The sequence below is a fragment of the Sesamum indicum genome, linkage group LG13 (genome assembly GCF_026168435.1).
Source record: "Sesamum indicum cultivar Baizhima isolate 11 linkage group LG13, ASM2616843v1, whole genome shotgun sequence".
Taxonomy (NCBI): Eukaryota; Viridiplantae; Streptophyta; class Magnoliopsida; order Lamiales; family Pedaliaceae; genus Sesamum; species Sesamum indicum.
This window is the reverse complement of record NC_142669.1, coordinates 2,406,414-2,478,502: the sequence shown is the minus strand read 5'-3', so window position 1 is coordinate 2,478,502 and position 72,089 is coordinate 2,406,414. Positions and strand designations below refer to the sequence as shown.

The window sequence follows — 72,089 nt, the reverse complement described above, 5'->3', positions numbered from 1 at the left end:
ACTGTTTAAAGTTTTGGGCTGAAGCATTTAAGGATCTTGAAAAAGGGACCTGCAAGAAAATACAGTAGCACTATGACGACCAAGTTAGTATTGGATTTAAAGTGAAATAAAGTCAGAAAGTAAATATTTGTGATAGAAAATCAAGATATGTGGAATAAACTTTAAAACGAATGTGAGAATTCGTGATAAGATGCTTGAAGAATGCTTATAGAGTCGATGAGCCATTCCCCTGTCTCGAGGACCGAACTTGTAAATATTGGGTAGTTCCCCCGCTTGCTGGGGGTCTTTCCCACTTTTCTAGACTTTTGTGAAGATTGGTTGTGGCAGCTGGATAAGTAGTGAATTATCCTTATCAGCAGCTTGAGCACGTCATGCTTTAGCAGCGTGCCAAGATGCAGTGGATGAAAGTAGGATATCAATGCTTGCGAGTATTTTTCTGAAAAATTGCGCAGAATCGTACAAAATGTCGAATTTTCCAAATTGATGATGAGCTTTGCCATACCTGTACGGATTACTAGGAGGTGATCCAAGAGTTTGTTGGGTTCTATGACAACTTGGTGGGAGGCGAGCGGAGTAGAAGGTTTCTAGACCTTCGGTACCTACGTTCATGGGTACGCCACATTGTGACCAATGAAGAGGCTCGGATGATGATGCGCCCGGTGTCAAATGATGAGTTTAAATTGGCTATATTTAATATTGCAGCTAATAAAACCCCTGGGCCGGATGGGTATACCTCGGAATTTTATCAAGCCCCGTGGCTCAAATAAAGGATTACTAACATGACATTTTCCAAAACTGAATTTGTTAGTTAGTAATTTTCTTTTCTAACACCAACTTAATTAATAGGCTCCGATTTTAATAAATTAAAATACAAGGCCCAATTAATCTTAATTAGATTCATTTTAATTAAAGACCACTTAATTAAGTCCATAATATATTTAATCTAATGAAATATATGACCCCGATAAGCCTTTATTAATTAATAAGTCAAACTTATTAAATAATAAGGGCAAGCAACATGTAAATTAATCCTATTAATTGATCGATGTGCTTATCCATCCAATGGATCCCTCTTATAAGTAATCCAATTACTTATGGAATTAATTCCCAATTAATTTCTCATTTCTTCTTGGTGATTTGTGTGTCACTGTTTAGGTTCACCTTTCAACTAGACTTCGGCTAGTGTCAAGCACTGTGATTAATTAAATCCAATTTAATTAATAATTCTTGATCAACCTTTGATCAAGAAAGCTTGTCACCATGGGTCGTCTAACAACAGTTTATGGTAGTAGAGACTAGGCAAATTTTCATGTAAACTTTTAGGCTCCTGAGTCTATACGGGTGCAGTTCTTCTATCTACCGTCTCCCGACCTTAGTCTAGGGCGTGGAATTGGGTGTCAACTCCCATCCTTGACTAGACGTCAATGTTTAATACTTGAGATCGCATTGCACCAAATTGCTCGACACAGGATCCTCTTTTTCCTATTCGACCAATGACTGTGACCACAACTTTATAGAGCGTTAACGCATCTTTAAGTGCATAGGAGATACCTCTGTCATATTTTGACAGGGGATGGTTCCTCTTCTTGAAACTCACCATCCTAGCTAAATACTCTGACTGCATTTAGTAAGGCTTATGATGATTATGTTTGTGACAAAGTCACCTCTCGCACAGACCCAAGGTACTGTCATCGATATGCACGTGACTGCCGTGATTCCTCAAGTCTGAGTACTACTTTATCAAAGCCAAGGACTCTAGTGATACCGACCAAGTCTCTAGGCTTCCATGTGATGATTCGGGTGAGTCAGTTTAGTCGGGTAACAACTCTAGTAACCCATTGAAATTGCATAGATGTCCAACGTATGTCGTAGGGGGCAATAGTTGAAGTGTGATTTGGTTGATGGATTGAGCCCGATGCTAAATAAATATTAATCACACAATGGACTTGGATCCAAACGGTATTTAGATCCGTCCAGGCCTTCCATGTTGGAAAGGTGACTGGATTGGCCTTTATGCAATCTGTTTTGACAATTTCGAAGTAATTGTAACATTGTTTATGAATAAAATGCGTATTCATTATGCGTCAATTGTATTTGTTGTGCTCATTGATTATGTTTATAGGTTTAACATCACAAAATACCCACAAACCAAATAGTACAACCTATGTAGTGGGGCTGCATATTGGATAGTGGCCATGAAACCAACTTCTAAAGGTTAGGTTTGAAACATTCCAAGTCGACAACCTCGAGACTGCGCATCGAGAGTCCTATTGGGACTTGCATTAAACTTGCATTCATTGGATGAGTATCGTGTTTCATCAGCGACAAACATTGGACGTCTATACAATATTAGTGGATGGTTGACAAGGTTGTCAAACCAACTGAACTGACGCGCGGGAAATCGTCATATGGAAGCCCCGGAGGCTTGGTCGGTATGACTTGATCTCTTGGCTCTGATAGTATGGGATTAGTCCTTGGACTTTAGGAACCATGGCAGTTGCATGCACATGATGGTTGTATCTTAGATATGATGAAAGATGACCGAATCTTGGATGTGTTCATTACAATTCTTGTTCAGTGCAGTCAAAATATGTAGTGAAGACGGTAGGTTTCAAGATAGAATCAGTCACCTGTCAGTATATGACAGTCAAGTCTCCTATGCACTCTAAGATGGTTCGTGCTCTTAGGGTCTATGGCCACAACGATTGGTTAAGTAGGGAATGGTTTCTTACGTCAATCAATAGAGCAAACGCATTACGAGTTATCTAGCATAGTATCTAGTTTAGGATGGAAACCGATGCTCAATTCCATGCCCTAGACTTAGATCGGGAGACAGATGATAGAAGGACCATACCCATATGGTACTCGGGAGCCTAAATGTTCACACCAACATTCACCTAGTATCTAGTGCCATGTACCGTTGCTAAACAGCCACCTATGGTGATGGAAATTTTTGATTAATGGTTAATTAGAAATAAATTAATCAAATTGGATTTAATTAATCATTATATTACACACAAGCCCAAGTTTAGCTGAGGATGAACCTAAAGAGTCACACACAAATCACTATAAAATTGGTGGAATTAATTTGAAATTAATTTGAGAATAAACAAATTATTTAATGGCATTAAATTAATTCAAGGAGTATACATAAATGATTGAATCATTTATTTAGCAATCCATTTGATGGATGGCTCAAAAATTAATTCAATTAATTAATTTTTTGGGCTTAACACTTTTAAATTAATTAGGTAATTTATTAGGTTTGACTTAATTAACTGATTGGATCAATTTATTATCATTTGGAATTAGATTTATTTAATTGGATTAAATGAATCCTGATACATAGTTGGGCTAAAATTAATTTATTAATTATTGTTCAATGAACTTTGATTGGACTTGATTTAATTTGATTAAATGAAGTCAATTAAATGAAGTCCGGTGCATATTTGAAGTCCAAGCCCATTTGAGGGTGGTTGGAGCAAGTTACGAAGGAGTTGAAACTCCTTACCATGATGAACATAATGGAGGAGTTATTTCACCATGGTTGGAGGTTATACGCAAGTGGTTGTATAGGTTGTCTTGGATGCAAACTTAGTAGTTATTGAATTTTGAAATTAATTGTATGTGATATACAAAACTACATATATAACTTCCTTCTAAGCCACGAATTTGCTCTCAATTTTCTCTCCAAAAACTATTATCCTTTTGTTCTATATTGAATTAGTTCAAGTTAGAACATAAAACAATCCAAAAGCACTAAACAATAGTGTTTTGTTTGGAGTTGTTTTTCTTCTTATTCTTTGTTCAATCTAGCAATAGAAAAAGAACAATATCATTTCTATTTCATGGTATGGAAAATTTAGAGAAATTTTAGTTTGAATTCTCAAGTGAACGAAATGGGAGAACATAAAGGGAATAATACATGTTGTTGCTTTTCTAAAGAAAGAGAAAGGTAAAGTCTCATGTTATATTTCTATGCTTTTTGTTTCATTCTCTAGGATTTGAACTGTTTTTAAATTTGTTTTATTTCACGCTTCCATTGCATTTTTCGGGCCATACCGATTTTTTCGGTGGTATTAGAGCCCAGTTCAGTGTTTTTGACTTTAGGAATAACATGTCATTATGTGTGGGGGAACCTTTTTTTATGGTTTTGAAGAATGATTATATATTTAGAAAATATATATTAATTTTGCTTTTAAAGTATAGATATCTATGCATTTTGTGAAAATTGAATTTTCTGTAAATGTATGGTTTTATTTTAATTTTTAATTGTAGAAATTTAAAAAAACATTTGAGAAACAGAGCACTATAGCTGTTGCTGCCCTACTGCCTGGTCACTCGCCAGCCGGCCGACTACTGTTTCGAACAGTTAGGCCGTTTTGTGCTGTTGTTTTTAAAAAAAACTGGATTTTCCTAATTTAATATTTTTTCTGTAATTATTAATTCTGGCTAATTTTAATTTTAGTTAAATTGAATTTTTTCAAAATTAAATTGTGCTTTAAATTAATTTGGAAATGGTTTCCAAACAAGCAAAAAAAAAATTGTACATTGGATGTATGGATGATATCCATTTTTTAATTGCATTATTAGTATGTTATTTTTGCATTTAATTATGTTTTCTTTTGATATTTGATATTGAATTTCAATTGTTAAATATATGAATTGTATTTATTTGTTTAATATATTTATATTTGATATAAATGTATTAATTATTGTTTGTTGGATGAACAATGTGGATGATCACAAAGCCCATTGGCCGAATGTATGGTTTATTTTAATGTTGGGTGAGGCATGCGTGCCTCTTTATTTTAGTTTATTCTTTTGTTTTTAGCCTTGGAATAATAAGGCTTGCCATCTCCCACCTTTTGTACTCCTCCCAACTTCTAATTGGGGTTTCAATTTTCAGTTGTAATGAGTGTAGTTAGGAATGTGAGGTTTCATTTATTCTGAATAAATGTAAGCTTCCAAGGAGATGAAGGCCTAGGACTGATGGACGGAGCTCATGATGGAAGAAGAATAAAGAGGAAGGCCAATTAGAATGATAATAGGTTATTATTTTGTAATAGTTAGGCCACACCCTAGATTGACCATAAACTCACTAGGGGGCTCAGTGTGTCACTTAGGATTTAGTTTGTGATCATCCAACAGGGTCATGCTAGGCTAATTTTTGCATGTGGTAAATGTTTTAATTTTTGGTGTATGATGTGTAATTTTATCATGCAAAATGTTATAATGATGACGTCTCGGTCACAAGTAAATATTAGGCCCAAAATGAAATTAAATCAAATGGTTTGATAATTCTAAGCCTTCAATCCACACTAATGTAGTGTGGATGCTACTTCTATTCTTTTGTGGTCTTACGAGTCGTGGCACATTTGGGATAGAAAAAGCTATACTATTATTGTGAACAAATAGAATATGCTCTTGTTTCCCTGTCTCATGAGTCGTGGGGGGCGACAGTTGAGATATTTATTTGGTTTATGGGTTGAGCCTAACACTGAGTAATGTGATTCTCTTGGAGTCCTCAGGATCACCTGAAGAGGCAAGGCAAAATATCTTGGGTATCTTATTGGATGAGAATGGTAATGGTTACCTCCCACAAAACTTTACCTTGTGAATTGTAAACGCGGGACATGGTGAATTGTGTTTGTGGATGCCAAGCCCACCAGAAAATGGTTTCTCGAAATGCCACTTGCGAGTGGTGGGCTTTTAAAGAAATAATGGGAGCGGTTAATGAATAAAGCCAAGGGGGCTAGACGCTGGAAGAGGAAGAAGGGTAAGCCAAATATCGTTGCAAATGGTTTGAGCACTCTTGTTGCCCTGATGGGGATGGGCAAAGGTAAAGGGAAAGTAGGTTCCAAGTCAATAAGAGCAAATGATGTCTGTATGCATCGCCAAGAAAAGGACCATTGGAAGAGGGAGTGCCCCAAGCTCCTCTCCAGTGTAGCTACATTTTTTATTGAGGTTAACTTGATAACTAACTCTGCTTTTTTGGTATTGGATACCAGTTGTGGAGCTCACATCTGCAATGATTTGCATGTGTTGGAAAGAAGCTGAAAGCTAAGTAAAGACGAGGTGGTCCTGGAAAGGCTGTTGTTGCTAATGCTGTAGTGATAGTCCACTTAGTTGTTAGTGATCAAGTTAGTATAGAATTGAAAGATTGCTACTATGTACCTAGCATGATCAAAAATATGATTTCCATTTCATTGTTGGACAATGTTGGTTTTGAGTTTATGATCAATAAAAATTATTTTTCTTTGGTGAAGAATGGTTCTTCATACCTACTAGGCAAACTTCATAATGGTCTTTATATTCTCCAACAACATGATTTCGTCATTACTGCTCAAAATAAATGTTAAATGGAAAATCAAGAAAATGCACAGATATAGCATGCAAGGCTATGTCACATCTTCAAAGAAAGGATTAAAAGATTGGTAGACTAAAAAAGTCTAAAGATAGATGATTTGGATCATCTACCAGACTACGGGTCTTGTCTGAAAGGGAACATGACCAAGAAACTTTTTGTAGGACAAAGTATGCTTGCTAGTGGTCTGTTGGATTTGATCCATTCAGACGTATGTGGGCCACTGAACTCAAGCCAGAGGTGGATCCGGTTGGACCAAAGTGGTGAGTATTTAAGTGTGGAATACTTAGGTTACCTACAAGAGAATGAAATTCTCTCTCAGTAGACTCCTTCTGGAACCCCACAACTTAACGGTGTCTCTAAAAGGAGGAACCGAACTTTGTTGAACATGGTTCGGTCCATGATGAGTTTTACCAAACTGCCCTAATCCTTCTGAGGATATGCTCTTGAGACGACAGCCAAGTTGTTGAACATGCAACCTTCTAAGACCGTGGCCCAGATGCCATATCAGATATGTCATGACAAGCCTGTGTCTTACAAGTACTTGAGGATGTGGGATAGCCCTACATACGTCAAGAAACTAGTGGGAGACGAATTGGACTCAAGGTCTAGTTTGTGCAGGTTTGTGGGTTATCCTAAGAAAACTGCGAGGTATTATTTCTATGATCCCTCCGAACAAAAGATATTTGTCTCGCGAAATGCAGTCTTCTTGGAAAAAGGTTTCCAGTGGATTCCCGATGTGAGTAATTGCTCCTTGAGGAATCCAGTGAGGGAACACCTCAAATGGATGTAATGACATCATCTGTGCCTATACTTCTCACTAACGCTATTGTTGTCCTCCGAAAGTCAACCAGATTGTCCCAAGAACCTGAGGGGTATGGATTTTTGGGTTTGACTGGTCAATTGGATAATGATCCAAAGACCTATGGAGAAGCAATGTCGGACATCGATTCGGAAAAATAGGCTAAGGCCATGAAATCTGAAATGGACTCTATGAGTTCAAATAAGGTTGGACCTTGGTAGACCCACCCAAGGGTGTTAAACCTATTAGGTGTAAACGGGTCTACAAACGTAAGCTTGGAGCTGACAGGAAGGTTACTACCTTTAAGGCCAGGCTTGTGGTAAAAGAGTATACTCAATGACCTAAAGTCGATTTTGAGGAAACCTATTCACCCATAGCCATGGCCAAGTCCATTCGGATTATGCTTGCCATAGCTGCATGGTATTGCTATGAAATATGGCAAAGGGACGTGAAAACGACTTTTCCTAATGGGTTCATTGAGGAAGACATCTAAATGGTTCAGCTAGAGGGATTCACATCTGTTGGAGAAGTGCAGAAGGTCTGCCACCATTGGGAATGATGTTAAGATGTTAGGTAACACTAAAGCATAGTTGTCCACAAAATTCTCCATGAAGGATTTGGGTGAGGCTTCCTGCATCCTAAGCATCAAGATTATCCTAGTATGTTGAGAAAGTCTTGAAGAGATTCAAAATTGAAAACTCCAAACGAGGATTCCTTCCTAAGAGGCATGGGATTAGCTATCCAAGAAGCATTCTCCTAAGACTGATCAGGAGTTTGGAGAAATGTTTGACATACCTTATGTTTCAGCCATAGGCAACATACAGTATGTTATGCAGTGCACAAGGCCAGATGTCGCTTTTACTCTGAGCGTAACGAGCATATATCGGGCATGTGCCGGTGAGGCTCACTGGACTGCAGTCAAGACCATACTTAAATACCTAAGAAGGACTAAAGATATATTCTTGGTTTATCGGGCATGTGCCGGTGAGGCTCACTAGGCTGCACATTGGATGGCAGCTATTAAACCAATTTTTGAGGGTTGGTAAGAAACGTTCCAAGTCAAGGACCTCGAGACTGAATTGAGAGTCCTACTGAGATTTGCGCTAAGTATTGCATTCATTGAATGAGTGTCGCGTTTCATCAATGACAGATGTTGGAATCTTTGCAATTTCATTGGGTTAGTCGACATGGTGGTCAACTGACTAAGCTGACTCACGCGGATCATCATATAGTTCTTCGAACGTCTGCTGACAACCGTTGTCACACTTGAAATTTTCTGCTTTTCTCAATGTTTTGAAGAAGGGCAGACTTTCTTCAGTAGATTTGGAAATGAATCGACTATGTGCTACTATCCTCCCAGTCAACGGTCGTACTTCATTGATTTCGTCGGGGCTTTCATGCAAGAATGCTTTGATCTTAAGGGTTTGGACTCGATGCCTCTTTGAGTTACCATGAAACCCAGTAAGCGACTTTCCCGTACCCCAAATGCACATTTTCCTGGGTTGAGCTTCAGCCTATATTTTCTATGATATGATCTCCAACTTTTTTACTTTTGACTATCATGCTGTCTACGTAGTCTTCAACATTTCCCCTTAATTGAGGTCAAAATATCTTATCTGCTAGACGTTGATACATGCTTCTAGCGTTCTTTAGGACAAATTGCGAGGTGATGAAACTCACTCTCTCGTGATTCTCGGGAGCCAACATGATTTGATAGTATCCTTGTGAGACATCCATCATACTTATTAGTTTACATCCTAATATGGAATCCACTAATTGATCAATCCTGGGCAAGGGGTAAATGTGACACGTTTTATTAAGGTCCCTAAAATCTATGCACATCCTCCATTATCCTCCTGGCTTAGGTACCAGGACGACATTGGACAATCATTCAGGGAACTATATTTCCCTAATGTGCCCTGGTACTAGATAATTTATCCACTCAACTTGAATAATCTTTTCTTTCTCGAGTCCGAAATGTCTTTTCTTCTACTTCACAGGCTTGACACTAGGGTTTATTTTGAGATGGTGAGTGATAACGCCTGGGTCAATTCGCTCCATGTCTTAAGGGCTCCAAGCAAAAAATATCTATATTTCATCATATGCACCAAACTAATTCCTCCTGAATCACGTCTTCCATCTGGGAACAAATCCTAGTGGTTTTCATCGAGTATAAGTTCTATTACAAGTAGCTCCTCAACTGGTTGAACCTTAACAGGTGTCTCTCCTCTATCCTTGGCTTCCTCCACCAGCAGAGGTCTTTTCCTCACAAGCGTTGTGCTGCTACTTAAGCACTATATCTGAACCTCGCTTTCTCCCTTTTTGGACGACTTCTATGTAATACTTGTGTGATTGCAAGGGTCTCCCTGTACTTCACCCACGCCTCTAGGTATAGAAAATTTAATCTTCATGTGATATGTAGATGTCACAGCCTGAAAGGCATTAAGCATTGGACTCCCCAGGATGGCATTGTAGGCTGAGGGTATGTCCACCCTCAGGAATTTTAATAAGCAAGTTTTTTGAGTTCGTCTGGTCCATATGGTTAAAGGGAGTAAGATCATGCTTCGAGGATGCACCACTTCGCCTGCAAAACCATACAAAGAGGTGTTTGCCACTTCCAGGGGGATCTCCCCCAATTGCAATTGATCATAGGCTTCGTCAAACAAAACGTCTGCTAAACTACCCAAACTATAAGATTCGTTGAACTTCATAAGTGGCCAACATGGCTGTGATGACCACGACATCATTGTGGGAGGTTTTAGGCCTGGACCTGCTTGCCCAAATTGAATAGGGGGGGTTCATCCAAAGCTTCCATATCCAGGACCTCATTTAAAGTTTCGTCGTGTGCCTCTCTTACTTCTGCTTTTCTAGCATGGTGTGAATCACCACCAACAGGTCCCTCCTACTGTAATTCATATCACACCTATATGCGGGGGGTCGTTGGTCTCAGCCCTCCACCCAAGCGTGGACTTGGGCAACTCCTTAGGGAGGGGCTCAATGCTAACGTCCTTTGCTAGCTTGGTATTGTCAGATTCTTGCTTTTCATATGGCCCAGTACCCCTAGCCTTTTCCCAGCCCACGTACTCTTGCAAATATCCATTCTGGATGAGTCGCTTGATTTTATATTTTATGTCTCGACATTCTTCTATTTTATGGCTGTAGTTATTATGAAAATGACAAAACTTGTTAGATTTTGGCTGATTTGGACTATCCCTGGCCATGTCAATAAACCCTTTCCTTCTATCGCCACGAGGGTTTGAGTGATGGGGACTGTCAACAGGGTATATACAGCATTCACCTTCTGTTTCTTGTCAGGGGCCTCCTCCATCATTTCATTCCTTTTCTCTCCACGACTGTCCCTCTTGGAAGCTTGGGCATCCTCCATATTGATATACATTGTGGCTCTCGCAAGGAGGGCATCGAATTTGAAAATGGGGTTCTTAGCCAAGGACTTGAAAGAAGTCTTATCCAAGAGTCCTTGGAACAAGGCGCTAGCCTTGATCTCCTGAGTGGCTGGGGACACCTCTAAGGCTACTCTGTTTAATCTTTGTAAGTACTCCTTCAAGGGCTCGCCTTCCTTCTGTCTTATGGCAAAACACTAAGTTTAGTCTTTCAATGTTTTCTACTACTGGCAAACTGGTGCAGAAAGAGATATCAAAACTCCTACAAACTCCCTATCGCACCTATAGGCAAATGAATGAACCATTCTTGCGCTGTCCTGGCGTAGGTGGTGAAGAAAACATGACATTTCGTCCTGTTAGTGTATCGATGTAGGAGAGTCGCACTCTCAAAACATGAGAGATGTTGTGGATCTGTGGTTCCATCGTATTCAGCAATAGCCGGAGTGCAATCGTTCATAGGATGTTCGTCTGCCATCACCACTTCTATCAAGGGGACACCTTGCTGCTCCTTGAAAAGCACTCCTACAATCTGGTACTGGACATCCTGGAGGCCCTTTTCCAAGCACTAAGAATGCTCGAGCCACTGAGATAGGATATCATGTTGGGGTTCTAAGGGAGGTCCCTGACCCCCAGCGACCGGGGGTGCAGGCGCAAGAGCTACCCTTTCACCTTTGGGCTTCCACGTCAAATGGAGTTACTGCACGGGCTGGAACTAATGTCCCCATTCACTCATGTACGGCAGCAGAGATCATTTGCTGAATCATCCCTAGGAGGGCTAGGATAACTCTCCTATATCAGTGTCGGAGGAGGTACTACAACGCGGAGGCTCAGTCAGCGGGTCAATTGGTGGAGTAAGAGACCAAGAGCCAATTGGATTGGCAGCTTTTGAAAGTATTTGTTCAATCTTTATTTAAATAATATTGTCATGATGAGTATGGTAAGTATTCATCTTTGGTACATATGTCTATTGTGCTTACCTATTACACTAAGCGTCGGTTTAACTTCACAATAGATGCTCATAGACCATTTACACAACACATGTAGTTAGGCTACACATTGGATGGCCTCTATAAAACTAATATCTGAGGGTTAGTCTAAAATATTCCAAGTTGAGGACCTCGAGACTGGGCATCATGATCCTATTGAGACTTGCACGTAATACAGCATTCCTTGAATGAGTGGCGAGTTTCATCAGCGACAGACATTGGACGTCTGTGCAATTTCAGTGGGTTAGTTGACAAGGTATTCAACTGACCGAACTGACTCGTGGTGATCGTCAAATGGAAGCTTTGAAGGCTTGACCGGTGAGACTTAAGGCCCCAGCTTCGATAGTACGGGAGTAGTTTTCAAACTTGAGAAATCACGAAAAAAAACATGCATGCGATTGTTGTAGTTTTTATCTGTGTCAAAGATGATTATCTCACAGACCTTATTATCATAAGTCTTGTCCAGTGCAATCGGGGTATGTAGCAAGGACGGTAAGTTCCAAGAATAGGATCTGTCACCTGTCAGTATGTGACTAAGTTATCTCCTACGCATTTCAAGATGCGTGCACGCCTTATGAACTTGTGGCCACAGTGGTTGATCAAATAGGAAAAAGAGGTTTAGATGTCGAACAACTTAGTGTAACGCGGTCTCAATTATTGAGCATAGATGCCTAGTCCAAGATGAGAACCCACACCAAATACCAAGTCCTAAACTAAGGCCGGGAGGCGGTAGACGGAAGGACTGTACCCGTATTGAATTCGGGAGATTAAATGTTCACATGGATATTTACCTAGTCTTTAGTACCATAGGCCGTTGCTAGACGACCACCCACGATAGTGGGTTTTCTTGATCAATGCTAGACGACCACTCATGGAAGTAGGTTTTCTTGATTAATGATTGATCAAGAATAATTAATTAAATTTGATATAATTAATCGGTTCTATTCGACACTAGACAAGTCTAGCTGGAAGTTGAATTTGAAGTGTCATACACAAATCACCGTAGAAGGACTACGAATTAATTCCGAAAGATGTAAATAATTGAATTATTTACATGTGGGATGATCCATTAGATGGATTTTTTATAAAGATTAAATTAATTGAATTGATTTAATTGGGCTTGTCTTAATTAATAAATTGGGTTATTAATTAAAGAGAACTGTGCTTATGTCTTTAATTAGATTAAATGACCTTGTTAATTTAGTTGAATTTTATTAAATTGGATTTAATTAAACTCATCAAGCATTGGATTGATTTTAATTTGACTAAATAAAATTTGGTCCACTAAATTAAGGTCCATTAGCAATAGAGTTGACTTCTATTATTGGAAGGAGGGTTGGTCAAAATTGGACTTTTGAAAAGTGTAGATTTAACCATATTTGGAGACCTAGAATATGCCATTATTGGATCATACCATATACGAAGGAGGTTGCCTTGTAGGTTGGTGGAATGTATTTAGACATATTTTCACCTTCCCATACAAAGCATATATATGTGTGTTATCATCATTATTCATATGATAACAACAAATTGTAATATGTGAAGAGAATACACACTCCCCTTCCTCCTCTTAGTACTCTTGGCCCTCGCTATTTCTTCCATTCTCGTCCCTCTAATTCTCTAACTCGTTTTGACTAGGATCAAACATAGAGTTTTAGAGAATTTTTTGATGAAGAGAATACACTAATCGATTATGTTGTTTTCTTTGAATATTTGTTCCAACCGGCTTTGATTTCTTTTAGCAAAGAGATCAAAGCAATCTTCCATGGTGTGGTGTGGATCATCTCTATCAGGTTCCTATAGGGTGAAGAAAGGAGCGAGTGCATGATTGCCAGTTGAAACGAGACAAACAAAAGAGGTAAGATCTCATTTAAATACTGCTTCTCGTTTGTTTCAACAATCTATAACCTTGTATGTTAGGATTCGTTGTTTTATTTATTTTTAAATCCACATACTACGTCGAACGCCTGTGAACACCAAGGTACATCGATATGTTGGTTGTAGAATATTTTCATTTTTATCATTTATTATTATTATTTTCTCTCGTTTCCGCTAGCGTGTCCATGGTCGATCCGCTTGTCCCTTCAAGTGGTATCAAAGCTCGGTTCGATGTATGGCTATAGATTTATGTGTGTTCTTTAGTTGTTAAGCATGAAAATGTGTTTTATGGTTTTGAAGCATGGTTTAATTGCTTTAATTGTTTATAATTATATCTTAGAATTAACTTGTTTAGTCAATTATTTTGGATACTTGGTGTATTTAAAAAATTGGATTTTCTATAAATACATGGTTTTATTTCCTTTTAATGTGCAGAACAAACAAAAATTGAAAAGGCACTGTAGCAGTGCATTGCCGATCGGCGCAGTAGAGCATGCGCGCGAAGCCAGAAAGCCGAATGGCTGGGCCATTTTTTCAAAAGTTTGGAATTTCTAAATTTCAAAATATTTTTCAAAAATAATTAATTTTTCTAATCTAATTTTGGATTAAATTCATTTTTTCTAAAATTAAATTGCTTAATTAATTGTTATATTTTCTGCATTGGATGCACATATTTTATTGTCCATTTAATCTCAGTTTTAAATTTGTATTTTTCTACATATAATTGTAATTTTATGATATTGGATATCATAGGTTATGTAATGCATGGTATGTGTTATATGTGTTGAGCATGATTATTTGGAATTATCATGCTAAGTTGTTAATTAGATTAACAATGGATGGTCACCAAGCCCATGACACGTATGGATTTTATTTTTTGTTGGATGAGGCCTATGTGTTTCTTGTTTACAACTTCTCATCTCTCGCTTTATGCCTTGAAATAATAAGGCTTGCTTTTTTCCCTATTAATGTACTCCCCCCGATTTTTTATCAAGGTTTCCTTTTTTTTTTTTTCATGTAATGAGAGTACAAAGGATTTTAGAGGGTTCATTTCGTGTAATTATAGAAAGCCCATGGAGGAGAAGCCCCACGGTGGATGGAGGCCCAAAGCAGAAACATGAGCAGATCCAAGAGAGATTGCAAGGACCATTAGCATGATAAATGGACAAATAAACTTTGTAATAGTGTAGGGCCACTCTAGACAGACCATAGATCCACTGCGGGCTCAATGAGTCGCATAGGTAGGGTTCGTTTTCATCTAACAGCTGTATGCTAGGTTTATTTGCATGTGATCATTTATTTTTCTAATGCTTTTAAACATTTGATATTTATGCATGCAAAATACTAATATGATGAGGTCTCAGTCAATACACAATCAAACTCTCACTTGGTTGGACCAAGTTAAAGTGTCCGGCCCATAATGGACTTGGATCAAAATAGTTTTGATCTGTCTAAACTTTTCATCCACAATAATGTGGTGAGAAAGCTTCCGCTACCCAAGTGTGGTTTCACGTGTCATGGCACACTTGAAATAACGCAAGTTGCACCATTATTGTGAATAAAGGAACACGCTCATTGTTTTCCTATCTCACAAGTCGTGGGGGTTGATGGCTTGGGCATAACAACAAGTAGAACGATTTGCTTGGAGTCCTCGAGATCATTTGAAGATGAGGTAAAAGATCTTGAAAATCTCATGGAATGAAAATTATATTGGATACCTCCCATGAGCCCTTTGCCATGTGAATTGTAAAAGTGGGGCATGGTAGATTATGCTTGTGGATCCCAAGTCCACTAGGAAATGGGTTTCCGAAACCCCACTTTAGGGTGGTGTGCTTTTGTAGAAGTAGCGGGAAGGGTTAATGACTAAAAGACCAAGACTTAAATTGAACGCAATATTACTATTATCTTCTTGTCTTTTCTACTTTATATTTTTGAATGTATGTCTAAGATCCACTTACCACTATATTTTTTACACTTATTTTATATGATGGAAGGCATTAAACAAACTGGCTGCGAAATTTGAGGATTTTCGTCTATTTTGGAAACTTGGTTTGTGTCATAGATACACCACTTTCATTGGACTTGCAAAAAGAGTTCTCTCCTAAGGAAAGTTTGACGTTTGGGACTTAGGCATGAGGATAATTGCAAGGTCCACAGCATCATAGTTGCCTCCATGAACAATGAGCAGTATAACAGGCTAGATGTAGTTGGCTCAATAATGCTCCATATAAAACAAGTTTATGCGGCACCGAATCAGCCTATTGGATATACTACAACGGAAGCATTTTCTAGAGCTATGATGATTGAGGGTTAAGATAAACATGGGGTTAAGATACTATCCCTTGTGGACAACCTGAAAGACCTGGTGTTGATCTTGAAAAAGAAAATGTGTATTGATGTGATTTTTAGTCCCTTCATCCCTCCTTCGACATGTTTATCATAAACACCACATGGGCTTGAGAGGACCATTCATGCATTGATAAACGTGTTGAATCTATACGAGGCAACGATTAAAGAATCCGTGCCGTCGCTATTAGATTAGGAGGCTTGGACTTCAAGAGCGAAAGGCAAGAGTATCGGACGCTGGAAGAAGGAGAATGATGGAGCAGAGTCGGCCGCTATAAGTGTTTTGAGAGCTCCTATTGCCCTGTTGGGTGACGGTAAATGAAATAGGAAGATGGTTTGGCAGTCAAGAGTTACAAATGAGGTTTGCATAAATTCCCAAAAGGACATTCAGTGAGGGAGTGTTGTGAACTCCGTTCGACCCAAGCTATTGAATTTGTTGTTTAGCAACAAGATTGCTAATTCTATTCCTTGGGTATTGGGTACTTGCTTTAGAAGCACGTTTTTGCAAAACGTTTGCAAAAATACAAAGAGTAGAAGGCTAAGTCGACTTAGTTATTAGTAATCATGTTAGAATATATAAAATTGCGTAACCCAACATGATCAAGTTTTCTGTTAGTCAGTTGTTGGACAAGTTAGACTACAAACTTTATCAATAAAAGTTTCTTTTATTTGACAAGGAGTCTGCTGAGTTATAAATTGCCATACTCCATGTCATAATTGGTTTATGAATTCTCAAAACAAATGTATTAATGGATAGCCAAGAACAAAACTTATAGAAAATGGAATGCATAAGCTAGGCCATATTCCTCTAGTTAGGATAAGTAGGTTGGTAGATTAAGAAAGTCTAGCAATAGACAATATGAGTTTACTTACTTATAAATCATTCTTGAGAAGGAAGAAAGACATGAAACACTTTGTAGGACAAAAATGCTTGCCATTCGATCTGTTGGATTGGATACAAACAGACATATGTAGATCGCTAAATACATACCAGTGGAGGCTTCGCAAGTCTAAAGGCTTTTGAAAAGTTTAGGGAATTAGACTTGAAGTTAGAACGAAACTTGTTGCGGAGTTAAGCTCTTCGATTGGATCAAAGTGGTATGTATTTAGTGGGACTTCTTGAAGTGTCTTAATAAGAATGAAATTCTAATTTAGTGAAATCCTTCCTAGAAAAGACGATGTTGAACTGTCTCTAGTGGCAAAGAAATCGAACCTTGATTGGATATGGTTCAGTTGGTGTTTCACTGAATTACCTGGCCCATCATGATATGGACTTTCGAAAATTATCAAGTTGATAATATGGCATTTTTCTTGAAGTCGTGATCCAGACACCGTATTTGATATGGATTGGCAAGCTTACATCCAACAAATGTTCTTGAAGTATGAGGAATGGTCCTGCATACGTCAAGGGACTAGTGAGAGGCAAATTAGACTCGGAGTCTGATTTGTGCAGGTTCATTACAGGATAATGCAACCATCATTTGTAATAAATATTTTCACTAACTATATTCCAGTTCTCTAAAAGGGATGTCGGTTACACAAATGGTACAAGCTTCTGAGTCTGACTGGACAAGGAGAAGCGATGTGGGAACATCGACCGAACAAAATGGCTTAGAGCTATAAGTTCTGGTATGAGTTTAAAGTAGATTTGAACATCCTGTATCTGGAATATTTATTTTTCAAACTAGGTTTGAACGTCTTGTATCTGGAATATTTATTTTGACAAAATTTATGAGGTACATAACTTGGTCAAGAATAAAGTGGAAGGTCAGTGAGAGCTTAATTGCGTTCCTAGTATTTTAGGTGTTAATACATCTTTATCATTTGGAATGATAGGAAGATTTTATGGAACACTAAAATACGAATGTTATTCATGAAAACTCTTCATATACGAATAGGATTCCTATCTAGGGATAAGTTGTCCAAGATTCACTCGTTGTAGATTGATGAGGAGCTTTGATGTTTGCTATCCATACGTCTTTGTTGTATGCAGCATGGCAATGTTGTTTGCTGCACTAAGCCCAATGTTGTTTATACTTTAACCATAATAATGGATATCGAGTGTGCACTGACAAGGCCACAGACGGCTGTTAAAGAGTTATCCTTAATACCTGAATAAGGATTAAAGAAGAGCTCTTGACGCACAATAATGGAGAGTTGATTGTGGAAGGCTATAGCGTCATATGAATAATGTTTAGTCTCAAAACTAGCGTACTTTCAAGCTTTATGATGATGCAGTAACTTGGAAAGATTTCAATTGGAATACCACAAGGAGTATCATCATGGAATTTGAATGTGTGGCAACTTTAGAAGTGTTGAAAAGTGGTTAGGATTGAAAAACCACACCAAATTGTTGGGTGTGCTAAGTGCTAGTAGTAACTTTAGAGGATGACAACTAGGCTACTGCACAAGCTAAAAACGTTTGAGATCCCATCATAGATCCAAAGAAATTTTCTAGACACCACTATCTGCTTGGAGCGATGGTAGAAAGATGTGACGTGTGGTTGGACCACAGAACATTGATAGAAATTATGGTAGACTCATAAAATCTAGCCGGTATTGCAGATTGCTCATGATCAGGTTAGTTTAGAAATATGGGTAATTGGCTTTAAAGTCAAGTTGGAAATTGTTGGAAATTATTCGAGTAATCTTTATGTAAGTAATAGCGTGGCAAGTATTCACAACAGATGCCTACTGACCATTTACATAACCTATGTAGTTGGACTGAAGATTGGTTAGTAGCTATCAAGCCAACATCTTAGGGTTGCTCTAAAAACATTCTAAGTCAAAGAACCTCGAGACTTGGCATCGAGAGTCCTATTGAGACTTGCACTGAGTATTGCATTCATTCGAAGCTTGACGTGTTTTATCGCTGACAAACATTGGACGTCTATGCAATTTTAGTAGGTCAATTGACAAGGTGGTCAACTGATCGAACTTACTCGTGGGGATCGTCATATGGAAGCCTTGGAGGCTTAGTCGGTACGACTTGAGTCCCCAACTTCGATAATATGGGAGTAGTCCTTAGATTTGAGAAATCATGACAGTCACGTGCATACGATGGTTGTGTCTTGGATCTGTGCTAGAGGTTATTGAGTCAGACACATTATCACAATAAGTTTTATTTATTGCGGTTAGAGTATGTAGCGAGGACGATGGGTTCCAAAAAGAAGATTTGTCCCCTATCAGTATGTGACAAAGCTATCTCCTATACACTTGGAGATGCGTTCACGCCTTATGAACCCGTGGCTACAGTGGTTGATCAAATAGGAAAAAGAGGTTCTTATGTTCACATTAATATTCACTTAGTCTCTAGCGCCATGGAGTTGCTAGACGACCACCCATGGTAGCAGGTTTTCTTGATCAATGGTTGATCAATAATGATTAATTAAATTGAATTTAATTTATCAGTATTGTTGGACACTAGCCCAAGTCTCTGAAAGGTGAACCTAAAGAATCACACACAAATCACCATGGAAGGACTGGGAATTAATTTGAAATTAATTTCGGAAGATGTAAATAAATGGATTATTTATATGTGGATGATCCATTGGATGGATAACTCAGGATTAAATTAATTGAATTAGTATAATTGATCTTGTCTTTATTAATAAATTGAATTTATTAATTAAAGAGAATTGGGCTTATGTCTTTATTTGGATTAAATGACATTGAGCTTAATTTAGTTGGATTTTCTTAAATTGGATTTAATTAAATTCATCAAGCTTTGAATTTATTTTAATTTGATTAAAATAAAATTCGGTCTACTAAATTAAGGCCCACTAGAAATTGTGTTGACTTCTATTATTGGAAGGAGGGTTGATCAAATTTGCACTTTTGGAAAGTGTAGATTTGACCATATTTGGAGCCCATCTTATAGGTTAGGCCTGTCAACGAGTCGAGCTCGAGCTCGAGCTCGACTCAGGATCTTTGAGCTCGAGCTCGAGCTCGAGCTCGACGAGCTGGCCGAGGTCAAGCTCCAGCTCGAGCTCGACAATGTATTCTCGAGCTCGAGCTCGAGCTCGAACTCGAGCTCGGTTTCTCGAGCTCAAACTCGAGCCGATGAGCTCAACTTGAGCTCGACAGCTCGAATCATTATTATTATTATTATTATTATTATTATTATTGCTTTAAATCATGAGATCGAATCATAAAATTTTACATAGATATAGTTAATTATGTTCATACCGTCTGATATGATCTAATTGACACAGTCTTGTATATATTTAAATTTCGTATGAATCGGGTGCCCGAATTTTAAAATTTCATAATTATTAATTAAACTTTTTAATCTCATTATATATATAATAAAATAATAATTAGAATTGTTCAACCATCATCATCATCATCATTATTATTATTATTATTATTATTATTATTATTTTAAATAATGAAATCAAATAATCAAATTTTTACATAGATATAGTTGAAATTAATATATGTTAACAATTTGCAAAATTTATATATTTATAAATGTTAGTATAACATTGATGTAACTATCATCTTACATTGTTAAAAAACATGGGTTAATCGGGCCATCAAAATTCAGATCTGACCGTTAGATATGATAAAACTTACAAAAATATACATTTGATAAAGTTTTAGATTTATTGGATATACGGATGTTGAGATATCGTACTCGAAACATAAGAATAATCATTCAAAACGGTGTATCGTTGAATCAGGCCATGTGATTTTAAATCATACCGTAGGATATGATCAAATGGGCACAATCTTGTATATATTTAAATTTCGTATGAGTCAGGTGCCCGGATTTAAAGATATCGTACTTATTGATTAAATTTTTTAATCTCATTATATATATAATAAAATAATAATTAGAATTGTTCATCCACCACCATCATCATCATCATCATTATTATTATTGTTGTTGTTATTATTATTATTATTATAATTTTTAGATTAATTCATAGGAATTACTAAATTTTGACATAAATTTATAAATAATAAAAAATTATAAGTGAATTAATTGTCAATTTAAGAAAAATATAACGTAAAACAAATATATATTAAAATATAACATAAAATTTATATATGTCATATTAAATAATAATTTTAATTATAAAAAAATTATAATTTACTAAGTTGTTGATTAAATTTATTTTTATATAAAGATTAAATGTATAAATAAAAGTATCATAATTTATTACTATCCAAAATAAAATGTATGATATTGATTAATAATTATAATATATGGTCAATTTTAATTATAAAACTAATCAAATATTAAATATAAAATTAAATATATAAAAAATTTAAAAATAAAAAAATATATAAAAAAATAAAAAAATATTCACCAGCTCGCGAGCTGAACAGCCAAATATGAGCTCGAGTCGAGCTCAAAGTCGAGCCGGCTCGCCGAGCTCACGAGCCGGCTCGACTCATCTGTCACCCCTATTATAGGTCATGTTTAGATCATGCCATATAGGAAAGAGGTGGCCTTGTAGTTAGGTGGAAATGTATCTAGACACATTTCCACCTTCCCATACAAAGCATATACATATGTGTTTATCATCACTATTCATATGATAACAATACATAGTAAAAGGTGAAGAGAACACACATTCCCCTTCCTCCTCCAATACTCTCGGACCTCTCTATTTCTTCCCTTCTCATCCCTCTTATTCTCTAACCCTCTTTGATCTAGGATCAAAGATACAGTTTTAGAGAAACTTTTATGAAGAGAATACAATAATTGATAGTGTAGTTTTCTTTGATCATTCTTCCAACCAGCTTTAATTTCTTCTACCAAAAAGATCAAAGAAATCTTCCATGGTGTGGCGTGGATCATCTCTAGAGGGCTTCTACGTTCAAGCCTAGGGTTAAAAAAATGGCGAATGCTGAAGGATCGATCATGTGGTAGGGCCCGAGAACGCGCTAGCGGAAGCGGTTAATAAAAACATCTAAAAACAAAAATTAAACAAATCCAAATGGTATACCCTTGGAGTTCGCGGGCATTCAATGTACTAAAAATAAAACGAACATGGGGATTATGTAAAATCACCAAAACCGAAAAAATAAAAGGTGATAAAATATACCTTCGTTTTTCACGCTCACTTGAAATGCTCCTCACTTAAGGCTCCAATGTAGGAACCCTCTAATTCGTCCACACCACACCAGTGTCGTGATCTTTGCGTCCTCTTTGGTAGAAGAGAAGGAGAGAAAGAAAGAACACACCAAGTGTGTTGAGAGAGAGGGGCGGCCAAATGCTCCCTTGGAAGAGGGGGGAATATTTTTTTGTGTTTAAAGATGATTGTAATTGTTTTCCATATAATTATGTTTCATGTATATATATACATATATATATATATATATCTTGTTTAATAATTACGGATGTTTCTAAATACATTCTTTAATTTACAAGGTATATTTCTCTTTATTCTAAATAAAGAGATCCCAAAAATAAGCTAGAATTGCACTTTTTAAAATTGCAATTTGCTAGCCAATTATTTTCTTTCATAGAACTTTCCATGGGCTCAAAATAATGAGGTTTGATTGATTTTTACTGTAACGCCTCTAAAATTATAATACATAATTGGGGGATTAATTGATAAAATTTTTTGAAACTTAGATAATTGATAAATAAATTATAAGTCAAAATTGAAATATAATAAAATTTGAACGGATTAAATTGGAGTTTGTTATAATATTTGGGAACAGCTTATATTAATTGAGAAAATTTAGAAGGGACGTAATGGCTATTTTGAGAAAAGTCTAATTAATAAATAAAATAATAATAATATTATATATATATTAGTAAATAATATATAAATATATTAGTAAGTAATAATATATATATATATATATATATATGAATTAGAGAGAGAGAGAGAGTTGAGAGTGGGCTTGGTGGGCCATCACCCCCACCGCCTCACTCTCCTCTCTTGATTTGTACACATACATAACACATAATACAACACACACAAGCACTACATACAACACACAATTAAGAAAATTGCAATCCTCTCTCTCTCGCGGAAAAGATAAACAGAGGTACGTGAATTGAATTTAAATATATATTAATTTGTATAATAATATTATTTAATTAGTCTATTTATTAAATGTTGTTTATATTGAGCGATGTACTATTTAATCGGTATATTTTATGAGTTTGACGATTTAAAATAATGTTGAATTAAATATCAAATTGGATATATAAATGATATCGTTGGTTAATTAGATTGTTAAATTTATTATATTTGAATATTGCTGATGTACATTAGTAAAAAAATGTATTAAATTGTAAGGGTAAAAGAGTAATTTAAAATGTATGTGGCACACCTTAAACATATATACCTCACCACACCATATAATTTCCAACACCCCTATAAATACCAAAATACTAATTTTTTAATCCAAGCTACTATTCATTGACAAGACCCCATCCTCCTAAAAATTACACATTTTGCGGAAATTGCATTTCACCTGGTGTGAAATTCCGTCGTGGTAAAGTCCCAATTTATTCTCTAGCAAAAAAACCTCGACCACATCAATTGCTATAGCTAATTTATATAATTCCATCGGAATTATTAACCAAATATGTAATTCTATGTATTATTGTTTAATTAAGTTGTATAATAGCCTTGGATTGAAAGAAAATTCGTAGAAATATTGCGAAAATTGTATTTAAGAAATATTATGTTATTAAAGAGGGGAAATGGGATTTTTAATGATAATTTAATTTAGGAATGTTATTAAAAATGATAGTCATAAATATAAATGGGGTTTGGTTAAATAAATTCCTATGAATTAATTGATAAACTATAAATATTTTTATGAAGCCTAGAGTGTCTAGTTATTAAGAAGAACTAGAACGAGGATTTATATTTTGATAGAAATGAAATATTAAAGAATTATTAGAGATTGTACGAATAAGATTTAATATTATATTTAAAAAAACTTACGATATTCTCGATATATTATTTGTGTGTACTATAACTCATTATAGGATAAGGGGGTAAGGTGAAAGGACTGACAATTATCGATTGAGTAGATAAAAGCGTTGTGAAGTCGAGGTAAGCGAATAATCAGTATTATCTATATATGTTCAACTTATTTGTGCTATTACTGTTATATAAATTTGTGGTTCATGCTGACATTGATTTATCTGAAAGTATGTGAGTGATGGATGATTTGATTTGATTGATGGTATTATGTACGTGGAATGAAGAATTATGTTGAAATATTATGTTGTTGTTTGATGTGTTGTGCATGTCTGAAAATGAGAATATGTTGATATATTATTTTACGTTACTAGTTGCTTACAAGAATAGTGATATGTGGAAATAAGGGAGTGGTGGAAATTGAATATAATTATGGTGTGAATACCTCTTGATGTGTTGAAAAGCCTGTAAGATGAAATGAAATTAAAAGAGCTATGATGTGATATGAGAAAGAAATGATATGAAAAGAGTGATGTTGTGATATGAAAAGAGAGATGCTGCGATATGAAAAGAGCGATGCTGCATATAAAAGAGCTACGATGCGAAATGAGATTGATGAGCCGGTTGTCAAAAGGATTCACTTGAATTAATAGAATGGTGAGATTGAGTTGATGGGAAAAATACAATATCACCATCTAGTATTCAAACTAGGGAAAAAATGGAATTTAATTGGTTGTTTTATTGCGAGTTAGCTACGTGATGCGATGAAGCTGATTATGTTGGAACTAAATTGATTGTATTCCATGAATGTTTCTTACTTATCTTATTTGGGTTGTGTTTGATATAAATATATAGATAGGGCTACCCCCATTCTTTCTAGTGGGTTTTTCCCGTCCCTTTTGGGACCATTCACCCTTTTCCCAACCAAGCAAGGTAGAACCCCTCTTTCCCATACACAACGACGGTTCCAAGAAAGATGAGTAGTTTATAGTCGACTCAATATCGACGAAATCCCCCCATTTGATCTCTTTAGTACCGATTGTCCTGTAGTGCACCCTTCATCGAAAGAGTAGGCAGTTGAAAGACCCATCTCTGAATAAAGCCTTTAGGTTGGGAGATATCAAAGGTTATTTACTTACTGAGTGGCAAGCTTATTCCTCTACTGACATTTTCTTTCAGGAGTAGACTTTGAAGTGTCTGCCTGTTGAAGGCTAGATCTATACGCTATATTCAGGCAAGTCGGGCCAGTATGCACTTTTTCAGTTACAATACAAATCACATTTTGTTTTTATAGAGAGAATGTAAGCTTGGAGATTACCTGTGATGAATTACTTGTGGTGTTTGATATGTATATATGATGTTGTGGGTTGATTATGCCTGTTACGAAGTTGGGATTACGTATACGTATTGATTAAATGATTATATGCATTTATATATATAAACACAGGGATTACTTTAAGTATGACGTTTAGGGAAGATATAGCCCTAGTAGCATTAGAGGATGCTACATTTACCCTTCAAAATACAAGCCCAATGAATTTTTATGCAAATCTAGTTTAATTGAGCCCAACTAGTATTTAATCTAATTAAATACATATGCCTAAATTATCCTTATTATTTAACAAGATCTAACTTATTAAATTATAAAGACAAACCCAATATAAATTAATGCCATTAATTTATTCTTGGACCCTTTCCATCTGAGGGATCTCTCTTTGTAAGTAATCCAATTACTTGTAGAATAAATTCCAAATTAATTTCTTGTTCCTTTCCGATAATTTGAGTGTGACTCTTTAGTTCACTTTTCAGCTAGACTTGAGCTAGTGTCTAATAATATTATTAATTAAATCTAATTTAATTAATAATTCTTCATTAACCTATAATCAAGAAAGTCCATCACCATGGGTGGCCGTCTAGCAACAGTCCGTGGCACTAGAGACTAGGTGAATTTCCGTGTGAACATTTAGGCTCTCGAGTCCATACAGGTACGGCCCTTCTGTCTATTGTCTGCTAGCCTTAATTTAAGGCATGGAATTAGGTGTCGGTTCCAATCCTGGACTAAGCGTCTATGCTTAATGCTTGAGATCGCGTTACGCCAAGTTTCTCGATATAGGAACCTCCTTTTCATATTCGATCAACAACTGTGGCTACAGATTCATAAAGTGTGAACGCATCTCCATGTGCATAGGAGATACCTTTGTCACACACTAAAAGGGGATGGATCCTCTTCTTAGAACTGACTGTCCTCACTACATACTCCGATTGCACTACACAAGGCTTATGATGATCATGCCTGTGACAGAATCACCTCTCGCGTAAATCCAGGATACAGCCATCGTATGCACGTGACTGTCGTGATTCCTCAAGTTTGAGGACTACTCCCGTACTATTAGATTCGGGGACTCAAGTCTTACCAACCAAGCCTAGATCAATTAGTTGACCACCTTGTCAACTAATCCGCTGAATTGGATTAACATCCAATGTCTGGCGCCAATGAAATTGAAATCTATTTAAACATCCTAGACATAAAATAATACATTTGATGTATAATAAAAACCCATGATATCCAATATCATAAAAAATAATATTATGTAGAAATTACAAGTTTAAAATTGCAATCAAAAGGATGATAAAATATATGCACCAATGTACAAAAATAAACCATATTAATAAAGCAATTTAATTTTGGATAAAATCCAATTTAATCCAAAATTAAATCTCCAAAAAATAATAATTTTTCAAAAAATGTGCAGAAAATCATAAAATCCAATTTTTTGGAGAAATGGCGAAAGACGGCCCAACCGATTATCGCCGGCCTGCAGCAGGGTGCAGACGGCCCTCGCGCGCTTGCAGACAGCCTGCACTCAGTGTGTAGACGGTCGCGCGCCTACATGCATGTTGTTTAGCGTTGGCCGGCAGTGTGCATCTACAGTGCTTAATTTTATTTTTTTTTCCACACATTAAATTGTAATAGTAAAAGCTTTAGTATTTAAAGAAAAATCATTTTTTCTTAAATATTAAAATTATTCAATTAATCACGAAATTAAGCAAATTAATTTCTACATATAAATATGAATAAAATAAGAAATTAAAACATGCTTTAGAAGCCATTAAATACATTGGCAAGCTCATCCACATAAGACCGATAACCTCTATATCGAACTAGGCTCTGATACCACTTCAAAGATTGCGTGGTAAGGCTCGGGAACGCAGTAGCGGAAGCAATAAATAGAAATGCATAATCATAAAATTAAAGCATAAAAACTAAACGAATTCAAGAGGTGCACCTTTGGAGTTCCAGGGCGTTCAATATAATATGAAAATTTATGCAATAATAAAATATAACCATACGAGGGTATTGTTGAAAAAATAAAAGTAGAAGCGAAAATTAAAATCGAAATTTACCTCTTAAATTTCGAGCTTCTAACTGGTTAGTTTCGTTGAACGTTCACCAAAGATTTCAATGTAGGAATCCTCCAAAGATGATCCACACCACAACAAAAAAATGAAACCTTGATCCCTTTGCTAGAAAGAATCAAGACAAAGAAAAACTCATTCTTCTTTGGGAATAATGGAGGGGGCGGCAGAATTTTGGTGATGGAAGAGGAAGGTTTTTGTGTCGTATAGTTTAATGAATTATTACCCTAATAATAATACACAAACTATATTTTTATATCTTGAATAGATAAACAAGAATGTGTCTAGATACATTCTGTTATCTAAAAGGTAACTCTTCAATCCATTCCAAATAGAGAAGAGTCTAAATATGACCAAGTCAGCACTTTCCAAAAAATACAACTTTTGGTCAATTTTCCATCTATCAATATTGCTAGTGGGCCTTAATCATTGGGCTGATTTTATATAAAATAAATTCAAGATCCAATGAATTTTAATTAAATTCAATTTAATAAAATTTATTTAATTGAACCTACAGGTACTTAATCCAATTAAACACTCAAGCCCTAATTGTCTCTTATTAATTAATTGAATTCAATTCATTAATTAAATAAAAACAAGCCTAATTTACATTAATACAATTAATTTAAACTTGGGCTATCCATCCAATGAACCCCCATGTGTGAGTAATTCAATTACTTACATCTTATGAAATTAATTTCAAATTAATTCCTTGTTCTTTCTCGATAATTTGTGTGTGACTCTTTAGGTTCACCTTTCAGCTAGATCGGACTAGTGTCCAATATTATTATTAATTAAATCTAATTTAATTAATATTTCTTGATTAACCCTTAGTCAAGAAAGCCCGTCAGTATGGGTGGTCGTCTAGCAACGGTTCATGGAACTAGAGACTAGGTGAATTTTCGTGTGAACATTTACGCTCCTGAGTCCATACTGGGACGGTCCTTCTGTCTACCATCTCTTGGTCTTAGTCTAGGGCATGAAAGTAGGTTTCGGTTCCCATCCTAGACGAGGCATCTATATTTAATACTTGAAATCGCATTACGCCAACTTTCTCGACATAGAAACCTCTTTCTCCTATCCAATCAACAACTGTGGACACAGATTCATAAAGCGTGAATGCATCTCCAAGTGTATAGGAGATACCTCTGTCACATACTGACAGGGGACGGATCTTCTTCTTCGAACTCATCGTCCTCGCTACATACTCCGACTGCACTTGACAAAGCTTATGATGATCATGTCTGTGACACAATCACCTCCCGTGCCGATCCAAGATACAGTCATCGTATGCACGTGACTGTCGTTATTCCTCAAGTCTGAGAACTACTTCCGTACTATTGGAGCGGGGATTTAAGTCATACCGATCAAGCCTCTAAGGCTTCCATATGACGATCCGACGACAGTTTAGTCAGTTGACCACCTTGTGAACTAACCTACTAAAATTGCATAGACGTCCAACGTTTGTCGCCAATAAAACACGACACTCATCTAATGAATGCACTATTCTAGTCCGAGTCTCTATAGGACTCTCGATCCCTAGTCTTGAGGTCTTTGACTTGGATCATTTCAGACCAACGCTCAGAAGTTGGTTTCATAGCCGGCATCCAATGCGCAGTCCAACCAGATGGGTTATTAAGTGGTCTATGAGCATTTGTTGTAACGTCAAAATAGTGCTTAACGTAATTCGGCAAGCACAACAAACACATGCGCGGGACAATATTGCTTAAATAAAGATTGCTTGAATGATTCTCAAAACTGTCAATTTAATTGGCTTTTGGTTACCTATTCCAATAGAAATGCAGCACTCGTCCAATGAATGCAATACTTAGCAGATGTCTCAGTAGGACTCTCAATGCCGAGTCTCAAGGTCCTTGACTTTAAACATCTCAAACCAACCCTCAGAGGTTTGTTTCATAGTCGTCATCCAATGCACATCCCAACTACATGGGTTATTAAGTGGTCTGAGGTTATCTGTTGTGACGTCAAAGTAATGCTTAACGTAATTTGGTAAGCACAACAGACACACACGACAAAGACGAATACTTACCATTTTTGTCGGGACAATATTGCTTAAATAAAGATTGCTTGAATAGTTCTCAAAACCACCAATCTAATTGGCTTTTGGTCACCTATTCCAACAATCTCCCACTTGACCTTAATGCCAATTACTCATGTTTTTCATATTATTCTAAACATGAGCAATCTGCGATATCATCTAGGTCTTATGGGTCTACTGCAGTTTCTAACGATGTTCTGCGGTCCAACTGCACGTCACATCTTTCGATCAATGCTCCAAGGAGATGATGGTATCTAAGATTTTTTATTGCATCTATGACGAGATCTCGGGCCTTTTACCTTGTGCCATAGCCTAGTTGTCATCATCTAATGTGACTACTCGCGCTGCTATGCAGGTAGCACATCCAACAATCTGGTGTTGTTTTCAATCCTAATCATTTTATAATATAACTTTTAAAGTTGCCATAAAAAAATTTTTTGTTTTTTTTTATGAAGTTCCTTGTGGTATTCCACATGGAACCATTTAAATATTACCACATCATCATTAAAGCTTGCATGTACACTTGTTTTGAGATTAAATATTATTCATATGATGCTAGAAGCTATTGTCACTATAGCTTTCCAGAATCAATTCTCCATTAATGTGCATCAAGTCTCTTCTTTAATCCTTATTCAGGTATTAAAGATAGCCCTTCAACAACAATATGTTACCTCATTGGCGCAAACTTGATATCCATTGTTATGCTTAAATAGCATAAGCAACATCTGTTAGAATAGGTGACCAAAAAGCCAATTGGATTGGCCTTTATGTAATCCATTCTGAAAATTTTGGTGTAATTGCAACATTGTTTATGAATAAAGTGAGTACTCATTATCTGGCAATTGTATTTGTTGTGCTCACTGATTATGTTTATAGGCTTAACATCACAACAAAGCCCACAAACCAAATTGTACAACCTATTTAGTTGGGCTACGCATTGGATGGTGGCCATGAAACCCACTTCAGAAGGTTAGGTTTGAAATGTTCCAAGTCGAGGACCTCGATACTGGGCATTGAGAGTCCTATTGGGTCTTGCACTAAAATTACATTCATTGGATGAGTGTCGTGTTTCATCGGCGACAGATGTTGGACGTTTATGCAATGTTAGTGGGTGGTTGACAAGGTTGTCAAGCCAACTGAACTGACTCACGGGAAGTGGTCAGATGGAAGCCTTGGAGGCTTGATCGGTATAACTAGATCTTCCCTGGCTCCGGTAGTATGGGATTAATCCCTAGACTTGAAGAACCTTGGCAGTTGCATGCATGTGATGGTTGTATCTTGGATTTGACGAAAGATGACCATATCTTGGATGTGGTCATTACAAGTCCTATTCACTGCAATCAGAATATGTAGTGAGGACGATGGGTTCCAAGATAAAATCCGTCACCCGTCAATATATGGCAGTCGAGTCTCCTATGTGCTTTGAGATGGTTGGTGCTCTTAGAGTCTGTGGACATAAAGATTGGTTGAGTAGGGAATGGTTTCTTATGTCAATCAATAGAGTAAACACATCTCGAGTTATCGATCATAGTATCTGGTCCAGGATGGGAACCGACGCCCAATTCCATGCTCTAGACTTAGATCGGGGGACAGATGATGTAAGGACCGTACTCGTATGGTACTCAGGAGTCTAAATATTCAAGCCAACATTCACCTAGTCTCTAGGCCATGGACTGTTACTAGATGACCCTCCATGCTGACGAAATTTTTTTATTAATGGTTAATTGAAAATAAATTCATTAAATTGGATTTAATTAATCATTGTATTGAACCCACCCCAAGTCTAGCTGAGGGTTAAACTAAAGAGTGATACACAAATCACTATGGAATTGGTAGAATTAGTTTGGAATTAATTCAAGAAGAAATGAATTAATTTAATTGGATTAAATTAATTCAAGGAGAATATATATAAATGATTGAATCATTTATGTAGCAATCTATTTCATTGATGGCTCAAGAATTAATTATTTGGATTAATTAATTTTTTGGCTTAACACCGTTAGATTAAATGAATTAATTTATTGGGTTAGGTTTAATTAATTGATTGGATCAATTAATTAGTATTTGGGATTAGATTTATTTAATTGGATTAAATTAATCAATGGACTTTGGTTGGGCTTGATTTAATTTGATTAAATCGAGTCCGGTATATATTTGAAGTCCAAGCCCATTTAAGGGTGGTTGAAGCAAGTTAAGAAGGAGTTGAAACTCCTCACCATGATGAACATGATGGAGAAGTTATTCCATCATGGTTCGAGGTTATATGAATATGGTTCTATAGGTTGTCTTGGAGGCAAACTTAATAGTTATTAAATTTTGAATTCAATTGTATGTGATATACAAAAGTACACACATATACATCATAACCACCACAAAAGCCAAGAATTTTCTCTCGATTTTCTCTAAAAAATATTCTCCTTTTGGTTCTATTTTTAATTGGATTCAAATTAGAACAGAAAACAATCCAAAAGTACTAAACAATAGTGTTGTGTTTGTAGTTATTTTTCTTCTTAGTTCTTTGTTCGATCTAGCAATAGAACAAGAATTTTACCTTTTCATTTTTTGGTGTGGACAACTTAGAGCAATTCTAGTTTGAATTCTCAAGTGAACGGAACGAGAAAACATAAAGGGAACAACGCACGTTGCAGTTTTCGAAAGGACCAAAAGGTAAAATTTCATATTATGTTTCTGTAGTTTTTGTTTCATCCTCTAGCCACATGTCTAGTATGTTTGCATAGTTATTATTATGCTTTTGATAAACATCGAACGCCCGGGAATTTCAAAGAAAACATCCTTTGAACCAATTTTTAAAATTTTTATTTCACGCTTCTATCATATTCTCAGGCCATACCGATTCTTTCAGTAGTATCAGAGCCCGGTTCGGTGTTGTGGCTTTAAGATTAACATATTATTATATGTTAAGCATGAACAACGTGTTTAATTTGCTTTTAGAAAACATGTTTTATGACTTTGAAGCATGATTATATGTTTAGAAAATATGTATTAATTTTGCTTTTAAATTATGGATATCTATGCATTTTTGGAAATTGGATTTTCTGTAAATGCATGATTTTATTTCAGTTCTTAATTGTAGAAATTCAAAAAAAAAAAAAAAAACTGCTGGGGCGCACGACCAGTGCGCGCGCGTGCGTGTGGCCAACAGCAGACGGTCGTCCGCTGTTTCGAAGGGCTGGGCCGTTTTGTGCCATTTTTTTTGAAAAATTAAATTTTCCTATTTTCTGCAATTTTTGTGAAATTATTAATTTTGGCAAATTTTAATTTTAGTTAAGTTGGATTTTTCTAAAATTAAATTGTGCCTTAAATTAATTGGGGAATGGTTTCCTAACAAACAAAAGAAAATTCGTACATTGAATGTATGGATGATATCCATTTTTAATTGCATTATTAGTATGTTATTTTCTAAATTTAATTATATTTTATTTGGTATTTAACATTGGATATCAATTGCTAAATGCATGGACTGTATTTATTTGTTTAACATGTTTATATTCGATATAAATGTGTTAATTATTGTTTATTGGATAAACAATGGGGATGATCACAAAGCTCATTGGCCTAATGTATGGTTTATTTTATGTTGGGTGAGGCCTGCGTGCCTCTTTGTTTTAATTCTTTCTTTCATTTTTTAACCTTGGAATAATAAGGCTTGCTTTGTCCCTCCTTTTGTACTCCCCCCTACTTCTGATTGGGGTTTTCATTTTCAGTTGTAATGAGTGTAGTTAGGAATTAATGTAAGGTTTTATTTATTTTGAATAAATGTAAGCTTCCAGTTAGTGAAGGCCTAGGCCTATTGGACGGAGCTCACGAGGAAGGCCCATTAGAATGATAATGAGTTACTATTTTGTAATAGTTAGGCCACACCCTAGATTAACCATAGACTCACTGGAGATCAATAGGTCACTCAGGATTGAGCTTGTGATCATCTAACAGGGCCCTGCTAGGCTTATTGTTTGCATGTGGTAAATGTTTTAGTTTTTTAAGTATGATGTGTTTGGAATGCGTTTATACTCAATCATTAAAACTTTGTCATGCCAAATGTTATAATGATGAGGTCTCGGTTACAACTAACTTGAACTCTCACTTGGATGGTCCAAGTAAATATTAGGCCCAAAATGGAATTAAATCAAATGGTTTGATAATTCCAAGCCTTCTAGCCATGATAATATAGTGTGGATGCTACTTCTACCTTTTTGTGGTCTCACCAGTCGTGGCACATTTGGGATAGAAGAAAGTTACACTATTATTGTGAGCAAATGGAATATACACATGTTTCCCTGTCTCACGAGTCGTGGGGGGGGGCGAGAGTTGAGATATTTATTTGGTTTTTGGGTTGGCCTAACGCTGAGTAATGTGATTCACTTAGAGTTCTCGGGATCACATGAAGAGGCGAGGCAAAATATCTTGGGAATCTCATTGGATCAGAATGGTAATGGTTACCTCCCACAAAATTTTTTTCTTGTGAATCGTAAAAGCAGGACATGGAGAATTGTGTTTGTGGATTCCAAGCCCACTAGGAATTGGTTTCCCGAAACCCCACTTGAGTGTGGTAGGCTTTTGAAGAAATAGTGGGAGCAGTTAATGACTAAAGACCAAATCTTAACTTGTATTTAATGTTACAGTTAATTGCTAATTTTTGCTTTACATTTTTAATGTAGATGTCTAAGAATCCATTAACCATGATTTTGGAGACAAACAAATTTAATGGGACGAACTACAATGATTGGCTTAGGAAATGAGGATTGTCCTTGATTTCGAGAATAAAACTTACATTCTGGATAAGTCTCTTCCTAGGATCTTGGTGGAGGGATCCACATCTGAAGAACTTGTGACGTTTCAAAGGTGGCACGAGAACAATGGGAAGGTCCGCAGCATCGTACTGGCATCAATGATAGATGATATCCAGAAACAGTACGATAGGCACGATGATGCCAAGTTGCTAATGCTCCGCATGAAAGAGCTTTATGCGGTTCTAGATAGGCATATTTGATATGTCGCCACAAAATTATTTTTCAACACCAAGATGACTAAGAGATCCTCTGTGCAAGCGCATGGGATCAAGATGCTTTCCTCGTGGAAAAGCTCAAGGATCTTCAAGCTGGGCTTGATAATGACACGTACATTGACGTGATCCTCCAGTCACTTCATCCGTTTTACGACCCGTTTGTCGTAAACTACAGCATGAATGGGCTTGAGAAGACCATAAACGAGTTGATTAACATGTTGGTCGAATATGGGGCAACAATCAAAAAGTCTGCGCCGTTGGTGTTGGTCGGGGAGGCTTCGACCTCTAAAGCGAAAGGTAAGGGGGCCAAACGCTGGAAGAGGAAGAAGGGTAAGGCAAATGCCACTGCAAGCGCTTTGTGGGCTCCTATTGCCCCGGTGGGGATAGGCAAAGGTAAAAGGAAGGTGGGTTCTATGTCAATAAGGGCAAATGATATTTGTATGCATTATTAGGAAAAGGGCCATTGGAAGAGGGAGTGCCCCAAGCTCCTCTCCAGTGCAGGTACATTTGTTGTTGAGGTTAACATGATAACTAACTTTGCTTCTTGGGTATTGGATACTCGCGGTGGAGCTCACATTTGCAATGATTTGCAGGTGCTGGAAAGAAGCAGAAAGCTAAGTAAAGACGAGGATGTCCTGAAGCTTGACGATGGCAAGGCTGTGGTTGCTGAAGCTGTAGGGATATTCCGCTTAGCTGTTAGTGATCAAGTTAGGATAGAATTGAAGGATTGCTATTATGTACCTAGTATGATCAAGAATATCATTTCCATTTCATTGTTGGAGAATGATGGTTATGAGTTTATGATCAATAAAAATTATTTTTATTTGATGAAGAATGGTTCTTCACATCTGCTAGGCAAACTTCATACTGGTCTTTATATTCTCCAACAACATGATTTCGTCATGACTGCTCAAAACAAAAGTAAAATGAAAAATCAAGAAAACGTACAGATCTAGCAGTAAGGTTAGGTCACATCTCTCAAGATAGGATTAAAAGGTTGGAGACTCAAAAAATCTAGAGATAGATGATTTGGATCACCTACTAGCCTGCGAGTCTTGTCTGAGATGGAAGATGACCAAGAAGCCTTTTGTAGGACAAAGTACGCTAGCCAGTGGTCTGTTAGATTTGATCCTTTCAGACTTATGTGGGCCACTGAATACATAAGCCAAAGGTGGACTTTCCTACTTCATAACCTTTACCGATGATCACTCATGGTATTGTTATACTTACCTAATGAGATACAAGTCTGAGGCCTTTGGAAGGTTAAAAGAGTTCAGACTGGAAGTTGAAAACCAAACTGGTCGCAAAATTAAAACCGTTCGGTCGGACCGAGGTGGTGAGTATTTAAGTGCGAATTCTTAGATTACCTAAAAGACAATGGAATTCTCTCTCAGTGGACTTCTCCTGGAACGCCACAACTTAACGGGGTCTTTAAAAGGAGGAACCGAACCTTGTTGGACATGGTTCGGTCCATGATGAGTTTTATGGAACTGCCCTTATCCTTCTAGGGATGTGCTCTTGAGATGGCAGCCAAGTTGTTGAACATGGCGCCTTCTAAGACCGTCGCCCAGACACCATATCAGATATGTCACGGCAAGCCTGCGTCCTACAAGTACTTCAGCATGTGGGGTAACCCTGCATGTCAAGAGACTAGTGGGAGATAAACTGAACTCAAGGTCTAGTTTGTGCAGGTTCGTGGGTAATCCTAAGAAAACTGGAGGGGGTATCTATGATCCCTCCGAACAAAAGATTTTTGTCTCGCGAAATCTAGTGTTCTTGGAAAAGGTTTTCTAGCGTATACCTAACGTGAGAATTGCTCCTTGAGGAATCTATTGAGGCAACACCTCAAATGGATGTAGTGATGCATCATCTACGCCTATAGTTCCCACTGACGGTATTCCTGTCCTCTAAAGGTCAACTAGATTGTCCTAACAGCCTGAGAGGTATGGATTTCTGGGTTTGACTGGTCAATTGGATAATGATCTAAAGACCTATGGAGAAGCGATATCGGACATCGATTTGGAAAAATGGGTTGAGGCCATGAAATCTGAGATGGACTCTATGAGTTCAAATAAGGTTTGGACGTTAGTTGACTCACCCGAGGGTGTTAAACCTGTTGGGTGTAAATGGGTCCACAAACATAAGTTTGGAGCTGACGAAAAGCTTACAACCTTTAAGGCCAGGCTTGTAGCGAAAGGGTATACTTAAAGACCTGGGGTCAATCTTGAGGAAACCTATTCGCTTGTAGCCATGGCCATGACCATTCGGATTATGATCGCCATAGCTGCATAGTATGACTATGATATATAGCAGATGGACGTGAAAACGGCTTTCCTTAATGGGTTCGTTAAGGAAGACATCTATATGGATCAACCAGAGGGTTTCACATCTGTTGGAGAAGAGCAAAAGGTCTGCCACCTCCAGAAGTCCATCTATGGTCTCAAATGGGGCTATTATTTCATATAGAACAACTTTGACTCTTGTGTATACAAAAAGGTCAGTGGGAGCTTAGTTGCATTCCTAGTGCTATATGTGGACGACAACTTACTCATTGGTAATGATGTCAAGATTCTAGGTGACACTAAATCATGATTGTCCACACAATTCTCCATGAACGATTTGGGTGAGGCTTCCTACATCCTTGGAATCAAGATTATCTAGGATAGATCTAAAAGGATATTAGGAATGACCCAAACCTCGTATGTTGAGAAAGTCTTGAAGAGATTTAATATGAAAAACTCCAAACGAGGATTCCTTCCCATGAGGCATGAGGTTAAGCTATCCAAGAAGCAGTCTCCAAAGACTGATGAGGAGCTTAGAAAAATATATGACATACCCTATGCATCAGCTGTAGGTAGCATACAGTATGTTGTACAGTGCACAAGGCCAGATGTCGCTTTTGCTTTTAGCGTAACGAGCAGATATCAAGCATGTACCAGTGAGGCTCACTAGACTGCAGTCAAGACCATACTTAAGTACCTGGAAGGACTAAAGATATGTTCTTGGTTTACGATAGTGGGGAGTTAATTCTAAAAGGCTACAGTGACGTTAGCTTTCAGTCTAACGAGGATGAAGCCAAGTCTCAATCAGGGTTTGCATTCAGGCTGAATGATGGTGTAGTGGCTTGAAAAAGTTTCAAGTAGGATACCACAGCGGATTTCACCACTGAAGTTGAGTACATAGCAGCTTCGGAAGAAGCTAAGGAAGCGGTTTGGATGAAAAACTATACCCAAGACCTGGGTATAATGCCTAGCATTGCCGAGCCAATGGTTATCTTTTGTGATAAAAACAGGGCTATAGTGCAAGCGAAGGAACCGAGATCTCATCACAAATTCAAGCACATTCTTAGACGCTACCATTTGCTTAGGGAGATGGTGGGAAGAGGTGACGTTAGGATGGACCAAGACACATTAGCAGAAAATATAATAGATCTATTGACCAAGCCGGTATTGTAGATTGCTCATGCTTAACATCTTGAAAAGATGGGTTGAGAATAAAGCATGATTGGCTTTAAGGTCAAGTAGGAGTTTGTTAGAATAGGTGATCAAAAATCCAATTGAATTGGCCTTTATGTAATCTGTTCTGACAATTTCGGTGTAATTGTAACATTGTTTATGAATAAAGTGAGTATTCATTATCTAGAAATTGTATTTGTTGTGTTGATTATGTTTATAGGCTTAACATCACAACAAAGCCCATAAACCAAATTGTACAACCTATGTAGTTGGGCTGCGCATTGGATGGTGGCCATGAAACCAACTTCTGAATGTTAGGTTTGAAACGTTCCAAGTCGAGAACCTCGAGATCGGGAATCCAGAGTTCTCTAAAATTTCATTCATTGGATGAGCGTCGTGTTTCATCGGCGACAGATGTTGGATGTTTATGCAATGTTAGTACGTGGTTGACAAAGTTGTCCAGCCAACTGAACTGACTCGCAGGAAGTCATTATATGGAAGCTTGGAGGCTTGGACAGTATTAGATCTTCCTGGCTCTGATAGTACGGCATTAGTCCTTAGACTTGAGGAACCATGGCAGTTGCATGCATATGATGGTTGTATATTCAATTTGACGAAAGATGACTGTATCTTGGATGTGGTCATTACAAGTCCTGTTCAGTGCAATTAGAATATGTAGTGAGGACGATGGGTTCCAAGACAGAATCTGTCACCTGTCAGTATATGACAGTCGAGTCTCCTATGCGCTTTGAGATGGTTGGTGCTCTTAGTATTAGTTGCCACAGCGATTGATTGAGTAGGGAATGGTTTTCCAGATCGATCAATAGAGCAAACGCATCTCGAGTTATCGAGCATAGTATCTAGTTCAGGATGAAAACCAACGCCCAATTCCATGCCCTAAACTTAAATAGGGAGACGGATGATGGAAGGACCATACCCTTATAATACTCGAGAGCCTAAATATTCATGCCAACGTTCACCTAATCTCTAGTGCCATGGACCGTTGCTAGACGGCCATCCATGGTGACAGAAATTTCTGATTAATGGTTAGTTGAAAATAAATTAATTAAATTAGATTTAATTAATCATTGTGTTGGACACAAGTCCAAGTCCAGCTAAGGGTGAACCTAAGAATCACACACAAATCACTATGAAATTGATGGAATTAATTCAAGAAGAAATGAATTAATTTAATTGGATTAAACTAATTCAAAGAGAATATATATAAATGATTAGATCATTTATTTAGCAAACCATTTGATGGATGACTCAAGAATTAATTAATTTTTGGGCTTAACACCTTTAAATTAATTGAATTAATTCATTGGGTTAGGCTTAATTAATTTATTGGATCAATTAATTAGTATTTGAGTTTAGATTTATTTAATTGGATTAAATGAATAAATGGACTATGGTTGGGCTTGATTTAATTTGATTAAATCGAGCCCGATGCATATTTGAAGTCCAAGCCCATTTGAGGGTGGTTGCAGTAAGTTAAGAAGGAGTTGAGACTGCTCACCATGATGAACATGATGAAGGAGTTATTTCATTATGGTTGGAGGTTATATGAATATGGTTCTATATGTTGTCTTGGAGGCAAACTTAGTAGTTATTGAATTTTGAATTGAATTGTATGTGATATACAAAAGTACACACATATCCATCATAACCATGACAAAAGCCACGAATTTTCTCTCTATTTTCTCTCAAAAATATTCTCCTTTTGGTTCTATTTTGAATTGGATTCAAATTAGAACACAAAACAATCCAAAAGCACTAAACAATAATGTTCTGTTTGGAGTTTTTTTCTTCTTGGTTCTTTGTTCTTCTTGGAACACCCCTTTGAACCGGTTTTTAAAATTTTTATTCCACGCTTCTATCGCATTCCCGGGCCATACCAATTCTTTCAACATCAGGCTTAGTGCACCGAACAATATTTCCATGCTGCAAAGACGTAAGGGATGTCAAACATCTAAGCTTCTCATCAGTCTACCACGTTTGAATCTTGGATATCTTATCCCTAGATAGGAATCCAATTCCTATATGGAGAATTTTATGAAAAATCTTCACGTTTCATATTTCCACAACGTCTTTCTATCATTCCAAATAATCAAAAATGGTTTTAACATCTAAAACACTAGAAACATAATTGAGCTCCCACTAACCTTCAACCTTGTTTTTGACCGAGTCATATACCTCATCAACTTGTCAGAACAAGTATTCTAGATACAGGACTTTCAAATCTATCATTCCAAATCGTAGGGTTTGTCTCTGTAACCAGTTGTTCTCCACCTCAAGTCTAATTTCTCTTAACTCCTTAGAAGTCCTTAGACTTGTGAACCCTCTACCAGTGTTTGTGTATTTAGTGATTTACAGATGTCTATTTTGGATCAAATCCAATAGATCATTTTTTACAAGCATTCTTTGTCCCACAAAGTGCTTTCATTGCTTTCTTCCTTCTCAGGAAGGATTCATAAGTTAGTAAATTCAAATCATCTAGTGCTAGACTCTTTGAACCTACCAACCTACTCATTTGAACTAGAGGGATATGGCGTAGCTCATGCACGCCATTCTCGGTAAGTTTTGTTCTTGACTGTCCATTTTAGTCATTTATTTTGCGCGTGCATAATCCAATTATGACATGAAGTACGATAATTTAATAAATCAGCAGACTCAAAAGAATCTTTTATTGATCAAATTTGTACTCTACTTTGTCCAATAATTGACTAACAACTTGATCATGCTGGGTTATATAATTGTATACTATTTTTTACATGAATACTAATGGTTAAGTTTATTTTGTCTTATTGCTTTTGTAGTAATGGCCTCGCCATCCGCTCGCTTTAAGACTATATTTCTAGCATTCTGTTCCTTTTCATTTTTGCAAACCATTTGTAGAAATGCGCTTCGAGAGCAATTGTCCAACACTTTGAAAATATAAATAGTAGTCATGTTTGCTCAACAAATGCCATGGCTCGGGTGAAGGGGAGTTCACAATACTTCCTCTTCCAATCCCCTTTGCCAATTTTATGCAAACATCATATGTAAATTTTGATTGCCGAACTATTTTTTCATTTTTCTTTTACTCCTGCACATCAAGGCGACATGAGCACTCAAAGTGTCTGTAGCGGATGACTTTGCTTCATCCTTCTTTCTCGTTCGACGCCTGAAGTCCTTGCCTTTCGCTTTTGAGGTCAAAAGCCCCAAATCCAATACCGATAGTCCAACCGTAGCCTCGTATTGGTCCAACCATTTTTTATCAACTAATGAATGGTCTCTTTAAGCTCATTTAGAGTTCATGATAAGTAGGTTGAAGGGAGGGATGAAGTGAATGAACGGCTATGTCAAACGTACATCCAATTTCAAGATCAACATTGAGGCCATCAAGCTTCTCCATAATGGATAACATCTTAACCCGATGTTCATGTACAGACTACCTTCAGTCATCTTGGCTTCAAAAAATGCTTCCGTTGCGACATATCCAATATGTTGGTTCAGTGCCGCATAAATTTGATTTAGGTGGAGCATTATTGAGCCAATAACGTCCAGCTTATCATACTGTTCATGGTAGAGAAGCAGGTATAACATTGTGGACCTTACGATTTTTCTTATGTCTTAATCCCGAATGTCAAGCATTTTTTAAGTGAGGACTCCTTTTTCAAGTCCGTTGGGCGTTTCCATGACATAAATCAGGTTAAAAAATCGAGGACAATCCGTCAATTTTTTGCATCCAATTTAATTAATTGTATTCCATTAAATAAATCTCAAAAAAATAGAATTGGAAAACGGATCTAAGACATGCATTGAAAACACAGAGCATAAACAATAAGTAGATTATAGCAATATTGAGTTTGAGTTAAGACTCGGTGTATTAGTCGTTAACACCTCCCACTATTTCTACAAAATCCCATCACTCGCTAGTGGGGTTTTAGAAAATCCTTTTCTAGTGGGCTTGGGATACACAAGATCAATTTACCATGCCCCACTTTTATGATTCACATGGAAAAGATCTTGTGGTAGGCAACCGATGTCATTCTCATTTAAATTAGACTCCCAAGATGTTTGCCTCACTTCTTCACATGATCTCGAAGACTCAAAGTGAATCATGCTACTCGGTGTTAAACCCGACTCATCAATCAAATCACACCTCAATTGATGCCCGCCACAACTCGTGAGACAGGGAAACAACGAGCGTATTCCTTTGTTCATAATAATATGCAAGTTGCTTTCTATTCCAAATGTGCCACGAATCAGAGACAACATTTGGATAGCAGTAGCTTCCTGATGTTATTGTTATGGATGGAAGGTGATAGGAACACCGAGGGCGTCCAACAAGCAAAAAAAATTCAAGATCCAATGAATTTAACCATTGGAAGTGGGCCAATAACAAGAGAAAGGTTGAAGAGAATGCAAGAAGTAATTCAAGCCCAATCCAACTTAGTCTTTGCTAATGGGACCAAGTCACAATCGGAGACCCAACATGTGAACTTAATTTCATTAATTCAAGCCCAAGGAAACCCAAAATAGGAGCCCAACTCGTCCAAGTGCAGCCATGTGGTCAAAGGAGACCTTTCAAATACATTCAAAGTGCATTTATACACCAATTTTCGGATTCACATGATCATGCATGGGTTTTACTCGTTTTTTACCAGGAATGCTTAGTTTTTAGTTATTTTTGAACAAGTATTGAATGTACGTCTACCAAGGAGTCACTTGGGGATATGAAAGGTTAATTTGGAAGTGTTTTAGGCCTATAAAAGGCTCATACCAGCCATGCATGTGGGATACAATCGAATTATTCAAGAATTGATCTAGTTTATAAAATATTGAGTGTTTTCTTACTTTGGAGAGTTATATATTGTTTTAGCTTTGGCGAAACCTTTGCTTTGTCAATCTAGTCTATTAGATTGGTGATTCAATTTCATAAAGCCTCCAATTCGTGCTCGACCCAAGTGTGTCATTGTGTGGATTGGTTTACTCGTGCTCGTGGTTGGTTGAATATTCTAAGTAGTAGGTCACGTTCATATAACGTGGTTTGCTATTTACATTCCTCAGGTCACGGACCACTTTATCCATTTCTAGCCTACCCCGTAAAGATCGGACCACCCATGGTCGATACCATATCAGAAACCCTGGACAGATCGAAATGCCATTTCGATCCAAGTCTATTATGGGCTTAATATTTAATTTGTGTACAGCTCAACCCATCAACCGAATCACACCTCAACTGTCGCTTCCCACGACTCATGAGATAGGAAAATAGTGAGCGTGTTCCTTTGTTTACAATGATGACTCAACTTTCCTCTATTCCAAGTGTGCCACTACCCCCACAACTCGAGAGACCATACTTGGGTAGTGACAGCTTCCCACCATATTATTATGGATGGAAACCTTGGACAGATCAAACCATTTTGATCCAAATCCATTTTGGGCCCTAACACATTAACTTGGTTCAACAAAGTGATAGTTAATGTTTGAGTTGTTTGACCGAGACTCATCACATAATTATGTTGCATGCATGGCATCAAGTGCTAAAGCAATAAATAAATCACCACATGCAACGCAGTTAAGCATACCCCTGTGGGATGATCACGAGCCCAACCTATGCGACTCATTCAACCCACAGTGAGTCATTGGTCAGTCTAAAGTGGTCCTATGCTATTACAAAAGCAATTTACCCATCAATATGTAGATGGGCCTTGTAACTTTTTTGTGGGCCTCCTCCTTCGTGGATCTTCTTCTCCATGGGCTTGGTTTAAAATGAAAAAAATCTCACCTCCTATACTACTCACATTACATCTTAAAATGAAATCCCAATCAGAAGTCGGGGCAAGTACATAAGGAGGGAGATAGTAAGCCTTTTTATTCCAAGGCTAAAAACGAAAGGGAGAGAGAAGATAGCATTCCAACCATAAACATAAACATACAAGAGGTCGTGGGCTTCGTGACCATCCATCCATACATTTCATAATATACATCCCATATAATATCACAATCTATGATATCCAATATCACAAAATTAATCATACAAAGAAAACACAAGTTCGAAATTTGCAATCAAAAGGATGATAAAAAATATGTGCACTCGATGCACATAATAAATTCAATTAATTATGGAAATTTACTTTTTCTAGAAAAATCCAATTTTATCTAGAAATTAAAACCATCATAATTAATAATGAAGAAAAATTTTAGAAAATTAAATTTTTGAAATCGGCAAAAAAATGGCCCAGCCGTCGGCCGTCGACCCTGCAGCGCGTTGGCCCCTCTGCAATTTTTCTCCTTTTCTGTGTTCAATATAAAACAGCAAAAATAAAGAATAAACCCAGAAAATTCTAAATTTTCATATGCTTTGATCATCCAGAAATTTACAAAATGAAGGAGCTATTTTCATCATATAACTACTAAATGAAAAGCGATAAAAGCATGCTTCAAAAGCCATAAAGCACGTTGACGTGCAAATTATACATAACCATCGGCCCTACATCGAACCGTGCTTTGATAGTACTTGAAGGATCAAACGCGTGGTACGGCCCGAGAACGTGCTTGCGGAAGCGGTAAATAAAAATGCATATAAAAATTTAAAGCAGAAATTAAACGAATCCAAGGGGTGTACCCTTGGAATTCCCCGGCATTCAGTGTACTTAAAATGAAACAAACATGGGGCTGATGCAAAATCACGAAAACCAAAAAAATAAAAGGGTGAAACACGATACCTTCGATTTTCACGCTCGCTTGAAATACTCCTCACTTGAGGCTCCAACACAGGAACTCTCTAATTCGTCCACACCACATCGGAGTCTAGATCTCTATGTCCTCTTTGTTAGAAGAGAAGGAGAGAAAGAAAGAACACACCAACTGTGTTAAGAGAGAGGGGCGGTCAAATGCTCCCTTTGGAAGATTGGGGAATTTTTTTTTATGTTTAATGAAGATCATAATTATTTTCAAAATAATTATATTTCATATATATATATATATATCTTGTTTGATAAATAAGAATGTTTCTAAATACATTCTTTTATCTACAAGGTATATTTCTCTTTATTCCCAATAAAGAGATCCCAAAAAATGGCTAGAATTGCACTTTCCAAAATTAGAATTTGCTAGCTATTTATTTCCTTTCATAGAATTTTTCATGGGCTCAAAATAATTGGGCTTGACCTATTTTTACGCTTATAAATAAAAGCCCAATTAAATTTTATTTAAATCCAATCTAATTGCGCCCAACTAGTATTTCATCTAATTAAATAGATATACCCAAATTATCCTTATTTAATAAGATTCAACTTATTAAATTATAAGAAAAAATCCATTCAAAATTAATGCCATTGATTTATTCTTGGACCCTTTCCATCCAATGGATCTTTCTTTGTAAGTAATCCAATTACTTGTGGAAGTAATTCCAAATTAATTCCTTCTTCCTTTTCGATGATTTGTGTGTGACTCTTTAGATTCACCTTTCAGCTAGACTTAGGCTAGTGTCTAACACTATAATTAATTAAATTAAATTTAATTAATAATTCTTTATTAACCTTTAATCAAAAAAGCCTGTCACTATGTGTGGCCATCTAACAACGGTCCATGGCACTAGAGTCTAAGTGAATTTTGTGTGAACATTTAGGCTCTCGAGTCCATACGGGTACGGTCCTTCCGTCTATCGTCTCCCAGCCTTAGTCTAGGGCATGAATTTAGGTGGTTCATATACTGGACTAAGAGTCTATGCTTAATACTTGAAATCACGTTACGCCAAGTTTCTCGACAAAGGAACCTCTTTTTTCTATTCGATCAACGACTGTGGCCACAGATTCATAAAGCGTGAATGCATCTACAAGTGCATAGGAGATACCTCTATCACATACTGAAGGGGAGGAATCCTCTTCTTGTAACTTACCATCCTTGCTATATACTCTGACTGCACTGGACAAAGCTTATGATGATCATGTCTGTGACACAATCACCTCTCGGGCAGATCCAAGATACAGTCATCGTATGTACATGACTAGTCTCCTCAATGTTCTTCTCTGTGTCAATAGTATCCCTATCAACTCTATTAGTAGCACTAGTTGTTTGGTCCTCACTTTGCATTACTGGACTAGTTGAATCGGCTATAGAAAAAGAAGTATTTGCTGATATATTCATATCTGAACATTGAGAAGGAAATACTTATTGCCTTGAAGTTTGCTAGAGAAATTATTATCATTAAAAAATAACCATAAATGCATATCCAAAGACATTATATTCATAAATGCTTGCCAATGATTTTGGATGCTCCAAAATCTAATTAGCAAGCAAATATGTAGACTTGGCTTTGTTGTGAGCAGAGTAATCATTTAATTCTGTATGCTTGCCAATGATTTTGGATGCTCCAAAATCGTTTTAGCAAGCAAATGATTACAAAATCTAATTAGCAAGCAAAATCTAATTACAGAAGTCGGCAATCAACTAATCTGTTACAGAAGCATGCTGAAACATAATCAGGTACAAGGGTATATAATTTGACAATATCAAAATACATAATCAGGTATGCTGAAGCTGAAACATGCAATAACAGAAACAACCCAGCATCTTCAAATACTAATAGTTGTGGAGATAGTGCTTGACCAAAAGAAATGACCAACATGTAGGTACTAGCTCTCTTCTTAATCAACTTGCATTTGCGAATTACACAAGCAATAACATCAGAATTGAAATTGCAGCACATTACTGATATCATAGACATAGGCTCTTCCCCTCTCTGACTTGAATAAATATGATCAAGACATCATATAATCTCGAACTTACTAAACCCAACACATTTAGCTGTGTTCTTGAAGTTACCAATTATTAGCTAACCAAATTCTCTGGAATATAATAATAGCAATAGATACATCTTTACGGAGTATTATATATAGCATATAACAACAATCCCAGTACAAAGATAGGTCATACAAACATATATATCTTCCATTCCCGCATTACAAAAGGCAAATAATCCACAAAAGTGAGAAGTAGGTGTTGAATAACTCAAACTAAAACTTAAGTAAAACTCAAACTTACCGAAGAACAACTCCAAGTAATTGAACGAAGCCGCACTCGTCGTCGTCGGTGTCCTCGTTGCCGACTCCTTTGTTGTTGCCGTGAATTTGGGGGCTAGGGTTCTAAGGGATGGGTTTGCCGTTTGGGGGGAAGAAATAAGGGAAGGAAAAAGAACGAGATAGCATGAGAAAGAGAGATCAAGAAAGAAAAAGGAAGAACAAACGGGAAAAAGAGAGAGAAAGAGGGTTTTTAACTTTTTATTATTATTAACATTATTATTATTATTGATATTATTATTATTATTAATTTATTATCATTATTATTATTATTATTATTATTATTGCTTTAAATCATGAGATCGAATCATAAAATTTTACATATATATAGTTAATTATGTTCATACCGTCTAATATGATCTGATTGACGCAGTCTTGTTCTTGTATATATTTAAATTTCATTTGAATCGGGTGCCCCGAATTTTAAAATTTCATAATTATTGATTAAACTTTTTTAATCTCATTATATATATAATAAAATAATAATTAGAATTGTTCAACCATCATCATCATCATTATTATTATTATTATTATTTTAAATAATAAAATCGAATCATCAAATTTTTACATAGATATAGTTGAAATTAATATATGTTAACAATTTGCAAAATTTATATATTTATAAATGTTAGTATAACATTGATCTAACTATCATCTTACATTGTTGAAAAACATGGATTAATCTGGCCATCAAAATTCAGATCTGACCGTTAGATATGATAAAACTTACAATAAAATACATTTGGTAAAGTTTTAGATTTATTGGATATACGGATGTTGAGATATCATACTTGAAACATAAGAGTAATCATTCAAGACGGTGTATCGTTGAATCAGACCATGTGATTTTAAATCATACCGTCGGATATGATCTAATGGGCACAGTCTTGTATATATTTAAATTTCTTATGAATCAGTTGCCCGGATTTTAAGATATCGTACTTATTGATTAAATTTTTTAATCTCATTATATATATATATAATAAAATAATAATTAGAATTGTTCAACCACCACCATCATCATCATCATCATTATTATTGTTGTTGTTATTATTATTATTATAATTTTTAGATTAATTCATAAGAATTACTAAATTTTGACATAAATTTATAAATAATAAAAAATTATAAGTGAATTACTTGTCAATTTAAGAAAAATATAATATAAAACAAATATATATTAAAATATAACATAAAATTTATATATGTCATATTAAATAATAATTTTAATTATAAAAAATTATAATTTACTAAGTTGTTGATTAAATTTATTTTTATATAAAGATTAAATGTATAAATAAAAGTAACATAATTTATTACTATCTAAAATAAAATGTATAATATTGATTAACAATTATAATATATGGTCAATTTTAATTATAAAACTAATTGAATATTAAATATAAAATTAAATATAGAAAAAATTCAAAAATAAAAAAAAATATAAAAAAAAATAAAAAAATATTCACCAGCTCGCGAGCTGGTGAACAACCACATATGAGCTCGAGCTCGAGCTCGATAGGAGCTCGAGCTCGAGCTGGCTCGACTCGAGCTCGAATTTTTCGAGCTCGAGTCGAGCTCAAAGTCGAGCCGGCTCGCCGAGCTCGCGAGCCGGCTCGACTCATCTGCCACCCCTACATGGGTTATTAAGTGGTCTGTTGGCATCCATTGTGACGTTAAAAGCAATGCTTAATGTAATTTGGTAAGCACAATAGACACACGCGCTAAACACGAATATTTACCATATTCGGCAAGACAATATTACTTAAATAAAGATTGTTTGAATGGTTCTCAAAACTGCCAATCTTATTGACTTGTGGTCACCTATTCCAACAAATGCAAGATTGCCGGTTCAAACAAAACAAACGAAAGAGGTAAGATCTCATTTAAATACCACTTGTTGTTTGTTTCTATAATCTATAGCTTTGTATATTGGGATTCGTTATTTTATTTACTTTTAAATCCATATACTATATCAAACGCCCAGGAACACTAAGGGTACACCCCTTGGTTGGTCGTAGAATAATTTTATTTTTATCATTTATTATTTTTTTCACTTGCTTCCTGTAGTGCGTTCCTAAGCCGATCCGCTTGTCTCTTCATAATGGGCCTGGAAGGTCCTAGGATCATGATCCTCCTAGCTGGAGCTGGGGATTCCCCTAGCATCTCCTGCAAGGCCTGGTAGTTGTCGGTTGTTTCCATGGCTTTCTGTTTGTTTGTTGCATTGATGGGTGTTTCCATTGCTACTCATGTCTTCAACTCTGTTTTCTCACAAACGACGCTAATTTGATGCTTGCAAAAATAGCACGGGGCCCACTAGATTGGGTACTATTGTTCAAAGCTTGGGCTGAAACGTTTATGGATCTTGGGAAGGGGACTTGTAAAAACACACATTAGCACTCTGGTGCCCAAGTTAGTATTGAATTTGAAGTGAAATAAAGGAAGAAAGTAAATAATTGCAATAGAAAATTGAGATATGTTGAATGAGCTTTAAGAAGAATGTGAGAATTCGTGATAAGATGCTTGAAGAATGCTTATATAGTCCGAGAGTCATACCCCATTTGGAAGACCAAACCTGTATAATAGGGGAGTACCCTCGTCTGTTGGAGGTTTATCCCACTTTCCTAGATTTTTGTGAAGATTAGTTGTGGTAGCCGGATAAGTAGTAAATTATCCTTATTCGTAACTGGATGCATCTAATGGGAGTCTCCTTCACTCTAGGGAGACCCCTCACCTCCAAGGAGTCCTAGATACTAGGCAGTCCTAGTTGCTAGGGAGACCTTCATTTATATATCATCTTCTAGGGCTGACGTGGTTTGAGGTGGCGGCTCATTGGTGGGCCAGTTGTACACCACGTAGGAGAGGGAGTTGTCAGGTTTTGGGTCTTTTTGGGCCAATCGTTCTTATTGGGTAATGACCATGGGCTGAATCTGAGGTTTCTTGGGTCTCGATCCTCCTTCTTAGGCCTCCTGGTTATACAGGCCACTTGGGGTAGTATATTCAGAATCAAGGGTTGGGTCGTCCCAAGCCTTCCTGCTATCTTTGATTAGGCCACCCTAGTAGTGCACATCAGGTATGTTAATTTTTTTAAAATTGAATAATTATTTTAAACTTCCCCACTCATCATGATTTTTCATAACTACTTTTTGATAGTTATTTTTTTTCTCATTTATTTTCATCTTATATATATATATATATATCTTTACAAACATATACTATCTTTTATATTTTAAGTAATTTTTAACTCTATAAAAAAATAAATACTATAATTTTAAAAATATTTTTATAAAAATTATGCACATTTATATAAAATATGGCACATTTAAGAGTATAAAACATCCTAAAAGACCAACATGGAGTTCGTACAATGCTGCATTTAGTTTTATTCCACCAAATCAGGAGAAACTCAATAATCATTAACAATGGATACTAAAGGAATTCATTCCTTTAATGAAGAAACTACTAAACACATCCATTTTAGACCTAGGGAGAGCCAACCCGATTTCAATGGCTCCAACAACCTCTCTACCTTCACAAAGAGATATTACACCTGTGGTATCAATTGACACTTCTTCAATCTTCACGGGTCTCCCCCACCCAAAATCCAACCCATATACATCCAACTTCGGCGACCCGGTTACCATTACATGGAGCTCCGATTCACGTATGACCTTCCACTCCGAGATCCAACTCTTGGCTCCACCCAGCATATCTCCGTTCAACTTCTTGATTGTGTCCCCTATGGCTTTTGCAGCATAAACCACTCCATTTTCTCCCATTAACTCTTTTCTAGTAGCTGACGATCGCCCGAATCCGACACAGTTACCCACATAGGTATTAGGGACCGTATAATGCAATCGTGTAATCCCACCAGCAATGAAACCAAAATAATGAACGATTTCACCACAGTCGTCTTCACAAGTGAATTGATGAGTTTTCATCCAGCAAGCCCATATGAACGCGCAAGTGAGGACATAAGGTGATAGGAGCAATTGGCTCGACCCGAATAACATCCCGGATCGGGTCAAGATCCATATCTTGATTTTCTCCATTTCATGTGGACGCAACACGAATGTGGCTCTTGAAAAATCGTGTTTTGACCCATTAGCCTTATTAATATTTTCCATTTTTTGTGAATTCTTCAATTTCGACCACTCTTTGAGTAGAGTTGACTCAAGCCCACCTGGATCTGTTATCACTGCCCTATCATGGAAGGTCACCGACCCGTCAGCCCCGCAAACCCCACCGGTTTTGGTAAGTTCACCCCACTTCTTCAAGAAATTGTTGAATGTCCTCCCATCGGCTACTACGTGGCGAAGCGCGAAGCCCATGCAAACCCCAGCTTCAGGGAACACTGTAATCTGAACGGCTAGAAGTTGCTGCTTTGAACCTACTCCGGTACTCCTCAAAACAGGAACAAGACACTTGAGATCTCGAGCCAATTTTGGGTGGTTGCCGGTGAGATTCTTGAAATCTCCGGCGTCAGCAGCCGTGGCCTCAACAATTGTCAGGAAAATGGAGTCGTCTCCGGTGTATTCAAGACGGGGCGGCATGGAGGACAGTGGCGGCGTTACCAACTTCCCGGAGAGGGGGAAGAAGTGTTGGAGAGTGAGGGAGAGAGCGTTTTCGAGGTTGGGAAGGATGGTTTGTATGAACTCGGCTGTGGAGACGGGCAAGTCATAGAAGAAGAGGGGTTGACTTGGGGAGAAGAGAAGCCAAGGTATGTCGAGAAAGGTGAGAGGCAGAGAGGTCGCTGTCACAGTTCGCGGCGGCGGAGAGATGAGGCGGCGTTCCACCACCGTGACTTGGGTGGAGGAAGTCATTCTCAGGGTGGTGGTGAATGGTGATGGTGAAATGGCGGGTATCTTCTTAATATACTGCAATGGCATCCATCATTGTCTAAGCAATAATGGTACGTAGGGCAAGTTTGGCACGTTGCATAAATTATTTTTGGGCATAATAAAATTTGTATAATTTCAATTAATTCCATCAATATTATGAGTAAGAACACGTTTCTAAAATTATTTATAAAATATATACGGATTACTCATCAGTATAATTCTCATTTTAACTAAAAAATTTGAATTCATAATTATTAAATTAAAAACGATTCGTCTTTTTTCAACTGTGCTCTCCACAAGCATTGTCGCATTGTGCGAAACTTTCAAAGCATACATTGTTATTTTTGGTAAAATTTTTCTTGAATTAAGTTCGATCAGACCAAATTAATTACATAATATATATAATAAATATATTACACTTGTTATATAATTAATTTAAAATTTATCAAATTGAGTCGATTCTAAAATTTCCCTTATTTTTGTATTTGTAGTAATGATGAGGGAAATTGAAAGCGTGCATGGTTATAGAAAGTAAAATAAGTAATAAAGGATGGGGCCAATTGAGTTGGCTTTTGTACTGGCGTCCTGTCTGAAGCACGATTTTGGCGTGTATTAGGTGCGACCGTGCGATGATGATAAGGTATCATTGCCGTCAGCTATGGAACATTCACAATAGATAAGTAGGGAAATCTGCTTATTCTTAAACTAAAAATATCAAATAGGAGAAATAAGATTTGTTGGGAGTAAATGTTTAATTAAATTATAGTAATATTATCTATTAATTTATTTAATTTGATGTTTTTATATTCAGAAAACGATTAAGACATTTTCTGACTTATTTGCTCAACGAATAAAAAATTGTCAATTGATTAAACGTTGTGCCGACATAAAAAATGATTATATTATGATGAGACTTAAAATTATTATGTAGTTAAATATATTTTATTGATAATTTTAAAATTATCCCTAACTAATGATATTTTATCAGTAACAGCATAATAACGTACAAATACCTGTCAAGAATTGGGTGAATAACAATTTACCTCATTCTGTTAATTCAAATTAGCAAATTATCTCTCTATGGATAAAAGTAGCAATTTATTTTTTATGCTTTTTAAAATGAAACAATTTACCTCTCTGTTTAAGGAAGTAAAGACAGGGAGGTAAATTGTTTCATTTTAAAAAATATAGAAAGATAAATTGTTGTATTTTAAAAAATACAGAAAGGTATATTATTTTTTTTTTCAAGAAAAAATAATTTATTCATTTGTAATATTAGAAATGAGTTGTTTATATTTTCCCTCAAAAATTTGGTTACAGCAAATGCATAATAATACAAAAAAGGGTCAATTACACTTTTTACCCCTTCAGTATACATTCGCATTCGCCCCACTAATGACTGAAAAGTAATCAAAACCCCATGCAAAAATAAAAAAATAAAAAAATAAAAAAAAGTTAACATTTACAGAAGAAAAACACCCTTTCTATTTACATTCTATAAGATCTTTTTATTACCTCTTTAAAATATGTTTAACACCAATTTTTTCCATTAACTAATTTTTAGTGATTTTGAATTCTTATTTGAAGAAAATAATATTTAAAATTTATCATTTTGTGTAATTTTATAAAAATAAACTTTGATGCTCCTTAAAATTATATATTTATATTCAATTACATGAATAAAATATTAATATAAATCATATCATTACTCACAAAATTAGTATATATTATGTTATTATTTTACAATATATATAAGCTCGATATAATTTCACTATAAAAAAAATTCGATATGTGAACGGGTGACATCCATTACAAATTGGAATGTCTTTGTAAAATTTTTGTAATAAATCATTAATAATGACATCATATAGCCGTTATGTTGAATTATCGTGTTTTTGTACCGGGTGATATGTTACACGAACCGTTTCAAATACTTTTAAAGGTGAATGATCGTAAATCTGTTCCAAAATGAAGGACGTACCAAATTTCGAACACCATTTAGAACGGCTAGCTTTATATTGGAATGGTTATGCTAATACTAAAACTTCTGTTCCAATAGTATATAAAAAATTGTTATAGTCTTGGAGCAGGTACAAACCGTTTCAAATAGTATTATCAATTGTAAAGGTGTTTTTGTTCAGTTTCAATGTGTTACAAAAATAGGTGTTTTGTAGCATAACAGTTATATTTTAATGACTACTTTTTACCGCTCAAAAAAATTGTTCCAAAGCTCGTTTAGAAATACCTGATATATATATATATATATGTATATGTGTGTGTGTATAGCATTTTTTTTTTCATTCTTTTTCATTGTCATAAATTGTTAACCTACATACACTCTCTATCTCTCTTTCATTTGCGAGCATATACAGTTGATCAACTAGAATTGCATAATTTTATCATTCTCCATTAATTCTTTTAGCTGGTTGATCAGGTAACAACTTGAATCCTTTTTTGTTAACTACACTGCAATTTAATATTATAGTTTTTTTGTATTTTTATGTTAAGTATATATATATGTATAGTATTAGTAGCAAGCAATATTTATTAATTTATAGCTTGAAGTATAATTATATATTACTTGCTACTAATACTATATATATATATATGCATGTATAGTGATTATTCTGTTAAAACAATTAAGGAGATGGATGTATAAAAAAAACTTACTGCGGAGGGCGAGTATTAGAAAGAACCAAGTGTCAGTGTGAACATATTAACAATGAGAAGATTAGGTGCTCATGTAGAAAATACCAAACGAATGGTTCCAATACCAGACGAGGTAGATTTTAACTCATGTATGAGAATATTTATGCTGGAATACTTTAATTCGACTTCCCATAGAAAGGGTGCAGGAGTATTTTGATTTAATGACCGCGCCGCAATGCAGGAGGAGTGAACCTTAGCTGCTTAGGAGGATACTACGCAGGGAGGTGATGGCCAACATGTAGATTGGGTATAGAGGATGATTTATGATGCGACTAAGCCTGGTTCTTTTTATCTTACCAAGAGGGTGTAGCTGATGAGGGTATAAGGTCCTATCCTACTGATACCGGTTCTAGTTTGTGGTATGATGGGCCCCTCCTATGATTACTTCTCGAGGTTAGCCGGTCATTTTTTTGATGTAGTGCACGTTGTCGACTAGTCATTGTGCATCGATTGTACCTAACCTCAGCTGATAACGGTTATTGGACTGGTGAACATCAATGATGAGAATAATTTTTTTTAGAGATGCAATGATTAGGTGTCCCAGCAGACTAGTAATATATTGCCTCGAGATTACATCCTGCCTACTGATTACTATAGTACGAAGAGGTTGATAAGGGATTTGGGTCTACCTGTTAAGAAGATTAATACATGTAAAGATGGTCGCATGCTATATTTGAAGAACGATATTGATTTAGCGTACTGCAAGTTTTGTGGAGATAATAGTTACAAACCGACCAGAAATTTAAAGATTTATTTAACATATCCATTCAAAAACACATATGAAACAGAACTATATTTGGCGGAAAATATAAATTTTTGGTGGGAATATTAAATTTGGAATGATTTTTTTATACAAATTGTTCCAAAGGATGTTACAAAGTAAAATTTAACTGGTACCATATCCAGAATTTAGAGAAAATTTCAAATTTTGGAACTGTTATTTTAATACATTTCTCAATTATTTTGTTTCTAGCAAAAATCCCAAAAAATGGTGGGAGTCAATTTTTTAAAAAGCCGTACCAATATGTATAACTAGGCCATTGAAATATGCAAAAATCATTCCAAAATTTTAAATTTACCCGTAACAAAAATCTCAACATCCATGAGACGGGTTTATATTAAATTTCAACATATACAAGATTCTATCTATTTTATCATTTCTAACGGTTTGATTTAAAATTAGATGGGCTGATTTAATGATGCATCAATCAAAAAGATCAATTATGAATTTCGGGTACAATATCTCGACAATTGTCTATAAAAGTAATGCAAAACTTCATTACATTTTGTTTCTTAGTCTGTTTGATTGTATCTAACAATTTGATCTAAAATTAGATGATCTGATTAAGCAATATAATATAATAATATAAAATGATAATAACATCATTAGAATACATATAACTATATATTAATATAAAAATTCATTTCATTTTCGTGAAAATATACCAATCTCACTCAAATTTTTTCTATATAGTTGTTGTATTATTTATCACAGTTTATACTTTTCTTCGACATTAATGTGTCGGAAATGAGTTCCTTTTATTTTTTTTATGGTTTACAGAAAAATATTTTTTTTAAACAGTTTTCATAACAAATGTCTAATTATTTGGAATGGTGATTTGTCATCTTTACAAAAAATATCATCATTTAGAATTTTAAAAATAATTCATATCCGAAATTTGTCAAATATGTTGGGAACGGTCTTTTCTGCACATAAATAAACGACCTTGTTTACATAACGAAACGATTCCATGTAGCTAACTTGGAACAACCTTTGAAATGACTATGCCCATTTCAAAAAGTGAGTATATAGCATATTTTTTCTGTTAGAATAGGTGATCTGAAAGTTAATTGAATTGGTATACTTGTAATTTATTCTGACAATAACTTGATTCTATGTAATATTATTTAGTGAATAAAATGAGTATTTATTATTGGCATTACATTTGTTGTGCTCATTATATATATATATATATATATATATATTTGCATTTCTCTTAAACATCACAATTGCCAAGGATTGGGTTTGAAATGTTCCAAATTGAGGACCTTGAGTACGGGCATCAAGTGTCCTATGGAGACTTGCATTAACAGTCGCATTTATTTGATGAGTGTCGTGTTTCATCGGCGGAGACGTGGGATGTCTATGCGATCTTAGTGGGTCGATTGATTAGGTGTTGAATCGACTGAACTGACACGCGGGGATCGACATATGGAAGCCTTGGAGGCTTGATCGGTATGATTCGAATCCTCGACTCGATAATACGAGAGTAGTCCTCAAACATGAGGAATCACAGTAGTCATGTGAATGCAATGACTGTATCTTGGATTTGTTCGAGAGGTGATCGTGTCTCAGACAGGATCATTATAAGCCTTGTCCAGTGTAGTCAAAACATGTAGCGGGAACAGTGAGTTCCAAGAAAAGGATCCCGTCCCCTGTCAAACGTGACGAGGTATTTTCGATGCACTTAGACATGCGTTTACACTCTATAAAATTGTGGTCATAGTCATTAGTCGAATAAAAAAAAGAGGTTCCTATGTTGAGCAATTTCGCACAACACGATCTCAAGTATTGAGCATAGACTCCTAGTCTAGGATGGAAGCCAACACCCAATTTCATGCTCTAAACTAAAGCCGGGAGACCATAGACGGAAGGACCATACCCGTATGGACTCAAGAGCCTAAAAGTTCACATGGATATTCACCTAGTCTCTAGAGCCATGGACCGTAGGTAGACGACCATCTATGGTGACGGGCTTTCTTAATGAAAGGGTTGATTGAGAATTATTAATTAAATTAGATTTAATTAATAATAGTGTTTGACACTACCCCAAGTCTAGCTAAAAGGTGAACCTAAAGAGTCACACACAAATCACCGAAGGGGATGAGGAATTCATTTGGAATTGATTCCATAACTAATTGGATTACTTATAAATGAGAATGATCCATTGGATGGAGGACTCCAAGAATAAATTAATGGGATTATTTAATAAGTTGGACTTATTAGTTAATAAAGGCTTATTGGGCTCATATATTTAATTGGATTAAATATATGATGGGCTTAATTAGGTGAATTTTTATTAAATTAAATTTAATTAAAATTAATTGGGCCTTTTATTTTATTTTAGTAAAATCGGACAAAGCACCCCCTAACTAAGTTATTGGAAAATTCTAGAAAAGAAAATTATTGACTAACAACTTCACTTTTGGAAAGTGCCATGTTAGTCATCCTTTATTTGGCATAAATGATTTATTTTCTTGGATTGTGGAATGAACTTAGACACATTCTAGTGTACCCATACAAAGTATATATATGTATATTAGTTATATAGAATAACTAATGAAGACATAACACACAACACAAAAATAATTTCCTACCCTAGAGTTAAAAATCGGCCTCCCGATCTTCTTCCGACACTTAATGTGTTTTTCTCCCCAATTCTTTTCTAGCAAATTAAATTGAGGAACCCTATATTCTGGTGTGGTGCGGACACGTCTTTCGAGGGCCTCTACGTTGAAGTCTCGTGTGAACGGATCAAACGAAGGAGGTTCAAAGTAAATCAATCAAAGAGCTAATACTTGATTTACAACTAACGCGAATTCGTATGCATCTGCAGGTAGGTGCACTGCACAGGCACTGTGCAGCTCCAGGCGGCGGTGGTCGGCTGGGCCGTTCTTGCTGTTTCTCCGAAAAATTAGATTTTTTCTGATTTCTGCACATTTTCTAATAATTATTACTTTTTGCTAATTTCATTTTGCATTAAATTGGATTACTCTAAAATTAGATTGCATTATTAATTGGTTTATTTTGTTGCATTGGATGCACATATTTTAATCATCCTTTTAATTGTAATTTTAAACTTGTGTTTTTTGTATATAATTATTTTTAAAATATTGGATATCATGGTTTTTATTATACATTGGATGTATTATTATACTTAAAAATACAAGCCCAATGAATTTTTATTTAAATCTAATTTTTATATAAAATCCATCCAATTGAGCCAATGTATTTAATCTAATTTAATACATAAACCCTCATTGTCTTTATTAATGAATAAGGTCCAGCATATTAAATAACACGGACAAGTCCACTATATATTAATTCCATTAATTTATCCTTGGACCTTCCATCCAATGGATTCTCTCATCTGTAAGTAATTTTACTTGTGGAATTAATTCCAAATTAATTCTTTGTTCCTTTCGGTGATTTGTGTGCGATTCTTTAGGTTCACCTTTCAAATAGACTTGGGCTAGTGCCTAATACTATTATTGATTAATCTAATTAATTAATAAGTCTTGATTTACCTTTCATCATGAAAGCCCGTCACAGTGGGTAGCCTGACACTAGAGGCTAGGTTAATATTCGTGTGAACATTTAGGCTCTCGAGTCGGTTTGGGTATGGTCCTTCCATTTACCATCTCCCGACCTTAATCTAGGGCATGAAATTAGGTGTTGGTTCTATCTTGGACTACGCGTCTATGCTTGATACTTGAGATTGCATAACGCCATGTTTCTCGGCATAGGAACCTATTTTTACTATTCAATCAAGGACTGTGCCCATAGATTCGTAAAGCGTCAACGGATCTCCAAGTACATAGGAGATACTTTTGTCACATACTGACGGGGACAAATCCTTTTCTTAGAACTCACCGTCCTTACTACATACTCCGATTACACTGGACAAGGGTTGTGATGCCAATCATCCTATGCACGCGACTGCCATGATTCCTCAAGTTTGAGGACTACTCCCGTACGATCATAACCGAGAATTTGAGTCATACAGACCAAGCCTCCAATGCTTCCATATGACAATCCCCACGAGTCAGTTCAGTTGATTCGACACCTAGTCAATCAACCCACTAAGATCACATAGACTCCCCATATTTGTCACCAATGAAACACAATACTTAACTAATTGAATGCGATTCTTAGTGCAAGTCTCCATAGGACTCTTGATGCCCAATCTCGAGGTCCTCGACTTGGAATATCATAGACCCAACCTTTTGGCAGTTGGTTTCATTACCGCCATCCAATGTGCGACCAACTACACAGCTTCTAATTAGTCTTTGGGCTTTGTTGTTATGTCCAATCAAATGCAAACATACAGAATGAGCCTAGTAAAGTAAATGCCAAATAAGCGAATACTCATTTATTCACATAAACTAATATTACATAATATCGATTAATTGTTAGAATAGAATACATCCAGGCCAATCTAATTGGCTTTTTGGTCATCTATCCTAACAATCTCCCACTTGACCTAAAGCCAATCACCAATCGACCTCAAACTCATCTTATCAAGATGTGGAGTATGAGAAATTTGAAATACCTATTTAGTTAGTGGATCTGCTGTATTTTCTATTGAGTTGACTCGATCATCCGTACGACATCTCTACTCACTATCTCTCTATGAAGATGGTAGCCTCTAAGAATGTATTTGGAACGGTGATGAGATCTCAGTTCCTTTTTCTGTGCTATTGCCCCATTGTTATCGCAAAAGATAACTATCGATCCAGCAATGCTAGGCACTACATCCAACTCTTGGATGTAGTTTTTGAACCAAACTGCTTCCTTGAAGCTACTCTATATTCAGCTTTTGCGGTGGAATCCGTTGTGGTAGTTTGTTTGGAAATTTTCCAAGTAACCACACCACCATTTAGATTGAATACAAAACATGACTGGGACTTGGCATCATCATCATCTGACTGGAAGCTAGCGTTAATGTAACCTTCTAGTATCAATTCTCCACCAACGTAGATCAAGAACATATCTTTTGTCCTCTTCAGGTACTTATGTATGGTCTTGATCACACTCTAGTGTGCTTGACCAGCACACACTTGATATCTGCTCGTTGCGCTCAAAGCGTATGTGAGATCGGGCGTAGTGCATTGGACAACACACTGAATATTGCCCATAGTTGAAGCATAGGGGATATCCAACATTTGTTTAAGTTCCTAATCGGTATTGGGAGACTGTTTCTTGGATAGCTTAATCCCATGCCTCATTCGAAGGAATCCTCGTTTTGAGTTTTCCATCTTGAATATTTTCAAGACATTCTCAATGTACGAGAATTTGGTCAATCCTAACATCCTTTTAGATCTATCCCTGTAAATCTTGATTCCAATGATGTAGGAAACCTCACCTATATTCTTCATGGAAAATTAAATGGACAACCGTGATTTTATGTTTCAATATCTTGACATCATTTCCACTGACAAAGATGTCGTTAATATAAAGCACAAGGTACGCAACTGAGCTCTCATTAATCTTATTGTATACACAAGGATCAGATTCGTCCTTGGTGAAATCATACCCCCGTATGACTTCATAAAAATGCATGTTACAGCTTTGAGAAGCTTGTTTGACGCCTTAGTTGGACCTTTCGATAACCCTTTTCAAGAATAGTGCACTTTCTTTCAGATATTCGAGAAACCAGCATAGATTAGATCTAGATTTTAGTTTGTCCCCCACTAGCCTCTTGACGTATGCGGGGCTTCCCCATACTCCCAAGTTTCTTTAGATGAGTAGCAATATATGTTGTTTTTCTTTTCGTGCGTCTTCCGTTCACTTTATGATCTGAATTAGAAGCCCTCTAATATAATACACACAATTAAATTAAAAAATCAATAAGTACCAAGTTTGCCTCTAACGCAACCTATACACACACATTCATATAACCTTCAACCATGATGAAATAACCACTCTATCTTGTTCATCATGGTGAGGAGTTTCAACTCTTTCTTAACTTGCTCGAACCTCCCTCAAATGGGCTTGGATTTTAAGTATGCACCGGGCTTGATATAATGAAATTAAATCAAACCCAACCAAAAGTCAATTGGATAATAATTAATTAAATTAAATTTACCTCAACAAAATCCAACAATTCATTTAATCCAACTAAATAAAACTAAGGCCAAACACTAATTAATTGATCTAATCAATTAATTAAGTTATATCTAATAAATTAATCAAATTAATTTAAAGGTGTTATGTCCAAAAATTAATTAATCTAATTAATTAATTCTTGAGCAATCCATCAAATGGATTATTAAATAAATGATCCAATCATTTATATGTTCTCCTTGAATTAATTTACTCCAATTAAATTAATTTGTTTCTTCTCAAATTCAATCCAAATTAATTCCACCAATTCCATAGTGATTTGTGTGTGACTTTTTAGGTTCATCCTCAACTAAAATTGAGTATTGTGTCCAGTATAAATAAATAATAAATCTCCCGGCCATGGCACTAGAGACTATGTGAATGTTGGCATGAACATTTAGGCTCTCGAAGTTCTATATAGGTATGGTCTTTCCATCGACCATGCTCCGGCCTTAGTCTAGGGCATGAAATTGGGTGTCGGTTCCCATCCTAGACCAGACAACTATGCTGATTACTTGAGATGCATTTAGTTTATTGATCGACAAAGGAAATCGTTTCGTATTCGACTTATAGAGTTTGAACTATTTCAGAGCGCATAAGAGATACATCCATTATATACTGATAGGGGACAGATTCTATCTTGATATCCACCGTCTTCATTAGATACTCCGACTACAATGGACAAGGCTTATACCAACCACATCGACGACAGAGTCATATCTTGCCAGATCCAGGATATAGCCATCATATGCATGCGACTGCCATGATTCCTCAAGTCCAAGTACCAAGCTTCTAAGGCTTCTATATGACGATTCCCGTGAGTCAGTTCAATCAGTTAAAAACCTTGTCAACTAATCCACTAAAATTGCATAAACATCCAATATCTGTCGCCAATGAAATTCAGTACTCATCCAATGAATACAATACTTAGTGCAAGTCTTTATAGGACTCTTGATGCCTAGTCTTTAGGTTCTTGACTTGGAACATTTTACACCAACCCTCAGAAGTTGGTTTTATAGCTGCCACCCTGCAGCCCAACTACATGTGTTATTTAATTGGTCTATGGGCATTTATTATGACGTTAAAACGATTGAAATAGGTCACAAAAGCCAATTGAATTGGCGGTTATGGTAACCATCCAAGCAATCTTTATTTAAGCAATATTGTCTCGAAGAATATGGTAAGTATTTGTCTTTGGCACATATATCTGTTGTGCTTATGAAATTACAGCAAGCACATCTATGACTCACAACAGATGCCCATAGACCACTTAATAATCCATGTAGTTGGGTTGTATATTGCATGGAGGCTATGAAACCAACTTTCGAGGGTTGGTCTGAAATGTTCCAAGTCGAGGACCTTGAGACTGGGCATCGAGAGTCCTACTGAAACTTGCATTAAGAGTCGCATTCATTTGGTCATATTTCATCGGCAACAGACATTGGACGTCTATGCGATTTGAATGGATCAATTGGCTAGGTGTCGAATTGACTAAACTGACTCGCGGAGATTGTCATATGGAACCCTTGGAGCTTGGTCGGCATGACTTGAATCCCCGGCTTCGATAGTATGGGAGTAGTCCTTAGACTTGAGGACATCACGGCAGTCACGTGCATGTGATGACTGCATCTTGGGTTTATGAGAGAGGTGATTGTGTCCCAAACTTGATCATAATAGGCCTTGTTTAGTGCAGTCAAAGCATGTAGCGAGGATGATTGAGTTCCAAGAAGAGGATCCGTTCCCTGTCAAAACGTGACAGAGGTATCTCCTACGCATTTGAAGATGTGTTAACGCTCTATGGAAAAACTGTGGCGACAGTCATTGGTTGCATAGGAAAAAGAGGTTCCTTTGTCGAGCAATTTGGCGTAACACAATCTCAAGTATTAAGTATATACACCTAGTCCAGGATAGGAACCGACACCCCAATTCCATGCTATACACTAAGGAGATGGTAGATAGAAGAACAGTACCCGTATGGACTTGAGAGCCTGAGACTTCATATGGATTTTCACTTAGTCTCTAGTGCCATAGACTGTTGCTAGACGTCCTCCGTTGTGTCACGGGCTTTCTTGATCAAGGGTTGGTCAAGAATTATAATTAAGTTGGATTTAAGTAATAATAGTATTTGACACTAGCCCAAATCTAGTTGAAAGGTGAATCTCAGAGCCACGCACAAATCACCAAGAAGGGATGAGGAATTAATTGGATTACTTATTAATGAGAGGGATCCATTGGATGGAGGATCCGAAGAATAAATTAATGAGATTAATTTATATTAGGCTTACCCTTATTATTTAATAAGTTGGACTTATTAATTAATAAAAGCTAATTGGGCTCATATATTTAATTGGATCAAATATACGATGGACTTAATTAAGTGGGCTTTAATAAAATTGAATTTAATTAAAATCATTGGGCCTTGTATTTTATTTAATAAAATCGGCCCAAGCACCCCTCAATTAAGTTGGTGGAAAATCTAGAAAGAGAAATTATTGACTAACAAATTCACTTCTAGAAAGTGGCATGTTTGTCATCGTTTATTTGGAATAAAAGATTTTATTACCTTATGGATGATAGAATGAATCCAAACACATTCTAATACATTCATTCATGGTATACATATGTATATTAGTCATTTGAAATGACTAATGAATACATAACAAAATAACACAAAATAATTTCCTACACCTAAGCACCATTCGGCCGCCCCTCTCATAAACACACTTGGTGTATTTTTTCTCCCTAATTTTCTACTAGCAAAGAGATTTGAGGGATCCCAATTCCGATGTGGTGTAGACATAACTTTAGTGGGCTTCTACATTGAAGCCTTGGATGAACAGACCAAACGAAGGAGGTTCAAAGTAAATTAAATCAAAGAGGTAATTTTGATTTATGTTTTACGCACCTCTCGTTTTTCAATCAACCATTAGCCCCGTTTAATTTTATTGTTGTTGTTATTAATTACATCGAACGCCTGAGAACTCCAAGAGTACACCCCTTCAAATTATGGTTTTATCACGTTTCGTTTTAATTTACGTAATTTTGTATTATTGTTTTCGCTTGCGCATTCCCGAGCCGATCCACTCGCATTTTGCGGTGCTTTGAAAAACACCGTTCAACATAAATAGTATGGACAAGAAACACATGGTGCCACAGATGAATGCTTACTACGTTCATTAAGATAATAACACATTCATAAAGATTGCTAAATGGTTCCCAAAACCGCCAATCCAATTGAATTTTTGTCATTAATTCTAATAGAAATAGTTATCACATTTATTTCAATCACATACATACCTAGGTTATAGAGTAGTTGTGGCCACTCCCTCCTCGAGTGCCCCTTTTCACCGTAATGAATAGAAACATCAAACCAAACCCTATCTTCTCCCCAAATCAAACATGTTCTTCGTGTTCGACAATCTTGCCGAAACTGATGAAGATACCATGTTTGTTATTCGTTACCAGCCCTAAATGACAAGCCCTCACCAAAATATAATAGGTTTTTCGTTCTGTATTTTTTTTCATGCTTGTTTGTTGTTGTATTTTGCGAGAAGATGGTAATTTCGAGAATGCGAGATGTAATTTTTGGTGTTATTTACTTTGTGGTTGGGGTGAAGGGGTCCATGAGATGGGGACAAACACTGATTTTGGTGGGTTTTTTACTACTTGGTGAACTGTTATATAAGATGGGGACAAATTGAGATGTTTACTATTGAAGTCGTCCATGAAATAGGGACAACACGCTCGAATGCATTTGAACTTTTTTTTAGTACTTTTTGAACTGATATATGCTTTGCGGCTGGGGTGAAGTAGTCCCCTTATATTTTCTTATTTCTCTGTTTTTGCTTTTTTATTTAGTTTGATGTTGTGGGACCTGTGTAACTGTTGTTTTTAATGTTGTTCCTATATTGTTGTATTAATTTTTTTCTGTTTTTGTTTGTTTTGTTTTGTTTTTCTTATTTTTTGTCACTGCACAAATAAAAAAGAAAGTGGCCTACACTATGTTGGTAAATTAATTGAAAGTGAATATGTGGGGGTCGTCTAAATATAAGTTTGACCACATGGAGTACAAATATGTAGGGCTTGAAGTTCTTGGTGAATTGAGTAATAATGTTGGAGTTAAAGGAAAAAGAACAATACTTTATAAAGGAAAATAACGGATTCAAAATCAAAAATTGCAATTCACTTCTTCAAGAAATGCTTGTACGGTTAGAGGATGACGTGGAGGTAAACATTTACATAAATGGGGAGGTATGGGAGAACGAAGAATAAGAGAGAAGGGAAGAGTCAACCTCCAGTGGCGAGAATTTTGAAGACGATGACAGTGAGTATGAATACAAAATCAGTGAGGAGCCTGAAGAAAAAAGTATAGAAAATGAGGAAGATGATTGGGTGTTTCAGGGTGATGATGAGGGGATTGAGATTAGTCAGAAAGAACAAAAAATGAGGACACTATTACGGAAGAGGTTGGGGTTGAGGACACTGATATTGAGTGGTCTGGGGATGAGAACATTGTGTGCAGTGGGGATGAATTGCAAAGTGATAAAGAATATGATGTGGAAGGGAAAAAGAACACATTTTCTGTTCTCAATCCTTCATATTTGTTTGAACCTACATTTGAATTGGGCATGATTTTCAGTAATAAGGCTGAATTGAGATAGGCTATTCAATGACATGTCATCAAAAACAAAAGAAACATAAGGATTGCAAAAAATGACAAGGAGAGATTGCATGCAAAATGTTCTGATAATGACTACATGTGGAGAATTCATGCTTGTGTCTTGAAGAGTGAATGGACATTTCAAATTATGAATTATGTCCCTAATCACACTGTAACATCAGCTTTCATGTGAAAAATATGAAATCAACATGGCTCTCAAAGAAATACATGCATAAATTAAAAACTGATAAGAGGAGGGGGATTAAGGGATTGATGCAATTGAAGAGATCAGATGCAATATAACAAGAAATCAGGTTGTAAGAGCCAAAAGACTTGTGTTGCTTATGCTTGAGGATAGTGCTAGTGAGCAGTATGCCTTGTTGTGGGACTACACTGATGAGATAAAAAGAAGTAATCTTGGGTCTACTGTGAAGGACTGAGTAAGAAAGGGGGCAAAACATGTTTGACAGGTTTTATGTTTGTCTTCAAGCATTAAAATTGAATTTTTTGAATGGTCGTAGACCTGTCATTTCTGTTGATGGGTGTCATTTGAAGGAGGCTTATGGGGGATTTTTTTTATCTGCTGTTTCTATTGACCCGAATAACAATTTCTTTCCCATTTGTTATGGTATGGTGATGAAAGAAAATAATGACACATGGGATTGGTTTTTGACATTGCTTAAAATGGATTTGCGTGTAGAAGAATATGGTCCTATGGCTTTTATTTCAGGTGAAATTGTCATATTTTTTTTATTAATGCTTTATTAATGTCATATTAGTTGTTAATAGTTGTTATGTCAGGTTATGGGAAGAAATGAACCTGTCAAAGAATCTACAAATGAACCAGTTGTAGAAGCTGCAAATTGAAAGAATCGGAATGGCCCAGGAATGCGATAGAAGCGTGAAATAAAAAAAAAACTTATTTAAACCAGTTTAAAGGGGTGTTCCCTTTGAAATTCACGGGTGTTTGGTGTTTTTCAAAAGCATAATAATCAACATATAGACATGTTAGACAAGTGGCTAGAGGATGAAACAAAAAGCATAGAAACAAAAATGAAACTTTACTTTTTTGTTTCTATAGTTAACTAGCAACGTGCATTGTTCCCTTTACATTCTCCCATTTCCATTCACTTTAGGATTCAAATTAGAACCCTTCTAATTTGTTCAAACCACACTAAGGAAGAGAGTTAGTTCTTTTTCTATTGCTTAGAACAAAGAAAAAGAAGAAAAACAACTTCGAACTAATACTATTAATTAGTTCTTTTGTAATCTTTTATGTTCGAAATTGAATCCAATTCAATATGGAACAAAAAGAAGAACATTTTGGAGAGAAAAGAGGCAAATTTCATGGATTAGGTTGTTAGTTTTACATGATATTTGTGTAGTTTTATATATTACAGACAATTGAATTCAAAATTCAATAACTACGAAGTTTGCCTTTGAGGCAACCTATATACACACATGCATATAACCTTCAACCATGATGAAATATCCACACCATTATCTTCATCATGGTTAGGTGTTTCAACTCCTTCTTAACTTACTCTAACCTCCCTCAAATGGGCTTGGACTTCAAATATGGATCGGGTTTGATTTCATCAAATTAAATTAAACCTAACCAATGACCATTGGATAATAATTAATTAAATTAATTTTAACCCAACTCTGTCCAAAGATTTATTTGATCCAATTAAATGAAACTAAGCTCAAATTCTAATTAATTGATCCAATCAATTAATTAAGTCAAACCTAATAAATTAATCCAATTAATTTAAAGGTATTAAGCCCAAAATTAATTAATTCAATTAATTAATCCTTGAGTCATCCATAGTGATTTGTCTTTGACTCTTTAGGTTCACCCTCAACTAGACTTGGGCATTGTGCCAAATAAAAATAATTAATTTAATTAATCATTAATCGAAATGCACGTTACCATGGGTGGTCGTCTAGAAACGGTCCATGGGACTAGAGACTAGGTGAATGTTGGCGTGAACATTTAGGCTCTCCAGTTCCATACTGTATGGTCTTTCCATCGACCATCTCCCGACCTTAGTCTAGGGCATAGAATTGGGTATCGGTTTCCATCCTGGACCAGACAACTATACTTAATATTTGAGATGCGTTTACTCTGTTGATAGACAAAGGAAACCATTTCCTATTCGACCAATCGCTATAACCATAGACTTAGAGAGTTTAAACCATCTCAGAGCGCATAGGACATATATCCATCATATCCTGATAGGGGACGGATTCTATCTTTAAATCAACCGTGCTAAATACATAGGACAAGGCTTATAATGACCACACCGAACACACATTCATCTATCGCCAGATCCAAGATATAACCATCATATGCATGCGACTGCCATGATTCCTCAAGTCCAAGGACTAATTTTGTACTATCGAAGCGGAAAACTCAAGTCATACCGACCAAGCCTCCAATGCTTCCATATGATGATTCCCACGAGTCAGTTTAATTATTTAACAACCTAGTCAACATATCCACTAAAATTGGATAGATATCCAGTGTCTGTCGCCGATGAAACACGGCACTCATCTAATAAATGCAATACTTAGTGCAGGTCTTTATAGGTCTCTCGATGCCCAGTCTCGAGGTCCTGGACTTCGAACGTTTCAGACCAACCCTCAAAAGTTGGTTTCGTAGCTGCCATCCAATACGTAGCCCAAGTACATGGGTTATTCAATTGGTTTGTGATCATTTGCTGTGACGTTAAAACACCGTTCAATATAAATAGTAAGCACAACAAACACATGGTGTCATAGATGAATGCTTACTACATTCATCAAAATAATATCATATTCATAAAGATTGCTAAATAGTTCTCAAAATCGCGAATCCAATTGTCTAACACTACATGGCTGCCACCTAATTCCCCTATGGGCGCTATGTGGAGGACCTTTGACTTTGGTTGCGGGACTTCAAGTCCCGAAGCCTTCTTGTAGGCATATGAAGCCTTATTGGATTAGAGTCCTCTTGGACATAGGCCGACTGGACTAGTTTTTGCTAATATATTTTTCGGAAGATACCTTCTTGTCCAACTCTGTCTCCTGGGTTCCCTGAAGGGCGCCATGGACCTAAATTTCTTTTTTATGCTGCTTGGTCCAATTTATTTTTATGCACATAATGACAATTATTCATTGGGTTTTTTCTATTAATTGTTAGGTTTATAATGTTGATGATAATAATATATTATTGATATGGTCACAAATAGGAAGCCAAAAGTCAAGTCCAGTGCTCAACCCTATAGCAAGACCAAGAGGTCTAAAGAATAAAAAAGGGGTGGAATGCGCCTCACATGCCTTCCCCTAGGTGCGGCCTAAGAAAGTGAAAGGCCCAAGGGAAGGACTTGTTCACTAGAGGCCTAAAGAGCTCGATTCCACTTTGGCAGATAATTGGACATCCCATCAAAATGGCAAAATGCAATTTGGGAGAGGATATGACGAGAAGGTCAAGAAAGATAAGACCACTGACTCATCCCGCTGAAGCCTCTAGACTAGAAAGGACTACCACGGATCTCTCCAACAATCAAGATAAGGATGCTTGGGATGTTTATCCATTGGCATCCGCCTCCTCGACCCTCTTAGGGATTAGATTCCCTCACCACTGGGGAACTTTGGCTATAAAAAATCAGGTTCAGCCCCCTCAAGAGTGCAACGGATCTAAAAGCATTCACAAGAGATTTTTAGGACACGCTCTTGTTCTTATTCACAACTTTTATGATACATCATTATTTTTTCCGCATAATATCCTCTTTTAGTATTATTATTTCAATATTGGATCCTATCTTGGGTGTCGGAGTGCTTTGCAGGTTCCCATCCTCAAGCTTGCAGGAAAATTTAGCCCACCGAGGTGCTGAAGTCCATGAAAGAACTGATTGAAGAAAGTGGATCGACCCGGAAAACTCGGTGGAAGCGCAAAAAATCTAAATCAACCGAAAACAAGCATGTAAATTCCCAATCAAGGGGTACACCTTTGATCTTTTTTTAGCATTTGGTGTACAAATAACAAACATAGGCTAAGAACTACACAAGAAAAATGAGAGGGCTAAAAGGAAAAGTAAACCATACCCTCGTTGTTTTCTTGAACCACCTACAAGTGTTGATTCCTTCTGTCCTATGGAAGTTTTGAACCGAGAAATGTTGAGATCCCCTAAAAATGGTGAAACTTCCACTCGAATGACGTGATCTTCTTGTGCTAGCAAGAATTATCATGGAACAAAGGAGATCAAATAAGTGTTATTGAATGAAGGTATTTGATCTTCATAATTTTCTTTTTATCCAAAAGTCTAAGAAAACTATGGAGTGTTGAAGAGAGAAAAACCGAAACTTTGGAGAGAGTAGTAAATGGCCTTGTTGGCTTATGTGGTATATATATGACCTAGTCATATACACATGAGTTAACCTAGTTATATCCAACCAATTGCCGAAAAATGTGTCTCCAAGCTATTCTCCAAGGAGGAGTTCCTTACATAACCTAGGTCATCTAAGGTTTTGGGCTCGTGTTTAATAGACCAGGCTCAATCTAATTAAAATTCATTAAAAAAATTGGTAAATATTTTTATATTTATTTGTATTCTTTTAAACTAAACATATAACCATGTATAAGTGTTTATTTTTTGCATATTGTAATCGATATATCATATTTTTTTATTTATTATAATTAGTACTATAGAAAAATACATTTGTTATGACAAAATAACTGTAACAAAAGCATAAGTCGTCAAAAATACTAATATAATTGTATAGGTGATTGACTCTATACTAAAGACTGCAAAAACCGCCCCAACTCAATTAGACCACAGTGTTGATGATTGTCGGTTAGGCTTGGGTAGAGCTTTCTAAAGACCGGAAATATTGGGTTGGGCCAAGAAATTACATAAATTGGCCCAACCCACATTAGGTATACTCCTACTAATTTATTTTTTGATGGATATATTATTAATTAAACTAGTTTGTATTTTGCATTAAATAAATTTCTAATTTTTTGCAATTTGTATTTAAAAAATTTACATACTGCACTTTTTGATTTATTATTTATCTCAATTTATGAAATAATTTGAAAACAAAAACTGCTTAACAAAATTCATCTCACATTTGTTAAAAAATAAGTCATAAGTTTTGTCCGAATTTGAAGTTGCAGCAAAATAGTCGTCACAAATTCGTCGCAAAATCCAATACACTTCTTTTTGATGAATTTGAGATGGATTTGAATTGTAGCAAAACAGTCATCACAAAGTCGTCACAAATACTTTGACGACCTTGTGATGGATACGTGTACATCACAAAATCCGTCCCTGCAATTGATCCCCACAATCGCCGCAAATGACAGACGCAAATTGGAGGAATTTACCATAATTACAAAAGTCGTCTCAATTATTTTATTAGGACAAATTTTCAAAGAAATTCATCCCAAAATTCTGTTGTAATAAAATTTTTTTGTAGTGTTTGTAGAACTTTTTCCAACATTTGATGCCCAAAAATACAGACACTTTATGTTATGTAAATTATAACATAATAACCACGTGTTATTTATTTCTGCGATTTCAAACAAAATTAATCATTATTCTCGTTATCCTGCTTCTAGGATAAATGTTCTTTTCCTAATATTTTCAATAAAAAAGATATGTAGGCCTGTATATAAATTTCACATTTCTTAAAAATTCACCGTAATTGACAAAAATACTAGGAAAAATAATTTGAAAATTTTATAAATTTAAAGAATTAAAGATAATTATATCAATTCCACGTACAAAAATATAAAAAGTACTTTTTCTTCCTAAAAAATGATTTTTGTTAGTTTTCCAAATTTAAGAAACTAAAGTAAGAAAGTGAACTTCAATTGATCATTTTATACTTCAAAAAGTCAAAATCTTGTCATATTTCACCGAGAAATGGTTAGAGATATCAAAAGGAGACAAAGACTAATTTTAGGGACACTAAAGTAAAAATAAAATTAAAGAACCAAAGTAATTTTAAATACAAATTTATGTGACTAATTATACTTTTTACCCTAAATTAAAATATCAAATAGGAAAAGTAAGTTATGTTAAGAGCAAATATTTAATTACATTATGTTAATATTGTCTTTAATTTATTTATTTGACAACAATGAAGAAATTTTCCAACACATTTGCTCAACTAATAAAAGAATTATGAAATAATTAAACGTATTTATGTTACCACTAAATTATTATCATAAATAATTAAAATAAATATGTTATTAATTATTTATTAGAATAATAATTTAATGCACAATATTTATC

The 72,089-nt window shown here is 35.9% G+C and overlaps 1 protein-coding gene and 2 long non-coding RNA genes across 3 annotated transcripts; 1 reads left to right on the top strand and 2 right to left on the bottom strand.

The window, feature by feature from the left end:
- Positions 1-22,736: 22,736 nt before the first annotated feature.
- LOC148784367 (uncharacterized) lies at positions 22,737-25,058 on the top strand. The gene is made up of 2 exons (XR_016063773.1): positions 22,737-22,794; positions 23,750-25,058. It is a non-coding gene; the product is annotated as an uncharacterized LOC148784367 (long non-coding RNA).
- An 18,236-nt stretch (positions 25,059-43,294) lies between these two features.
- On the bottom strand, positions 43,295-46,870 carry LOC148784366 (uncharacterized). Its single transcript, XR_016063749.1, has 3 exons — positions 46,675-46,870; positions 44,355-44,496; positions 43,295-43,925 (listed from the first exon to the last, which is right to left on the bottom strand). It is a non-coding gene; the product is annotated as an uncharacterized LOC148784366 (long non-coding RNA).
- Positions 46,871-50,068: 3,198 nt separating this feature from the next.
- Positions 50,069-51,567, bottom strand: LOC105162662 (coumaroyl-CoA:anthocyanidin 3-O-glucoside-6''-O-coumaroyltransferase 2). Its single transcript, XM_011080746.3, has one exon. It carries the CDS (start codon positions 51,530-51,532, stop codon positions 50,126-50,128), a length of 1,407 nt encoding a protein of 468 aa, XP_011079048.3. The 5' UTR covers positions 51,533-51,567; the 3' UTR covers positions 50,069-50,125.
- Between the last annotated feature and the right edge of the window lie 20,522 nt (positions 51,568-72,089).

Coding starts and splice junctions, on each gene's coding strand:
- LOC105162662 (XM_011080746.3), bottom strand. CDS start 51,532: ATGACTTCCTCCACCCAAGTCACGGTGGTGGAACGCCGCCTCATCTCT.